This window comes from Suricata suricatta, chromosome 8 (assembly GCF_006229205.1).
Source record: "Suricata suricatta isolate VVHF042 chromosome 8, meerkat_22Aug2017_6uvM2_HiC, whole genome shotgun sequence".
Taxonomy (NCBI): Eukaryota; Metazoa; Chordata; class Mammalia; order Carnivora; family Herpestidae; genus Suricata; species Suricata suricatta.
In genome coordinates, this window is record NC_043707.1 from 68,591,472 (window position 1) to 68,652,419 (window position 60,948).

Here is a 60,948-nt window from a genome sequence, read left to right on the forward strand (position 1 = left end):
GGCTCTGAGCTGGCTGTCAGCACAGAGCCTGACACGGGGCTCGAACCCACGAACGTGAGATCTGACCTGAGCCGAAGTCGGAGGCTTAACCGACTGAGCCACCCAGGCGCCCCAAGTTTTTCACTTTTTTAATTTATTAATTTTTTTACATTTACACGCAAGTTAGTTAGCATATAGTGCAATAATGATTTCAGGAGGAGAATCCAATGAGTCATCACTTACATATAACACCCAGTGCTCATCCCAACAAGTGTCCTCCTTAATGCCCCTTGTCTAATTAGCCCATTCCGTCACCCTATGCCCCTCCAGCAACCTTCTTTTTCTTTATTTAAGAGTCTCTTATGAAATATAAAAACCATCTGATCCTGTTGATAGATGCAGAAAAAGCATTTGACAAAATACAGCACCCTTTCTTAATAAAAACCCTTGAGAAAGTCGGGATAGAAGGAACTTACTTAAACATTATAAAAGCCATTTATGAAAAGCCCACAGCTAATATCCTCAATGGGGAAAAACTGAGAGCTTTCCCCCCTGAGATCAGGAAAATGACAGGGGTCTCCACTCTCATCACTGTTGTTTAACATAGTGCTGGAAGTCCTAGCATCAGCAATCAGACAACAAAAGGAAATAAAAGGAATCCAAATTGGCAAAGAAGAAGTCAAACTTTCACTTTTCCCAGATGACATGATACTCTACATGGAAAACCCGATCGACTCCACCAGAAGCCTTCTAGAACTGATCCATGAATTCAGTAAAGTCGCAGGCTACAAAATCAATATACCTAAATTGGTTGCATTCTTATACACAAATAGTGAAGCAACAGAAAGAGAAATCAAGAAACTGATCCCATTCACAATTGCACACAAAACCATAAAATACCTAGGAATAAACCTACTCAAAGATGTAAAAGACCTCTTTGCTGAAAACTATAGAAGACTTAAGAAGGAAATTGAAGAAGACACAAAGAAATGGAAAAACATTCCATGCTCATGGATCAGAAAAATAAACATTGTGAAAATATCATTATTACCCAAAGCAATTTACACATTCAATGAAATCCCAATCAAAATTGCACCAGCATTCTTGTCAAAGTTAGAACAAACTATCTTAAAATTCGTATGGGACCACAAAAAACCCTGAATAGCCAAAGTAATATTGAAAAAGAAAACCAAAACGGGAGGCATCACAATCCCAGACTTTAGCCTCTACTACAAAGCTGTCATCATCAAGACAGTTGGTATTGGCACAAAAACATAGACCAATGGAATAGAATAGAGAACCCAGAACTGGACCCACAAGTGTATGGCTACTTAATCTCTGACAAAACAGGGAAGAGTATCCAATGGAAAAAAGCCTCCTCAACAAGTGGTGTTGGGAGAGCTGGACAGCAACATGCAGAAGAATGAAACTAGACCACTTTCTTACATCATCCACAAAAATAAACTCAAAATGGATAAAGGACCTGAATGTGAGACAGGAAACCATAAAAACCCTAGAGGAGAAAGCAGGAAACAGCCTCCTTGACCTCAATCACAGCAATTTCCTACTCGACACATACCCAAAGGCAAGGGAATCAAGAACAAAACTGAACTCTTGGGACCTCATTAAGATAAAAAGCTTCTGCACTGCAAAGGAAACAATAAAAAAAACTAATAGGCAACTGACAGAATGGGAAAAGATAGTTGCAAATGACATATCAGATAAAGGGCTAGTATCCAAAATCTACAAGGAACTCACCAAACTCCACACCTGAAAAACAAATAATCCAGTGAAGAAATTGGCAGAAGACATGAATAGACACTTATCCAAAGAGGACATCTGGATGGCCAACAGGCACATGAAACGATGTTCAGCGTCACTCGTCATCAGGGAAATACAAATCAAAATACACTGAGATACCACCTCACACTAATCACAGTGGCTAAAATGAACAAATCAAGAGACTATAGTTGCTGGCGGGGATGTGGAGAAATGGGCACCCTCCTACACTGTTGGTGGGAATGTAAACTGGTACAGCTGCTCTGGAAAACAGTGTGGAGGTTCCTCAAAAAACTATCAGTGGAACTCCCCTATGACCCAGCAATAGCACTGCTGGGGATCTACCCAAGGGATACAGAAGTGCTGATGCATAGAGCCACATGTACCCCAATGTTCATAGCGGCACTTTCAACAATAGCCAAATCATGGAAAGAGCCTAAATGTCCATCAAATGATGAATGGATCATGAAGATGTGGTTTATATATACAATGGAATACTACATGGCAATGAGAAAGAATGACATCTGGCCATTTGTAGCAAAATGGATGGACCTAGAGGGAGTCATGCTAAGTGAAATAAGTCAGGCAGAGAAGGAAAGATACCATTTGTTTTCACTCATAGGTCTAACAGGAGAAATCTAACAGGACTATGGGAAGGGGAAAGGGGGGGGAAAGAGTTGGGGAGAGGGAGTGAGGAAAATCACTAGAGACTTTTGAATGCTGAGAACAAACTGAGAGTTGAAGAGAGAGAGGGGAAAGGGAAGGAGGGTGATGGTCATGGAGAGGGGCAGTTGCAGGGAAGAGCACTGAGTGTTATATGGAAACCAACTTGGTAATAAACTATTAAAAAAAAGAGTCTCTCATGGTTTGTCCCCCTCCCTGTTTTTATATTATTTTTTGCTTCCCTTCCATTATGTTCATTCATTTTGTATCTTAAATTCCACATATGCATGAAGTCATATGGTATTTGTCTTTCTCTGACTAATTTCACCTAGCATAATACCCTCTAGTGCCACTTTCTGAAACAACGTACAGGAGAAGAATTAGGCACAAACAAGTCATCTGTAAAAGAGAAAGTGAGCAGGGGATGACAGCTTATAATAACTGTTGCCCTCGAACAATTCCGTAGACCCATATTTATTGAGAATATAATAGTCAATCAATGTCACGATTGTTTTTAGTGATCAGAGAGTGATCTCATGAGAAAAACAGAACTTGTTTACGCAGGTAGTTATGGTTGATCAGGCATAATCAATAAGTTTCATATAAACAGGTGGTCTCTGAGGAAGTAGAGAAGTCGACACAAAAGAAGTAGGCAGCATTACGCCCAGGGCCGGCCAGACGTTCCCAGCTGCATGGTTCCCGGCTCCCGTATCATAAATCAACTGCTTTCCCAGAGAGACATTTGAATGAGTATTTTCTTAAAGTTATATTAATCACTTATTAATCATTATATAGTTCTGTGTACTTTTTTTTTTTTTTTTTACCATAACTACATCTTATGGGTTACATTGTTCTGAGGGGTCGCCACACTCTAGTTTCATCCACATAGTTGCAAATGGCAAGATTTCATTCTCTTTGTTCACCAAGTAACACTCCATTGTATATACATACCACATCTTTATCCATTCATCCTTCGATGGACATTTGGGGTCTTTCCACATGTTGGCTATTGTCGATAGCGCTGCTATAAACATGGGGTGCATGTGCCCCTTTGAGACAGCACACCTGTAACCCTTGGATAAATATCTAGTAGTGCAATTGCTGGGTCACAGGGGAGTTCTATTTTTAATTTTTTTTAAGGAGCCTCCATACTGTTTTCCAGAGTTGGCTGCGCCAGTTTGCATCCCCACCAGCAGTGCATGAGGGTTCCTACTTCTGAGGATTAGGTGATTTAACACACATCTTAGAACTGCCTGACACATCATAAATATGCGTTGTGTCAATTTTTATTAATATTCAACAGCTAATTACATCTTCTCTTTTTTTGACACTTGAAATTTTTTGTTTCCCACATGGTTATGGTTCAAAGATTATTTTTTAACTTAAGTATTTTAGTATTAAGTTGAAGGAGGAGTATTTCCTTCAAATTTCTTTAAAAAAAATAGAGAAACACGAGGAAATGCCAGTTGCCAGTTTTCTTAAAAGTTGACATCTTGCAGCTTGATATATAATAATTTCTTTTTAAAAGTAAGCATGATAAGTGCTTCTTGCAGGAATAAAGTGTATATATTTTTTTACTCTTTCATTTCTATTTCCATCAACATATCACCCACAATATATAAAATAATCATTTCTTTCCCCCAATTGAAACTCATGAAATTATTTTTTTGAGAAATTCTTATGTAAAATATCCAGCATGTTGCAGAACTTCTGCAGGTGCAAGCGATTTGGTGTCTTAATTTATATTATGGAAAAAAGAGTACACTCTGAGGATTTTGAAATAGTGTTTTTATTGTTTACTGAAATCTGCATGGAGGAAGAAATAACCAGTTTCAACACATCAGTGTTACAGTTTCTCTCTGCTATATGATTTATACAGGGGCCATCCCAGCATTCCCCCAGCCGCTTCAGGAATTTGTGATCTACAAGGGGAGGGAGGGCCTTGTCCTCAGAAGAGAACGCATTTCAAAAGCTTGTTTGAAGAGTAAAAACCGACAATGTTCATGTTAAAGCAGAAATAGGTCAGCCATTCGAAGACAAGAGGAGTCAACATTTTTGTTCAGAAGAATAATAGAAATATTGGCATTAAAAATCAGGACAGAGATGCTGAAGCTTGCTCAGGAAATAAAATATTAAGATCTTTTCTGTTAGTTTTTAACGTTTAGAACACAAAACTCTGTTCATTCCAAAGGAGCCAGTTTCTTTATCAAGATTCCTTGGATTTCTTTAGCAAGTAGTTTAACTCTTCCCGTAGTTTTCTCTAGTCATCATGTTGTATTTTGTAATGAAGACAAAATGTTAAATGGTAGAAAGACAGACTGGTGGTGGCTTGCCTTGCCTTCCAGCCTCTCGCAATCAGGATTTGCTTTCTGCTTCCACTGGATGGAGGTACCCATGATAGAGTTATGTGAGGAGGAGAAGACCTCACCCAGGTGAGCCCAGGCTGCCCTGGAATTACATGGCCGAGGGGTGGGCACTGGGGACCAGACTGAGACCGAGTTTCAAGCCAAGATACTGGATCCTCCTGGTTAAGATATAGAACTCTGCATGTATGACAGTGAAAATGGCATATCCTGCATTAACATCCCATGACTTGAAGGTATGACAATTCAGGAACATGCATGAACTTGTGGTACATGGAAATGTGGCACAGAACGAGGAGATGTGTGATTTTCTAAAACTAGGAAGGCATTCATTCTCACTCAAACGGGTACATTATGCTCAGTTATCAAGTTTGAAAATCTCCAAAAATAAAAGATGGTGTCACTGGAGTCCCATTGTAGCCCTCAGGGACATAGCACTATGTTCTATCATGGCCAAGATTGATTCTCTGTTGTGGTTTGGCCTTTATATGCAACTGGAGGAAGCATGACTTTATTTCATCATGTTGATAAATTATAAAATTCTTTATAATGACTTCAATGCTATGTTTATTGGTCCTGGCTTCACCCCTTTGGGGTAGAAACTGAAAAATTCTCAAGATAGTAAAGCATGTCACGCACACAAATCACCACGGTTGCATTGCCACAGAAGGTGTAACAGATGCGTGAGGAAGATGGACCATCACTGTCCTTGGATCAACAACTGTGTGGTGACCAAAATTGCACTTTGTTCATCTTGCTTCTCCTTTTAGCATCATCAGTTGTGCTCATGCTGCCTTCATTTTTGTTATAACTATGTTTACATGGCTTTATACCTGGCTCTCCTTTGGGTGGAACATGGTAAAGACTGAGGAGGGCAACCCTCCCAGAGAGATCCTCTTCCAATTATTCCCTTTGAGTTACCAGCACTTGTAGCCATCTTGTTTGCCTTGGGATTAGCTTTAGGAACAACCATAGCTGTTGGCTTGTTGTTTTGTAACAAGATGAAAATAAGTCTCAGAAACAAAATTTCTATTCAATCATGGATGGAAGAAAAGGCAAAAGATTGAATTCAATCTTACCAACTAAATGAGGTATTTGTTTTACTTATGAAATAGGAAGTAGATGGAAGAACTTTAAACAGGCATTTACATGGCCAGAACTCCCTGAAGGAGATGGACTAGAGTGGCCAGTAAGAAAAGGCTATCACCAGCAAAGCTTAACAATAGAACAATTTAAACTAAAGCAGATAAAGGAGTCAGAAGTGTTCAGTGTAAAACAATAGAAGGTGGTACCTGCAGTCCTTTGAATAAAGGAATCAAAACCTTCATGAGCCCCTTGCACTGAAAAGCCTCAAGTAAGGCTACAGAAAGTGGAGTTTATTTTAGCCCTGGTTGCATGGAGATAAAATTCTTGAGGATTCCTTTATAGAAGGTGTTACAAGAATAAGAATCTGGTTTTCTAGAAACCGGGTGAAGAAGAGTCCATGTGATGCTGAAGCAAATCAATCCCCAAAGGGTGAGAAGAAAAATAGATAGCCATGGTTAATGTAGAATTCTTCTTTAAGTCCTCCCCATTACTTGAAATTTGTACATATTACTAAAGAATCATGCAGTGAACCTACTCTGGTCAAGGTGTTCTTTTTCTCAAAGGTGTCCTAGTGCCATGATGGAAGTATTTTATTACCATTTTGAAATGCAGAAAGCATTCTGCTTATGCCTTTTAATTCCTGGCCCTCTTTGCCACCTCTTCCTCTCCTCAGAAGGAAAAACACTTTACCCAAGTAAGTCAATACATTTTCTCTTAGGATTATTTTTACATGCCGCACACTATGGATCACACCTGCAGATATAGTGATGCTTTTATCCTGTTTCCCCCTCATTTCTTATATAATAGTCTAGATACTATAAAACTTATTATGTCAGATTCAATATAAGCTTAAATTTTACTTCTTGTCTTTTAATAGTATAGATTTTGTCAAATCACATAAAGATTAATGGATATTCTATAAAAACGAAAACAAAAAAAGTTGGATGGCAAGTTGGAATCTTCCTTTAAAACCTCTCTCAAATGTCCCCCCAATTTTCCATTTCCACTTGTGCTCCCACCCGTTAGCTCTCATCACTTTATGGCTACACAAGGGCAACTGCCTCCTTCCTAGTCTTCTCCTGACTTCGCTCAGCCAGACCACCCTCCATGCAATTGTCTAAATCAGCTTCCAAAACTACTACTCTCGGCATGTATATTATTTATGGCCCATAGTAGCTGCTCAAGAAATCACTTGCTTTATGTGATTTCCCCACTGCCCAAAGGAAAAAATTTCAACTCAAAGCCCTTATGTTTTGTAAATAATAATAAGAGACCATGATATAATAAAGAATATATTTGGTTTTTGTCACTGGTTCCTGGTACAGAGCTCTTATAAAGCCCTTAGAATTTATCTAGTGATAGAAGGGTCTTTGTTAAGCTAATGAGATGACTCATATGAGCCTCTACATAGCTTCAGAATGGGGACTGGATGGCAGAAAGGCTAGGCCTGCTACTAGAGTGTTGGATTTGGGCCCAACCTGACCTTGAGGGTGGGGAAGGTTGGGGGAACTGGGGGTTGGGAAGGGGAGAGATTGAAATCAATCTTGTCTTAATAATTAAACCCCAGTAAAAACTCTGACATCGAGGCTCATTGGAGCTCCCTAGTTGGTGAATTCCTAGAAATGCCCAGAAAGTGAACAGATTCTCACATCCCAGGGATAGGGCACAGAGGCCGAGTTCTGTTCTAGGCTCTCTTCATGTATCCTTTCAAAAGCAACTGTAGGCATAATTTTGCATTTTCTTGAGTTCTGTGAGTCATTCTTGTAAATTATCAAACCTGAGGAGTCACGGAACCCCTGGATTTGTAACCAGTTGGGCAGATGAGTGGATGGCCTGGGGACTCTCTGGGGGGCTTATGACTAGCATCTGAAGGGAGGTGGTCCTGTGGAGAGCTTGCACTTAACTTGTGAAGCCTTTGCCAAGTCTAGATAGTATCAGAACTGGGTTGGGTGGGAACAGAATAGAGATAGCATTGAGTAGCTATTACTGAAATCTATGGAAATAGAGCATGTCACCAGAGCATGATTTGGGATATCATAGCTGTACTGGAAAGATAGATTCAAAAGCCTCCCCAGGACCACAAAATGATACTACTGCTTCCTATGGTATGCCTTACACAGAACCTGTTAAGTTGGCCTCAGACTAAGGAATCATGCCTGTGAATCATTTGAAAAAAGAGAAGTCAAATATGTTGATGAGCCTATGGCAAGGCATTTGAAATGCATTATGATCTATCATCTTAATTCCATGGGGTCCTACCGTGGGTTCATGCAGAAGACAACCTAAGTGTTCTTCTCCATGTAGTCTCTCTGAGGAACATTCCATCTAAGCAAGAGAGCCAAGCCTGGCTGAGAAGCTTTAAGTAAATGGGTATGTTCTTTGTGAAGAGTTGGAATCCCCTGTACTGGCTCCATCCTTGGTAGCGCTTCTGAGAACAATCAAGTTGCTGGTGCTGGTGACGGGGTTATAGCAAGAGAGAGGTCACCGTCTACTTGTTGGTCATGAGGCTGTTTCCAATGTTGGCAGTAAAATCTAGCAACAGATGGAAAGAAAAGAGAAGCCCCAAGGTGCTGCACACTTCTTGCCTATCAGCCCCCGTATAAGTGCTTTTACTTGAGTTAGCTGATTTTGTCCTCCCCCGTGGAGGGGGTGGAGGGATTATCATTCCACTTTACCGAGACTCAAACTGGCTATGAGTTCAGTGAAATCTCACAGCTAGTAAGTTAGAGAAGAAGCGTGAGCATTCAGGGCTGTCTGAATCCAAATTTAAACTCTGCATTCCGTCACTGCTGACTAGCCAGCATGGGGCCTCACCCTGGCACACCCGAGTTACCCTCGGGGTTAGGAAAGCTGGGAAGGGTTTATCTTTTCCCTCTCAACTTAGTATAGGGCAAGCTCCTAAACCAGTTTTCCCCAGATGAGCCAGAGATTGCCAGTGGCAAGACAACATGGGACTCCTTTTGCAGCGTTTTTTCTCGGCATTGTCTCATTTAGGCAAATTGGTGCTAATTCTGGGGCAGACGGGAACAAGTAATCATCAAGGCCTCCTGGTGCAGCTGCCGAGGGCATACTTGGCTGTGTTTACAGAGTGCTCCCTACCCCCTCTTCCCCCCAATTAGCTCCATCTAGTTGCAAGTAGCAAACAGTGACTCTTCCAGCAAGAATCCTTGATGGTGCATCCTTCTGAGCACCAGAAGTCTCTCTAGAGGGCTTGACACGTGCTGCAACCGCACTGGGAGGTTGTGGCTCGGGGACTTGCATTATTAAGCATCTCTTTGTCATTAGTAGGTGCCTGATTTCTAGCACAGTTGGCTAGGCTCGGACACACAGCAGGTCTTGGAGTATGGTGCCAGACCCTGGTGGTGGACTCTCAAAGGACACTTGGACTAGACATGCTGACCTTTGCAGTCTCACTCACATACACTGGCATAGCCGGCAGCCTGTGGGCTGGGGCCTGGGCTGAAGGCAGGGTGTGGCCACTCACCAGAGTGCACCCTGAGCCGAACACACTCTCCCTCTCATCTCTGAAGGTTTCACAGCAGTTGATTTCCCATGGAAACAAGCAGAAGTCTGTTTTAATCATCTGGCATTTTTAGTTTTCTCATTTGTATGAGAACCTGGAGATACAGACATACGGTACATTCATTACCCTAGAAAGCTACAGCTGAAAGAAAAAATAGCTAAAGCCAGACGTAAAGCTGAAAAACGTCAGCAGATACCTTCGAATTACTTTCCTAAATCCCACACACTGTCAAAAATGCTGCCCAAACAGTTGTTTCTGGTTCAGCTCAGTGCTTACAGCAAGATCCACATTTGAACTTTGGTGTATGCTTCTCCCAAGGCACGGCCACCCCTCTTACCACCTGACCTCAGCAGAGAGGGTGGAGAGTGCACTGGCGGAATCCCAGGCCTGACCTTATTCTTTCTAATCCTGTGATCTTGGGGTAAATCTGAGCTTCTCTGGGCCTGACTTTCCTCATCAGAAAATGTCATTCCGTCATCTGACAAATACTTATTGAGAGTCCATTTTGTGGCAGGCCCTGTCCACAGAACTGGGAAGATAGTGACGAATAAAATAGGATCCCCACTTTTGTGGAGTTCAAAATCTTTGTGGGGCAGATAAACAAATGAGTAGAAGACCCAGTATGGTAGCTGGCAAGAGGGTTATGGAGACGAACAGAACAGGGAAGGGAGTATTTGTGGAGAGTGATTGCAGGTTGAAAAACGCTGGTCAAGGATGTCCTCCCTAGAGAGGACACAGTTGAGGAGAGGTCTGAAGGAGGTATGGAGGTGTGCTGGGTGGATGGCAAAGCATTTTGGGGCAAGGGCCTGAAGTTGGAGACAGCCTCTGTTTTTGAGAAATAGCAACAAGTCCAAAATGGCTCAAGTCTGTGTATAACTTTGGAGGCCACCAAAGAAGATTTGCCTATGGTTGCTCTCAGAGGGTTTTGAGCAGAGGAGATATGATCTAAGTTGTGTTACAGTAACTCTGGATGCTATAGGGAGAGCGCACTGAAGGAGGACAAAGTCAGGCCGCCATTGCCATAATTGAAGGGAGGCCCCATGGTGGATTGGACCAGGGCCATCGGCATTTGGTGGTGAGAAGTGCTTGAATTGCAGCCCTTTATTCTTTTGAAGGTTGGGCTGCCAAGGCTGCCAGAGTAGATGTGGGTGTGAAAGAAATAAGAGTGTGAAGGCGAGCTCCATGGTTTTTTGGCATGGTTGCCAGCAAGAATGGAGTGTTCATCTTCCAAGACTGAAGATAGTGTAAGAGGGAACAGGTGGGGAGGGATGGCACATCTGGAATTCAGTGTGGGGCATGCAGAGTTTGAGACACCAGCTGGAAGTCCAAGTAGAGACAATGAAAACATGTTACTCAGCAAACAGTGAAACTTATCAAGTGAACTTGAGTTTTAAAAGTATGATTGTATTTGTCTTCAAGGAAAGTCAGAGTAACCTCTGGTGATGCCATGGGGCGAGAAGCCAAGATGACTAAGAAGTAAGTCATTTTGGGAAGTAAAGTTTCTGTGCTTTCCCAGCCTGGACACTATTATCATTATTATCTTCTTGCAGTTAGTTATCTAATGGGATTGCAAAGTTCACAAATTTAAAGGTACAGAAAGGTCTTGTCACTGGAATATACAATTTAGAAAGCACACATCCACCCACCCATTTGGGGGAAAGTTACACGGTGCTATAGTCTGAATGTTTGTATCCTATCCACTCCCTACCCCAAACTGATAGGTTGAAATCTTAATCACCAGTGTGATGGTGTTAGGAGGTAGAAGCTTTGGAAGGGGATTCATTCATGAGGGTGGAGCCCTCTTCCATGGGATTAATGTCCTAATAAGAGATACTGAGAGCTTCCTGCTCCTTCCAACATTGTGTGGGAACACAGCAATAAGTCAGCAGTCTACAGCCCAGAAGGGGGCCTTCACTAGAACCCAATCATGCTCTTGGGTTTTCTAGTCCCCAGAAGTGTGAGAAATAAATGTTTGGTGTTTGTAAGCCACCCAGTCTATGGCATTTTGTTACAGTAGCCCAAAAAGACTAGGACATACAGGCTAGAGTTAGAAGAAGGGTATTTATGACTAGGCTATGGGGCCTATGCTCATCTCAGTTGGAAGAAACTTTCTGGCTCCCAGATGGAGAAGGCTGTGAAGCTGGAGTTAAGCGGCAGAGTGGAAATTATAATATCTAGGTTGCAAGGTGGTCCAGGGCCTGGTTCATAGTAGGACTCAATGAATTTTAGTTCACTTGTTTTTGAGGACAATAATTCTGTATTATTAATCTTTGTACTCTTCGTAGGTACACAATAAATGTACGTATTTCTAGATTTGAATGTAGTCACTTTAGATGTTAATGTATTTATGTTATGTATGTTAATAATAAAGTATTAATATTTCTAAGGTACTGGAGACTTAAGGATCAGGTCATGGCAAAGTTAAGACTTCAGTAAAGAGCAGTGCTACCAAGTAGAAATACAATGCAAGCCACATAGGTAATTTTATGTTTTCTAGTGTACATATTTTAAAAAATGAAAAGAAAGCAATAAGATTTATTTTAATGGTATTATTTCACCCAAAGTATTATCCTTTCCACATGTAACCCATATAAAAATATTGACATGGTTTATTCTGTTTTTAACTAATTCTTAGAAATCCAGTGTGCATATTATACCGACAACATCTCAATTAAAACTAGCTGCAAGTTGAAGAGATTGGTAACCAGGCATGGCTAGTGACTTTCATCCTGCACAGGGTGGTCTGGCAGCAAGCTTTATATTTGTATGGTCCTGACATTCAGCTACAGAAACCTGGTGTATTTCCAGTCAGTCGGGCTCAGGTATTACTTGTTCCTTTGTATTCATTTAGCGAGCAGTTATCTGGTCACTATTTTTATATGCATTGGAAACAGAGGCTCTCAGACTTGGTCTTTCCGCACTAACCACTAAGGAATGGAAAATTGTGTGGATTGTCTCCTCCATCACCTGTTCTTATCTCCCACAGGTAGAAACAAAACAGAAGAAAACCCCCAAAGGAAAGATCCAATAGCAAACCTTCTGCTTCTCTGGGTGATCATCTTGGTGGCTGCGCTTTAAAATGTTACCTTCCTGTGATTTTATGCCAAGAATCTTTATGATGAAAAAGCATAAAAATGGCAGTGGGAGAGGGGGGCACAAATCACTTGGAACTGGTGGTAGGGGATCTGAGAAATGGCACTCATAGGAAATAAAAGCAAAGGGAAAACCATCTTGAAGAATGTAGAGCTCTTAGTCACAGAATAACTGGGACACATTTCAGTTCATCAAAATAACTTCATGTACTTTTGCAGACTCAATCATATTTCTAACTTACAAAATTCCTCCCTGACTCCAGAATCTTAGGGGTGGCAACCAAGACTGTTCTAAGCACTTTAAAGGCACTGATGTGCTTAATCCTTCTAACAGTCCCTGTACCCCTTATAATAAACCTGTAACAGGTTTGAATCTCAGCTCTATCACTTGTTAGCAAGGAAACTTTCTGAGATTTAATTTTCTAATATGTAATGACTGGTCTCATAAGGTTTTCATGAAAATTAACCCGCAGTGTGTGAAACGTACATAGCACAGTGCTTGACACTTGGTAAGATCTCCATAAACATTGCTACCATTGTTGATGGCAAATGGTTACTTTATAAATCTTGAGGAAAGACATTGCAAATATTCTATGGCAGAGTCCACAGGGTTAGAATCTCTTCCTCTGGCTATTAAGGCTATTAATTGTGGCTTTCAGCTTTAAGAGCCACAATTTCCCTTGTTTATATATTATAAGGGTTTGGAGGGTATACTCCAAAATTGTTTGTAGGGTATGTAAATCATGAATGTATTCCAACATCACAAATATTTTTAAAAAACCTTATTTCTAAGTAATTTCTGTACTACCTCATGTGGGGTTTGAACTCACAACCCCTAGATCAACAGTTGCATGTTCCACCGACTGAGCCAGCCAGGCGCTCCCCAACATCGCTAACATTTTAAAAGTGAATAGCTAAAATATGCACATGATGCGAACTTAAAAGAAAATGCAAAAAGATATGCAGAGAAAAGACACTCAGAGGAAATAAAACCAAAGTGAAAACTGTCTTGGAAAACGTGGAGCTCTTAGTCACAGAATAAATGGGACTTTAACTTATTTCAACCATAGATAACTCAGTCCCTCGTTACTGGGATGAACCTGTCCCAGGAAGTCATGTCTGACATTGGGGAGAATTTTTAATCGTTGACAGTTGTTTTAAGGTGTCACTGTCATTAGGATCCGGCCACAGTTGAGCAATAAGGGGGCAGTCGGGAAATGAATGGTCCTCCGGCAGTTTACTCATCCGGGGCTTTATGAAGCCACCTGGAGTTTCAGGTGAATCCATCTGTGGAGTGACCGTAATCAGATGCTTGTAGAGGTTTTAGAGTGACCTTAGCAAGGTGATAAACATACAAAGAGTAATTAGCAAAAATAATATTTTGTAAACCTCATGGACATTAACCATTACTCTAAGAAATTGTTATGAATGATGTGTTATTCATTATCTAAAGTTTCAGTAATCTCCAATGTGATAGAGCAGATCTAAGGAAGTAAAACCTTACATTAATTTTGGCAAATCAGCAGGGACCGTACAGTTTCATTTTTTTAACGAGATTGATTACAAAGTACAAAAATGGAGTCATGGTTGGCAACCTTTTTTATAAGGTGTTCAGTTGAGCTACTGGAGGTAGGACCAGGGAAAGGTTGAAGTAAGTATGAGAACACCTGGTTGTAACAACCCAATAGGTAACATTTATAGGCTTGTGGGTGTAATCAGTAGTAGCATTTGGGATTAAAGAGAAATTAGTTATAGGCAAGACCCAGGGGTCTCTGACACTGCGAACAGATCAGAGTTTTTTGGTGACAAGTCTAACAGAGAGGTTTGTTTCTTCCTTTTACAGTAGACTGAGAAATGTGGATAAGAATACTGTTTCTCTAAGAGAAAGAGGAGGGGCAAAACAAACAAACAAGGTAGAAGCAACGGTGGAAAAGTGGTATACAGGCCTGGTGGGCTCAGCCTGAGAAAACTGTCTTTTGGCTTTCATCTGCTTCAATTCCTGGAATTTTTATTTTTAGGTAACCAGTTGGTGTGTAGGTCTGTTCAGGATTTGATGTTTTGTTTTGTTTTGTTTTGTTTTTAAGATGTGACATGTGAATCTAAGAGTCTATTTCTTGGAGTTTTCTGGCCCAGGATTGGTTAATTTTAGTTGATGGAGTCTTGCCAATGAGACTGAAGGGAGTCTTTTTGGAGATGTCTTTTCTAATAGATGAAATCTCCAGGTTGTAAGGTGTGATGTTTAATGTTTTCATTCCCCAAGAGCACACTGTGACAAGATTGTTCGACCATAGGGTTGTTATTTTTAATAGAAGCAATTAGGCTCTTCACCACCTTGAAGTATATTGTCTTTTGTCAACTGTGGATCAAAGAAACAGGGGCTATGAGGGGTGCATAGGTGGCTCAGTTGGTTAAGCGTCTGATCTGGGCTCAGGTCACGATCTCAGGGTTCCTGAGTTGGAGCTCCGCATCGGGTTCTGTGCTGACAGCTCAGAGCCTGGAGCCTGCTTTGGTTTGTCTTCCTCATTCTCTGCCCCTCCCCCACGCTTGCTCTGTCTCTGTCTCTTTCTCTCTTTCTCAAAATTAAATAAACATTTAACAAATTAAAAAAAAAAGAAACAGAGGCTATGAATATTGGGTGTTACAAGAACAGATTCCTATTTCCTATTGAACTTATGCAAATACATACCTGGTAATGAAAAATAAGAATATTTAACAAGGGTTTTAGAACTCTTTTTCTCTGGTAGAAAAAGATGCATGCCTTTTTTCTTTTTTTTATTATAGTTTATTGTCAAGTTGGTTTCCATATAACACCCAGTGCTCATCCCAACAAGTGCCCTCCTCCATGACCATCACCCCCTTCACCTCCCCCATCAGCCCTCAGTTTGATCTCAGTATTCAAGCGTTTCTCATGGTTTGCCTCCCTCCATCTCCCTAACTATTTTTCCCCCTCCCCTCCCTCATGGTCCTCTGTTCCAAGTTTCTCCTGTTCCACTTAAAAGTGAAAACATATGGTATCTGTCCTTCTCTGCCTGACTTATTTCACTTAGCATGACACCCTCGAGGTCCATCCACGTTGCTACAAATGGCCAGATTTCATTCATTCTCCTTGCCGTGTAGTATTCCATTGTATAAAAAGATAATGTTTTAACCTTTGTTGTAAAGATAATGTACCGAATTGTGGTAAGTTACAGATAGCTGGAAGGAGAGGGGGCAGGGGGGCCATCATTTAAACCTGGAAAACAAAACATTAAGACATCAGTTTTTTATTAGAGATTTAGGAATTTCATATACTTTCTACAACATTTATAGTATCTATTTATGCAGATATAAACAAGGCTTAGTATTACTTTTTGTTTGAGATTGTTTCCCATGTAATTGGGCATAACAAATAATCCTAATTAGTGTAATATTTTTCTTTTTATAAGGAGAGAGGACAGATCTTTAGAGGAATTCCAGACCCTTTAGAAATTGTCAGTTACTGTTAGGTCAAAAAGACTTTATTTAGAATGTGATTTGGGGAAGTTTGTCAAAAATATCAAAAAGTTTTGAACATTTGACCAAATAGGATCATAGGATTATTGTAAAGCAATCTTTAAGTATTTTTTTGACCAAATTGACAATGAAAGATTTCAAAGGCACATATAAACGGTCACCTAGTTGGAAGCAAAGCTTAGGTCTTTTAATACCAGAACACTCGGTTTACTTGAGTAATTAAAGATCTGGTGAAGACAAAACTTAGACTTTATGTTTTCTAGATAGATTATATGAAAGGCAAAGAATGGTCTTTGTTTATAACTTTTTATTAAGGGTGATTATTATTCCAATAATTTAAGAAAACATTTTCCTTTTAACAGAGACAAAAATTGCATTCTAATTATATAGCAGTGTATTTTTGATATTAACATTTTCCCTTTTAAAATTTAAATAAATCCATTCAAATCTTAGCTTGACTATATATAAAATTTCCTTGTCAATATTCCTTTCTATAAGCCTTCTACAACTTTTAAAATGTATTTAGGTTTTTGTCTTATCATTTTCCTTTTTTATTTTGAAATAATCATTTTACTTTAGGACACAGTTACTTTTTAAAAATTCTTTTTGACAATTTCAACTTTGTTAGTTTAAGTCGTTGGGTTTTTTGTTTGTTTGTTTGTTTTTAGAGACAGAGAGTGTGTATATTAGGGGGAGAAAGGGGCAGAGGGAGAAAAGAGAAAGAGAGAATCCTAATCCTAATCCGAATCTTCCATGCTGAGGTGGAGCCTGAGGCGGGGCTTGATCCCATGACCCCAAGATCATGACCTGAGTGAAATTAAGAGTTGGACTCAACTGACTCAGCCACCCAAGTGCCCCTTAAGTGGTATTTTTTAAATTTCAAAAATGTATAAAGCTTATCTAGAAAAGAAATGATATAAAAAGTTGTTACAGAATATTACTCTTAGAGGATAGTGTTTGCTTATGCATTGCATTAAAAGAATATTTAATTCCTTCTATATAGAATCATGAAAGTAAACCATACAGTTCTAGGGAAATTACAGTGTGAGAGTTATTTGTTTGCAGACTCATCCTGCCTTTGCTATGCTGGAATGGGAATGATAGAACAGGCCAGGGCAACAGGAGCCCCCATCATTGCTGACAAGGGTTGTTCTGAGTCTGGCAGGAGAAAGATTAGAAAGATAGGATCCCTAAACTGATGGCCAAGCTGTGTTTATCAGGGAAACCACCACCAGAATTCCTGGCCTTGCAAGTAGTTGTAAGAAAAGGGGGAAGTTCTTTTAAACAAAGATGGCTGCCTGGCTGAAAATCGGAAAAGACAAGGCAACAAAGTATGAACCCATCAAAGAGTGATTACAGCTTGGCCTTGAGGAGTTACCATTTTGTCTATAGGACAGAAAGAATGGTTGTTTTCATATTGGCCTTTTCAGCTGGCCACACAGACCTTCTGTTGCTCAGTTTACTGGGGTATTAAGAGCAGTGACTTTTAAACATGATGGATCATTTCACAGTAGAAAATATGGTATGTATATATTATGTCCCGGCACATAAACTTATAAAACCATGAAAGTGACTAAAGTAAGAGTTTAATAAACAGACACATATTTTCTATTTCCAGTCTACCCCATGCATGCATTTTATTTTTCATTTTATAAACTTATTTTTTCTCATAATATTTTAAAATTTAAATTAAAAATACCAAAGATAACTTATGTTTAGCATTTGATATTTATCTTATTTGGAAAGATGATTTAGAAAGTCAGTGAATATCCATTATTTAGTTTAACTTAACATAAACTTTGATCTTATTTATAATTATTTAAATTACTTGTTTTTAGTCATTATACTTGGATTAGCTATTACACAGCTAATCATTTTAAGTTATTTGTTTTTTGCTCTTGTTGATGAATTTTGCATTATAGAGATAAATGAGCTTATTTGATTAGTAAACCCAGGTTTAAAAAAGTTGTTTATCTCATTTTATTTAACACTGATAAGTCTGAAGATGAGATTAAGCCAACAAACTTGAGTTAACTTTCATTTATCAAAGATTATTTTAGATTATATGAACTTGAAAAAAATTGGGTTAGTTTTTATTGTACTTCTGAGAAATTTAAAAATACTTAATTTATAAGCACTTGACTTTTCTTAAGCCAATTAAATAGAGCTCCTTTACAAACTGATTCTGGCAATATCAACCAGAGGTAGAACAATAACACAAATCTGTAACATACACATATAAGCATACAGATGCAGAGAACTTATGCTTTTTTTTTGTTTTGTTTTGTTTTAAATTTTAGCCATGTCTCAGGTATGAAACTCAAAAGAATAGTTGGATCCAAATTATGGTTTTAGCAGATGGATAAAAAAAAGTTAGGGTTATTGGCTTAGATGGCCAAAGTCTTTTACCAGACTTTTATATTGTTTGAATGTTATGAGGTTCCTTTTAGAACTGTTTTTGAAGCCATTTTGTCTGTTAGAAGATTCTGCACATCAATTAAGGAGCACATTCTATTGTCTCCCAGAAGTTTGGATTCCTCTCTTCGAAGGGTCCCTTTAAGCCAAATCTATCTAAGTTAAAGGTTCCCTAGCTTTCACTTACAAGCATGTAAATACGTTGGCAGAAATCAGAAAAACCAGTTCAGAAGCTTGAATGACCAAATTGTTATTATTGTTATTTTTTTTTTTTAGAAAACTTTAGAGGGTCTTCAAGGATATCAGGCCATTCTTTAGTGATGGCTCACAATTTCACTTTAGCCCAAGGGTGATAAGAAACAGAGGGAGTTCCTAAGCCCCTTCATTAGCTTTTATCTCAAAGTCTGCTTGAATGACTGAGGATTCAGGAAGGGGTCAGGGTTGTTGTTAGAGATGAGAAGTTGAGCTAGATGGGGGTATGTAGGTGGCGGGTGGGGGAAGGAAGGTAGAGGAGAAGCAGTCGTGACTGTGGTTGGTTCCGGAGCTCCAGAGAGCTGTTCTAGTCTGGGTAGCCTCTGAGAAAGGTCAGAGTTGTCTTTAGAGAGCCAGGATTCGTTTCTCGTAAAGGAAGGGAGTTTTGAATCATTTGATTACTTGGAAGCCTCCAAAAACCAACTGAAATATGCTTCTCATTTATTTTGCTTGCTTTTATATCCCCTTTCCAGTTGTGCAAATAAATTAATTTTAGAACTTCAAAGCATCCCCAAAGTGACCATTATCATTTTATTTTAAGTTTATGCATTTATTTTGAGAGACAGCACGAGCAGGGGAGGGGAAGAAAGAGAGTGAGAAAGAGAATCTGAAGAAGGCTCTGTGTTATCAGAACAGAGCCCAAGGGGGGAAAAAAACAAAGAACAGAGCCCAAGGAGCCTCTCACTTGGGAACCCAGCTGTGAGATCCTGGCCTGAGATCATGTCCAGAGTAGGCCACTTAACCGACTGAGCCACCCAGGGGCCCCTGACCTTTAGTAATGTTAAATGTGGAGTACTAACCAGATAACTCCGGATAGGGGAGCATTAATACCTTATGGAAGCCTTACCAAACAGAATCCCCACAGGAAAGTGTTAATCCCCTGTGCTAGAGTCAGACAGGGCTATTAGACTCCCCTCTGAGAAACTCTACATAATAGAATGGGTCAGAGAAGTTTTAGTACTCTTACAAGCCAGTACTAAAAACACACCCAAAGAAAGGCTAGAGCCTCAACCAAGGAGCGGGGTTCAGAGCCAGGGGGACTTAATATATGCACTCGGGCTGTGCGGAGACAGCAGAGCACAGAAGGTTCAAGTGGGTACCTTCCTGGTCCACCAGCAGCACAGGAGTTGAGGCGCTGTTACTTCAGATCCCACTTCTTCAGACACCAGAAATGCCAACTGAGAAAAGAGGCTGAGCTACAATAAAACCAAAAGCGTTTATTTGGGGTTCAGAATTACAATTCAGAGGAACACAGATTTGCATAGCAACCCAAATAGTGCCTCCCTAGTCCCCCTAGACAAAAAGGAAAGCCTGCATAGGTTGTTTACAAAAACTTTTGATTGACAAAGTAAAAAAAAAGATTTCTTTGATTGGTGTTGGTGGCAGAAAACCAATCTTGGCTGAATGCACCTGATCAGCAAGGCTGTCACCAAGCAAAGTCTCTTACAGTAGGAAGTTTCACGTATTTAGGCTAAGTCTTTGGAATATTTGCAGTTTGGCCCCATTCAAAAGTTCATGATTTTACCAGGTGAGAACATGCATATGACCGATCTCCTTAATGACCTGGTTCGATTTAAAATCCCCTTGACATAACAGATCCCATTTCATTTCATCTTTCACATGATTCACGTGATCTTCTATGAATATCCAGTTACACACACACATATGCACACATACGCTTTCAAATACTCAATTAGTACATATATTCAATAGGAGTATATTGTTTTAATTGAGTTACTCCAAAGTCATAGCATTTATAGGGACTTGGGGCAGGAGTTTTAGTTCAGAAATTAGAAGTCTTCCCCTGGGGCACTCTCTTGCAGGGTCACCATAGCAATTGACACTATTAGCAAATGCCTTACCAAAGGTCCCAGAGATGTTAATAATCTGGTGTAAGGAGTGAGAAGTGGGTGAGAAGAGAGTTTGGGGAAAGGAAGGGGAAACTGATGAGTACCTATCTGGTGTCAGATAGGACTTTCAGAAATTTAAAGGTACTGTCTTATTTGATTTTCCCAAACACCTGGGGAGATGATTATTATTCTCTCTTATTTTGCAGATGAGAAGACCGAGATGTAGAAAGGTTAAGTGATTTGCCCAAAGTAAAACAGCTAGAACATTTTGGAGGTGTGATTCAAATTTATGTCTGGCTGACTTCAAAGTCCCAAGCCCAATGCCTTCCACCCTACCCGAAGGACAAAGGGGAGCAGGTACTCAGGAGGGTGGAGAGTGGCAGAACTGCCAGTTGTTTTAAATATTCTAGAAAGGGGTGGGAAGTGAATCTGAAAACAAACAAACAAACAAAATCTAACAATTACAACATTGAAACCACACCCAATAGCAGAAACCACAGACAACAACCTTCTCTGACTCGGCCCCTCTTCAGGTGGGTGGACCCTTTACCAGGCCACAGTTTAGATGTTCACCGGTGTCAGTTCTAAGACAAATACACAGAAGATGGTGACGTTTTGTTGGGAAGGTAGACATTCCACTTTTATGTGTGCTGCCTTAGTCTTTCCCCAGGATCCTAACTTTGGTGTTTAAGTGGAAATCAGTTGTAATCACTTGAGCACGTAACTAAGATGTTTGTAAGTCAAAATTCCTGAGAAAACAAAACAAAACAAAACGAAACAAAACAAAACTAGATATGTTCTTCAGTTCTGGTAGTGTTACTGTTACAGTTGGTTTGGGCTCTCTTAACAGAATACCATAGACTGAGTGGCTTAAACAATACACATTTCTCACAGTTCCAGAGGCTGGTGGTCCAAGGTCAAGGTGTCCCCAGTTTGGTTCTTGGTGCGGGCTCTCTTCCTGGCTTATAGACAGCAGCCTTCCTGCCATCATAAGACAGAGAGAGAGCACACTCTGGAGTCTTCCTCTTCTTCTTTTTCAAGTTTTTATTTAAGTCATCTCTACACCCAACATGGGGCTCGAGTTCACAACCCCGACATCAAGAGTCACACCCTCCTCCAACTGAGCCAGCCAGGCACCCCTCTTCCTCTTCCTCTAAGGACACTGATCCCATTATGAGGGCTCCACCCTCATGACCTCACCTAATGACCTTGCAAGTCCCAACCTCCTAATATCATCACATTGGAGGTCTGGGTTTCCACATTTGCTTTTGGGGGAGACACAACCATTCAGTCCATAATACCAACAATAACTAATAAGTCCATACACACAGAGTTCAGCAGTTGGCCAAGTAAATGCAAATAAATCACCTCATTTGTGCCTCATGATTGTTACAGGTGAGTTAGCTATTTTCTCTGTTTTACAGATGAGGAAGCCAAGTTGAGAAGGATTCAGTGATTTCCCCAAGGTCACACACCTTGTAAGTGGCTGTAGCAGAATGCAAATTCAGGTCTTCTCATTTCCAAGCCCTTGTTCTCTCAGCTGCAGCAGGGAACCAGGCTGTTCTGTCCCTGGTGTGAACAGCGGCAACAAAGCAGAAACAAGAACTGCTGTTTATTTAGTGCCAGTCTCTGAAAACATTATCTCCTAGGGTAGCTATTGTTACTCTATTTTACATTCCTGAAAAAACTTACAATTATCAGGTTTAAGCCACTTTTCCAGATCACACAGGTACTATACGGCAGAACAAGCATTTGAACCAGGTCTGGCTGAACGTAGAGATTATGTTCGTAAACCTCTGCTGTTTGAAACGCTCTTTGGAAAATGGTATGCAAGATGAAAATCTGTCAGACATACTTATTATTGAGATTTTAGGAGAAATGAATCTCTTGCCCTTTTAAAAGCATTAGCGTCATACAATGTATTCTATTGAAAGCCCTATTTTCTAGGCACTGCAGATGGAGGACAGATGTTTCTTTATGCACTGAAAGGTCCACTCTATGTAGCTGACCGTAATGAGATTGTATCTTGTTCTGGATGTTTCCGAATAATGGTGTTGGACAGATTATTCCAAATGAAAGCCAAATCAAAGAAGTTACTGCATAGATTTGATGAAAACAACAGGATGTTATTCAGTGGTTTGGGTGGGAACTTTTCATGTCAGAGTTCATTCTGAACACACAGACATTTTCGGATGTGTTCCACCCTCAAATTCAGCCTGAAGCCCAAGAACTACATGTATGTCTGGTTGAGATTGATGTGGTGGTGGTGGGGGGTGGTGTCACGGGTTTGGGGACTTGATTTCAACATGATACAGAATTATAGGTAGAAAGAAGTCCCTAAGGCCATGGAGGGGGAGTGGAAACTTGGACTTACGTATGATTATTAAGATAAAGATAGTCAGTCTCTGTGAGTTACGTTGATGCTTGAGTATATTTTAAATACTTATTTGGGAAGAAAAATTAGACCCCTAAGATAATATTTCACAGGCTCTGTTGTGTTTTGGGATCATGACTGCAATCCCTAAAAAGGTTTTAAGGGCCAATACCCAGTGCGCTTATGTTTGGGCCAAGCTGATTTCTAAGTTAGGAAGTTCATTGGTATTCTATGGAGAATTGGTATTCTGGCACCATACACTTGCCATGAGGCATTCCAGCTGACCCACTGGCCCCAAGACACAGTCTGCCAATGCCTGGCTTTCTGCCTTTTACTCATTCTGCACCTGCACCATGTTGGGCACTCTACTGGTCAAAAGGGCATACAAAAATGAACAAGATGTAGTTTTTGTCATCAGTTTAATGAGGAGGAAATCTATAAATAAACTTCAGTACATAGTTATTAAGCACCTACCTCCAACTTTGGAGAAGGAAGGTGGTCAGAGAAGGTGTTGGAGACAAAATGATATTTCATCTTAGTCTTGAAGAGTGCATAGAGGTTTGACCAATACACAGATGGAGGGTAGGTAGAGATGATAGATAATAGCCCATATTTCTATGGAAGGAAGGAACTTCTGATTGAAAGAACAGCATGGACAAAGACATGGAAGTGTAGCAAGGCCTGGCAAAGAGGCCTGCCCTGCAGTTCCATATGGTGGGCTTGCAGGAATGCATGTGGGAAGTCCAGCACTGCCCAGAGGGTTTGGATTCTGGCCAAAAGAAAACCACTGGGGCCAGGTCACATCGCTGCTTTGCCAAAAGGGCAAGAACATTAACATTTGTGCTGAGTCACATGTAAACGACAGTGTTTGCTGAAGTCTCATTCTCACTGAACTGAGGCTGGGGACATCACTCATGCCACATGAGAGTGAAAAGTCAACATGGTTACACTTATGCCGCTGACATCACTCTGGCCATGTGGCTTTGGATTTCATTTCTTCGAGATTCTTCTATCCAGTTACAAGAGACAAGACCTTCTCCTTTAAATCACGCTGCCTGGCTGTGGGAGGGCAGGTCAGGATGTGACTATAGTACATGGTCCTAAAGTAGACTCTTACTGCCCTGTTCTTGGCAGCGCCCTGAATGGTGTTAGATAAATCTGGTTCCCAATGGGAACCCTGTATGCCATCCTTTGCACTGTGTTTGGCTACCTGATTGCCTCCAGGGAGATGTAGGTGCTGCCCAAGGGCCTGGTCTGGTTTTTTTGGCCATCTCTTGGCTATCCCTCCTCTTCATATTAGGCCAGAAAAAAGAGGGAGGAAATAAAGGCCCCCAGTTCTCCTGGTGGGAAAGATTCTCCTTTTTCTGGTCTGGCATACTTTTCTCATTTGGAAGAGAACATCCCCTTCACATGGCAGCCAGTTGGATGGTAAGATGCTTATGGAAAATCTCAAAGCCGGGAATTGAGACTCTGGGTAGATATGGATGTTATCCACACCAGTGTTACAGTCTAGTCAATAACACAGACAGTAAACAAGTGGTAGTTACCAAAGTGATGGATGCCTCAAAGTAGAGTTCTAGTTGCCATGAGAACAACAGGGGAACCTGAACATGGATGTGGTCAGGGAGGCGCAATGCTGAGAAAGTGACCATTTACCCCAAGAACTGGATGAACAGGAGTTAACTAGGCCAAGGGAGAAAGGAAGAACCTTCTAGGCAAAGAGAAATATATGTGCACAACTGAAGTGGGAAAGGGAAATTTTTAAAAGATTTTCTATCGTATCTGGATGAAAAGTCATGAGAGCTAACAAGTAGTGAGCACCCACTAGGGTCAGACAAGATGCTAAGCATTTTATACAACCTCATGGAATCCTCCTAAAACCACATTTCCACCTGGGTGGGGCCTGTTCGTCTTGTCCCCATTATCCCACTGTATCCTCAGTGCCTAAGGCAGCAGCTGGTTAGAAGCAAACACTTAATATCTGTAGAATAGAGTTTAAATTTTAAAGAAGAGGAAACAGGCTCAGAGAGCTAAGGCTACTCAAGTGTTACTGGTAGAGATGGGACTCCTACCCAGGGTAGAGCTGAGTGCCTTCCCAGCGGTCGGCCCATAGTCTGGCTCTGCATAGGATAATGATCTTGCTTTCTCTTCTTCTAGACACAAGAGAGCCCAAGTCAAGGGCTGGAACAGTCCTGAGCTGAGCACCGGGACCAAGAGGAGGGACACAGCACCCAGCTCCAGGACAGCCCACTGCGTGCCAGGTGAGCCTGATGGGCACACAGTCTGCCATGGGAGCCGTACCCAGTTGGATCTGTACCCTAAGTGCAGGGAGAAGCTGCGATGTCTCAGTCTGCCTAAGACTGGAGGTGTGTCTCTCCAAATGGAGGTCTGTTTGCTGCTCGCACAATTAGACCCAGAGCCCCAAGGAACAGAAACCTGAGAACTGAAAACTTAAAGGCATCCCCGAGCCCCTAGTCAAACTCTGGGCTCAATGTCAGTGGTGATGGATTAGCCTCAGATTTCAAGCTCTGGTATTAAAACCCAAGAGGGTCAAGAACCTCATGGGTCACCTTTTTACCTGTGCAACCTCAGGACATTTCTCATTACTGGGATCTGTAACCTGAGCGTGATGAGGGCCCTCCTGGGAATGTCTCATCTGCCCTGGCCTAGATAGCTCCTCCTCACTGTACACTCAGCTCTCCTGACACAGAGGCACGGCAGAGCGGCCCTTGACAAGAATACCATGCTCCTTCACTTGCTATTATGCTTTAGGTTCTTTGGTGAATAAAAGTCAGAAAAATGAGTCATTTCAAAAGCTCAAAAATAAATGTATGATGTGCTTAAACTCTTAAGAAAATTGCTTAACATTAGCCCACTCAACTGAGCATCTTATGCCAATGAGAAGATTAAAATTGCAGGCCCCCTAGGGAATACCTAAGTTTACCCTCTTATTAGGCTCAGTTAGGCCAGGCCCCTCCGAGCATGCTGACATATGTAGATCATGCTGGAAATGACCTCACAAGGGTAGATGCTGAATTCCAGGAGTCACAAGGACCCCAGACCCTCTCTTCCCAAGAGCCGGCCTCCTGCGTCCTGAGCATCACCAAATTCCCCGAGTCATGAGTCACGACTCAGCCTGAGAGCATGCTAATTTCCTGCAGGCCTTCTAGTCACTGGCTTAGCCAGGCCCTTCACTGCTTATCCAAGGCAGCACTCAAGCCACCTGGCTCCTTTCCAGCCTTGCAAGTCAAAAAAAAAAATACTCAGTAGGCACTCTTTTCTAAGCTGGAGGAATTAGACTCACCACCGGAAGAAAAATGGAAGAGGGCCACTTTCTTTCATCTTCTAGAAGAATAGGAAAACAACTAATTCAATTGCACAAAGTTCCTTGGTAAGTCATCTTCCCTTCCTCAGCAGAGCTCAGGGCTGAGTGGGGCACTGGCAACATCAAAGTAGTCCCACTGTGTGTATGGAGACAGCTGATCCGACTCATGGTGGGCCGGACATGCCACTCGCCTTAAAAGGCAGGCGTTTTGAAGAAGCAAATGCCAAGCGAGGGCAAATGCCAAGGATTTCAGTGCTTCAAGGAGTGGGTTCTTTGCTTGGGTTAAGGCTTTTTCCATGCTTAGCAGTGCATTCAGCCAAAAGGCAAAGGCAGGGAGGGACACTCCATCAGCTTGGGGTGAGGAACACAGCTTTTTGTCTGGAGCATGGCACGAATTCAATAAGGACAGCAGAACCCGCTCCTCCAAATATCTAAATCAGCAGAACAAATTTAGAACGAATTTAGCCCAAACTGTGATTGGTTGTCGTTTTGCAAGTCTAAAATGCCTGCCAGCATTTCCCTATAATACATTAGGACTCTCAGGGAGTTAAACTGCAACTCTGTAGTAAAACCCAAACTGACTGCGAGCCTCATCTGTACCTCGAAATGAAAACCAAAATGTTAACTTTTTTTTTTTTTTAAACAAGATGAAGGTCTTTATCCAACATCTCCCACAGGATTCAAAATTCAGAATGGTGCTCCATTCTTCTGAGGAGAGCAAATGTGCTCATAGTTTAGGTTAGGACATCGAAATAACCCCACAACGTTTAAAAATACATTAGCCCTTTGGATGAAGTTTTGTATTTATACTAAAGGGTGTTTAAAACTGTGTTTGTGCATATGCATGCATCTGTGTGCGTATCATCCTTTCCCTGGAATATTCAGAGTCTGCACACCATAAAGGAGGAAAGCCGTATGAGATGCCGAACTCCTCAGCCGTACTCGCAACCCCATCACTTATTTGCCATAGGACCTTGACAGTGAGCACGATACAGAGTGGAGATTTAGTGCCACCGAATCCCCAGTTCAAAACCTGGCTCTGCCACAAACTGTACAACCTCATATATAACATAGTAAGTCATTAAACTTGCCTGGACCGATTTCTTTTTCTATAAATGGAGATAATGCCTGCCTTAATATGTTTTAAGCATGAATGTTTACAAAGGCTATGGCAGACTCTCAATAACGGTAACTATTGAGGTTCTCTCTTTCAGAGCCTGGTTTTCTTATAAGTGAAATGGGAACAGGAACCTAAGTGCTTTGCGTCCAGTAATGCACTGTGCACAGGAGTGCACAGGAGGGGTTGTTCTCGAGATGTAAGGGGCAGCTAAAATGAATGCAGCTCGCTAGGGAATGAACAGGACTGGGGTTAGTGGGGAGGCCCGGGTGCTAATCTTGGCTCTTCCACTCTTCGGTTAAATATGGCTTAGCTGTGCTTCTGACAGCCAGCCCGGGAAAGTGCAATCAGGACTCACCAGGGGGACAGGCAAATAGGTGCCAGCTCCCTCTGACAGTGGGTCTGTGATCCTGAATAAGGCAGTTGGTCTTTCCACTACAGAAAAGTCTACGTTGTTTCTTCCAATTGGAAAGTTCTAATTCTAGGATTGCACTCGGAAATGAGGGAGCAAATAAATGAAGGACAGGAACGGACTCATTTGCTCAGGAGAGGACAAACTAGGACAGATATGGAGCAGGAGGAGGGACTGGGCTTAAAGCAATGGGAAGAGACCAGTGAGTTCTGAAAACCAGGGTGCTGTGAGTCTTCAAACTCCAAGGTGGGGGAGAGAGGAGAAGAGCTCAGTTAAGTGTTCTTTACCTCCACCTCCATAGAAAAAGGCTTTGCAAACCTGTGGGTTGAATACAATTCCTCCTTGGAACAGCCATGAGACCTTGGCAAATGTTCTACTCTTCAAGTGTGTGTTCTCACCTGTAACATAGGAATAGCACACCAAAAGGTCGTTGGCTGGATTGAGCTGGCGCACACAACAAGCTGTTATATTCCGTTATGCTACTCCCCCTTCAGTGATGGACACCAAGCTGAAGGAGCACGGACCAAATGATTAGATTTTGATCTTTTCTCAATGTGAAATCATTAATGAGGTTCCTGAAAAATCATTTGGCCCACATATCACAAGCCTGGTAAATTTTCCTCAAGCCTCTTAAGGCAGGCTGAATCAATTCTCCTTCCCTTGGCTGTTTCTTCAGCCTTTCCCTTTTCACAGAGCAATTGCCAGAGACTGGCTCTATTATGACAAGGGGGACAGACCTGTTCTCTTCCCTCCATAATGATGTAAGTAGTTTCCCTGGGAAGCACTATGGAGATACTAAGACAAGGCTGGGAATCCAAATCCAGTTCTGGCAAAGACTAGAAGGCAACTCCCCTCACAAACGTTCATGATTTTACTAACAGGGGACAAAGTCCCTAATTTTACCAAATGCATATTAAATAAATATTCAAAGCATGCTTTTAAAAGGAGTGTCAAATTCTTACCTGCCCAGGGCACCCACATGTCTGGTCCTGGTGCCGGGTTCTCCATGAGGCTTTCTGAGTTCATCTCATTTGAGATGGAGTCACTGAGATTCAGTGGGGGCCATGGAATTCTCCAGATCTTACCTTGGGGGCTGCATTTGATCAAGGCAAGGCAAGGAGAAATGGAATAACAGGGGAGGAAGTAGAAGCTGGTCAACTTCTATTTGAAGTTATTTGATTTACTCTCATCTCAGCGGCAGAGGGAGGCAGAGAGTAAAAAATGGTGTGGGTCAAGTCATACACGAACAAACAATAGGAATGTGTAAAAAGGCATACAATATTTAAGGTATTTATTATGAGAAATAATTTGAAAAGCTTCTGAGCAGCATACAGGCAGCTTCCTAGAATCACTGATATGTAGGAGGGAAGACTAAGAATTCCGGTCTAGAGGATGATGAGACCACACAGGATGAAGAGAGATTTGTTATTTAAAAACGACTATGCATTTTTTTTAAAAATAACTTTTTTTCCCTGATCCTTCTTTGGCTTACAGGTCCGTTTTCTTCTGTGAATATCGGGCTTGAGTTCAAAGTGTGATGCTGTGGCTTTGGATAAACTGCTTTTCTGCAGACCTCCGAGGAGAGGGCCAGAGGCTGCAGCAGGAGCCGCACTGCGGACAGTCAGGAGAAGGGGAGCGAGCCCACAGAGGCAGAGGCTCCTCCCTGCCATCAGGCCCTCACTGCGTTCAGGAAAAGCCACGCTGTGGTGTGGAAGGGAATGCCGGAGAGTGTGAAGCCACACTCTGCATGTACAGGGGGCCTGGTCAGCGCCCAGCAGGCTGGCAGCACAGGACCCCAGCGTCCAGAGGCTCCTAGGGGTCCTGGATGCCTAACACCGGCTTCCGCTCCTCCTTGCATCTCCCATTCCTCAAGCGCTTCCAGGTGGGTGAACACCTCCCTTGAAGTACTTCATTTCCAGGGGGAAATGTGGCCATCTGGTTTCAGCAGAGTCATTCTCCTTCATAAGCTGGTTCAGTGTATATTGAGCTCTGTCCTCCAGCAAAAGACTTTTATCAGCTTTCTAATGTGTTCCTAAAAGTGGGGAGAGAGGGGGCAGGTAGGAGCTTGAGAGAAAGAGAGTCTTCTATCCAAAAGGCCAAAACATTATGCTCTTATTCTACCCAAGAATTCCATTTTTTCCCTTTTACGAAACCTCAAAATTTCATCTTGCAGTTCTCTACTTTTTATTTATCCGGTGCACTATTCAGCGTTAGCGCTAAACTAACAGTACATGGAGAAATGGAAGCCGAGAGGGGGGCCTGGATTGCTCCACAGGCATGGGTCCCTGAGGAGGCGTGTCACTGGAAAGATGGACCTGTTTAGGACGGTGACAGATCTCACCCCACCCACACCCTGCCCCAGTGTCTTATATTCTAGGATCAATCCAGCTCTATTCAGGGCTTATTATTTTGTGAGCGTTGCAGTGTATTTTGAAAACTCCTACTCTTGTTAGATTCATCCGTAAATCTAAAATCCATCCTCTGATGAACAATGTAACAGCACAGCGGTACAAGAATAAATCAGACAGTCAACTTCTTCCACCATGTAATCTGTTTTTATTCGCCATTTGTTATAAAAACGGAATCTTTATTTTACACAAATGCAGATTTACATGGTAAACCTGAGGGCCCAAAACATTCAACTCACAAAAAAGATCTTCTACTTTCTAATAATTCATTACCAGAAGCAAAACCCGAGCACGTATATGTTTCACAAAATATGTGACAAAGAGAAAATAACAAACATTAGCTTTTGCCGTGAAGCTAACCAGGGCAAACGTCTCTACTCGAGATTGGCCCATTATTTCACTCAGAGTGAAGCATTTTGAGAGCCTTAAAAATATTTTAAACATAAATATTTAAGTTTATACACAACATACATATGCACAAATGTATCCATTCTAATTCTATGCCCCATTGTATTTTTTTTAAATTGCACCATCTCTGTTAGAGATAATATATAACATGCAGGAGGCATTCATAATTGTTTTTCTCAGCAGTGGGGTATGATGCAAGTCAAATGCAAAACTTAAATATGAATGAAGTTCAACTGGAAGCCATCTCAACTCAGTACGTTAGCTCATATATTCTGCATTAATTCTTTAGTGTTGATGAAATTGTTCATATAAAAAAAAAGTTGAAGACAACGTAGTCCATTACCAAAGGTACTGAGCAGATAGTTCCCAAAGGATGTAGACGAGATGAATCCGGAACAGGAAGAAGCCAATTAAATGGGACCGCAGGTTTCTACTGCTTTCACATTCGACTGAACGTAAGAAACAATTATATCTAGGGCATTTTCCAACAGTCATTAGTGTATATCATTTCATGTATATAATGTCTTCATAATTCAAATGAGGATACAGAATAGCTCCTCCCCCTCCCATTGGCCTTCCTCTTGTTTCCAGAAAGAAAGAAACACAGATTTTGATGCAATGTACAGTTCCAGGAAACCAAGTGGACTTACGTTTACATTCTCATGCTTTGGGTACGGAGGAGAGGTCATTGATTGGATCAGCTCTAAACACTGCAGGGACAGGTAACGTGGGGCTTCTCAATTAGGCATTGTTATAGGGTCTGGTTCCCCCCCAGATACATACCTACTCAAGAATGACCACACGTCCTCTAGCACAAATATATTCTGTTATATACAAGTGCTGACCAAATGTGAGTGAGTGACCAAAGGGGAGTGAGTGGAGAAGGAAAGCAGTTAGGACGATGCAAAGAGAACATGTAAAGGTGGAAGGAGCGTTTTATTGGAAACACAAGGAAATAAAGCTATAAATCCACAGGAAAACTGATTATTTTAATGGTTTCTGAACCCACTGTTCTGCAGTATTTTAATTAAACATACAAAATTTCCATCATGAAACACAGGAAGAACAGAGACAAATATCGTCACTCTCAAACAATAAACTTCCTCAGGTAACTCACTGCAGCTTACCACAGCCCGGTGCTAACTGGACCACACAAACTGGAGCTATGCCACTGTGCTGAGAGCCTACGGATCTCTACTTACCCTGTTTAACACAAACACTTGTTAAGGGACAGTGAAATACGGTGACACCCAGGGAGAAAAATGAAGGCTGAGGATGAAGAATGAAAACACAGTATCTATACACACATGTATCCGAATGTAGGTTAGGGAAGGAACTGTATACCTTAGCATGAGTGCTCAAAACTGCCTACCGTGTGTGTGTGTCTCTGTGTGCACAAGCTTAGCTGTGTGTGTCTGTGTGTGTCTGCAAATCAAAGGAACCTATGCCATTATTAGGATAAGCCTTGGACTTTGTTCTGAGTAACATCCACATTGATTTCCTGGAAAATGTGCTGTGCATTTTTGAAGTCAAATGCCAACTAAAGTCTCATAATGGAGCAAACTGTATTTTCCTCACTAAAAATCCCCTGAAATGAACTTGAACACTTGCAAAATGAAGATCTGCTCCAACAAGGCAGTAAAGGTGACATCAAACACCACATCCTCATATGTCACACGGTGGCCTCACAGTTCATTGCATCAGTGCTGGGTTCTTTCCAAAGCTGCCTCAACACTGGTGTGTAAGATTAAACAGCAATCTGAAAACTATGGCATCAAACACCAAAGTCTGTGCCAATAACAATACCCCAGCATTTGGAAAGCAGCTTACAATTCTCATGATTGACCCTGGTAGTAATGTGCTTCCAGAAACTGAGAAGAGTGATGAGGAAGATTTAGTCAATGACTTTTGCAGGAGAAGTATAGTTTATGAGAATGATAGCCAATCTGACATTTGTTTGGAAAACTCTTCTTTATGGAGGGGGATGGGATTTTTCAGACACCATGGCTAATTATACGGCCAAAAACAGTTAGATACCTCTCCATGTATCATATATGCAGCCCAAACTCAAAATAAATCCTATCCAACTTTGGAATCCGTACATGTGACCATTTTAGTGTGAAACATTGAAATGGCCATTAACTTACATTTAAAAAAATGAAAATAACAAAAACCCAAGATATAGTCAGAATCTGTTTTTGAAAGTCGTAGATGAAAGTTTTGTCAGTTATGCCTGGGTCCCTGAGAACTTGAGTGTTCTGACTAAAGGCAAGTTTTGGTAGGAATTAACATTTTTACACTGTTCTGTCTCATTCAGAATAAAAATAATCTTTTAGGCAGCTTTTGGTGTTAACAGTTTTATGTAATATTATTCAAATTACATTTGATGCAAACAATTCCTTTTTCTGAGCTGCAGTTCAGGGGTGTGTGGCAGGTGAGGGGGCTACACATTTTGCTATAATTTCAAGACTCATTTTCATCTTCCTGGAACAGGCAAGGCAGGACACAACATACCACACATCACAGTTCCATGTTTATAGTGCTCTTTATCCATAGTGTTTTCCAGTTTTGTCTGGGCTCAGTTAATAGGTTACTTCATCGTCAACTTCCCAAATAAGACAGGCATCATCATGCCTAGACCCGCTGGAGCAAAACACAGTAAAAAATGTACATTTCCCAAAAATGAGTCCCTTGGTTTTACTCATTTTACAATATGCATGATGATAAAAGGCTAAACACAGAGCTCTTTATAGAAAAGAGCAAAATGTATTCCAGGAAAATTGGACAAAGGCATGAGATGAATTTCAGTTAAATGGATCTACTTCTTTGTGAGCTTTGAGAATTCTTCTTAAATACTGAATAGAGGCCAAGTGTTTTACATTATAATCATATCTCGAGATCATGCAGCTGGAGAAGAAAAGTATTCTGCGTCAAGTCTTAATTTCTCCAAGTGTTTTGAAGTCAGTTTTAAGGATTCAAATCTGTACCTCTCCCCTCCATCACAGTTTTTGAAGTAAGTAAGAATTGTGCCCGTACCATAGCACACCAACCAGGGAAGAGAGAGGTAGATGATGTGGCCATCCTCTTACAAGGAAACCCCCCAAATATTTTAGGGCACAAAACACAAGGCTTTTGTTATCCAAAAGTAATGAGTTGCAGAGGACAAAACCATTCTGGAGCAGAATGCACACAACAGGAGACTCGTGAGTAGCCCAAGCCAAGCATGTTAATAGTAAATTCTTAACGAAATGTGTGTGTTCTCTGTACCTTACGAAAATTATTCTCACAGATTTTGAATCCAAGATTATGCAACAGAAAATATTTATATGCTTTACATTTAATATAAAAAATTATTAGCAAATAAAAAAGGCTTTGATGATACACAAGAGGACCTTTTAGAGAATACACAAATTTTCTGGAGGCCCTGAGGATGACACGCACTAAGCACCCTGTCCTTTTCTTTGGAAGGGCCAAAGGCAAGCACTTTCTCAGGGTTCATCATGTTTTTCTTTAGGGTTCACTGTTGTTAAGAGAAAACAAGATGAAGACTCAAGCAAGCTGGGACAGGAAGTAAAAGTCAAGCCAAGATGGAATTCTGCCAAGCGCACCGTACACTCTGCCTAAAAATATTGAAGAATAAATCAAAGACTGTGTTGAGTATACGTCAAAGACATTTATATTGATGAATTTATGGTCCAGGTGATAAATACCAAAACAGGAAGTCAGTTAAAACAAGTGTGCAAACAAGTAAGTTATGGGGACTGGGGAAGGGAGATGAAAGAGTATCTAAGCTTCAAATTAAAAACTTCAAGGTAGAGATTCAATAATTTCATGTCCCCCATGCCACATTCCACGTGTACGTCTCACATCTTACTAAGTTAAAAGTCAATTATTCACAAAACTTTTAGTTCAGTGTTAACGCTTTTTACCTGTTTCATATAGGGCTAGACACTGAATTGCTTTAAAGACATTTGGTTATAGTTAGTGATAATTATTACCCATTTTTCATCTTTATAACTTAGGAAATTTTAGCTCTGTTTGAAAGCCCTGGGGCAAACATTTAAAAATCATTTCCCCTTTCGGTCAACATTTATCTAAGCATGTCTGCAAGCGTTCTGTTACAGGGAGAGGAAGAGTGTTGAGCAAATTCTCCTCGACAATCAGACAGCTCCGTTTTAGGGACTGGCACCCTTCTAGTTCAGGAGGGAGTGTTTCCAGGTAATTACCAATGAGCTCCAGATGAGTAAGGTTCGACAGCTCGCCCACGTGAGGGGACAAACTCATCAGGCTATTTTTCCCCAAAAGTAAACACTGCAGCTTTTTGCACTGAAACAGCCCATCTGGTAGCATCTCAATCTGGAAAGGGAAAAAAAGAAGCCAATAAAACTGGTTTTCCATGGCTTATGATAATACATTTACTTATTTATACCCCTACATTTTCCCAAAAACACTTCCAGACATTTACAGGAATACACAGAACAATCATGATACATTCGAAGTAGATAAAAGAACATCCTGACATGAAGTCAGCACTGAGACCACCATGAACTTCCAAACCCTTGGTGCACATATGGGTGGGCAAAAGATTTGATTCTAACAAGCGGTCTCAAATAAAACCCAATTAGTCACGTACTCACTGTCCCTAAGGAAAATAAAGCAACAACATTTCAGGAAAATCATAATTATTCTTGAGGCTGAGTTACTGTGTAATGTAATGAGCAACATCCTCAAAAACATCACAAATACAGACACAAGGCTATTTCTCAGGGTTTTAGACTATAGACTGAAAACTTTATTCTGTTAAAAGAAAAACGTCAACAGAAGGAAGAGACAAGATATGATCATGTATCATTTCATGCACATTTCCTTCCCCTCTCTACACACACTCCTGAATATTTACCCTTCTTCCTGCCCTCTGGCAGTTTCAATTAAATCATGCAACACATAGAAATAATTTAAAATATGGTAAACAGCCTGAAATTAGGTCAACTCCTGCAGCAGCTCAAAGGAGCTGCTCTCCCTTCTGGTGGATAGGTTGCATGTGAATTTCTAAGGGAGCCCCGGTGTGTACATGAAAGATACTGGTATCGGAAAGGACACCCAGAGAAGAGCTGAGAGCAAACATTCTCAACTGTTGGCTGGCCACCGAGAGCGAGTCTGCAGCTGGCAGCGCGGGACAGCACACACCCCAACCTACAACACTCCACGTATTTATGTACCTGTGGATGGGGCATCTTTGCAACTGTGAAATAATGCAGGCTCCTTGGTTCAGGAAGTGGCTTGGTTAGACACAGGGATGAAACGGGCACTCGGGAGCTCAGCCTGTTCCTGTGATGGGCTAACCTAGCCCCCCTGAGCCAGCCTTCTGCTGGAATCTCCAGGGCCATCCAGAACTATCTTCTCAAAAGGATGAAGACTCGCTACACAAACTAAAAAATGGTCAAACTGCATTCCAAACTGTTCATAATATTGGAAATTCCCCTCTCTTCCATTACCCACACAGACACTCAGTACTGGATATTCTAGAAAATAAATCGAATGATCACCATTGCTAAGAATGGCATTTAATATAACTCATCATTGTACGTCAGAATACGAGGTACAGGCAAAGGAAGATATCTGCCCTTCTGTTTCATTCCCTTCTCAAGAATGTGGATGCAAACCCTCATACATGTAGATTTAAATATAGAGATGTAGCAGAGAGATAAGTGACAGGGGAAATGTGGCCAGTTTTTAAAGCAACCTCTCGTGGTCAAATGCCTGCAGCTCAGCAGGAGGGTCAGTGATGGACAAGTGGAGGAAACAATCCATCCTCTGCAATGTGCTCAGAGTTGAGAGTGTCCATTGGTGTCTAAACAACGACTTAGACAAATCAGCTGAAGAGAGGGTAGGCTTGGCTCATGTGTAGTCAGTAAATGCATGCAGAGATCTTTCTCCTTTTGTGCCAGGCTCCCAGTTAGGCGTTGGGGATAAAGTGCTGAGAAGACAGATGGGTCTTTAAGGACCTTGGTCTAATGCAGGATTTCTCCACTTTGGCACTGTTGACAATTTGAGTGGGATAATTCCTTTAGTGGGTATGCCTTGTGTATTATACACTGTGTAACAGCATCCCTGGCCTCTGCTTACTAGATGCCAGGGCTATGCCCCTCCTCGGCCATGATAATCAAAAATGTCTCCAGACAAATGTCTCTTGTGGGGCAAAAGTGCCCCCATTTGAGAAGCACTCAACTACTGGGTAGGAAATACTAGACAATTTCGTGAATAAGTAGACTGTAGTGCGTGCTGGGAAGGAGGGCCCTGCTCAGGGCTGCATCAGGGACTCCTGCATCCTCCTTCTTCAGTCAGCCTCCAGACCCCCGAAAGTACCTTGCTTTGTTGGATTCCTTCCCACTGGGTAAATACCTTGAAACTGTTGCCATCACTCTCCTGCCTGGCTATCAGCACTACCATGTTCTCACCAGTCTTCTTTCAAATCTCTGAATTTGTGGGGCACTTGGGTGGCTCAGTTGGTTAAGCATCAGACCCATGATAGTGGCTCAGGTCATGATCTTGTCAGCATGATCTCACAGTTGTGAGATCAAGCCTTGTGTCGGGCTCTGTGCTGAGCATGGAGCCTGCTTGGGATTCGCTCTCTGTCCCTCCTCCGCTCACCCTCTCTCTCTCAAAGAAATAAATATTGTCATTTTAGTGACTTCTCAGCCCTCTATGATATAAGGGGGGTTTCACAATGTGATGGGAGTGAGCCACCAGGCGGGGCCCTCACCAGAGGCCCCTCAGCTGTGCTGCTGTCATGGAAGTGAGTCAGGAGCTGTGGTGAGCGGTGCTGTTCCTAAGCGCCAGTGTCCACCACAGGGACTTCCTCTCACAGTCAGCGCCCAGCTGAGCCACAAGACCCTCAGTCACCTACCTGACTTCAATGATGTTAAAGGGGGCTGGGGAGCTATGTTAGAGACTCAAGACTTTCCTTCAATTCAGCAATTTTATCCTGAAAAATCTACTTACACCTTTAAAAAGTTTGCCCTGAAACTTACAAAAACATCAAAAACATTTTTTCTGGGCCAATTCATTTTATAAAAAATTTTCAATCACCTTAATTTATACTGAATTCATGTAATATGCCCTTTCTCAGACAATATAACAAGTCAAAAAGGAAAAAAAATCACCCTAATGGACTACTGATTTCTTTTAAAAAATCAAAAGGGATATTTGCAAGGTATCAGGGAGATGATAAATTTCATAAACAGAATGTTTTTATAGAATTAACTATTATACATATAATAAGCTATAAAATTAACTGAAAAAAAGAGAGAAATGAATGGCTACATCCTAGAATGCTCCAGAAACAAAGTATCTTCAACAAAATGTAGTAGAGCCCCCAGAATATCCAAGGAAGGACAGCCCTCTTCTTGCATCTATTGTGGACATGGGCAATTAGTACTTCCCTGTTTTAGAGTTGAGACCTTATTTCAGAATTCGGCTCAATGTCAGATTTCCTTTTTTTTCCCCCTGGCCATTGACACATCATCTCAGAACATGCTAACCAAATCCATAAAATCTAATCCTCTCAGTTAACAAAAATGAAATATTTCCATTTCTAAGGAGTGATGTTAAAAACAAGCACTACCACATAAATGATCTTCTGAGGGAATTTCTACTGCCAGCCAGAAGTCTTTAAATTAATAAAAGAAATGCATTAAATGCACAAATGTAGAAGTTGGAAGACTTAGGTGTAACTGGAGTGGTTTTCCAGATTTGAGCAAAACTACGAAGTCCTCCTTTTCTGTGCCTCTCCATCACATTCAATACTATCGTAAAGCAATCCCAGTAGGCAGTGGGTTAGAGAGAGACACTGCCTCCTTTTCGCCCACTTCCGGCGCCCGCACAGCACTGCTTCCTGCCTAACAGCATTTGGCTGGATGTGTCTGTGATGCGGTAGAGAGGGCGCCGGAGCGGAGTCCCAACACCTGGGTTCCACGCCAGGTCCATCACTAGGAAGCTTCAAGACTTGAGGCAAATCACTCTGAGCATCAGGTTCAGTTTCAGTAAAATGAGGGTGATAACTAGAGCAGAGGTTGGAGAAGTTACTCTCTACATGAGCAGGATAGTAAATATTTCAAGCTTTGTGGGTTAAAAGGCAAAACTGAAAATTGGTAGATACTTGTACAATGAGAAAGAAAAATTTTCATATATTTTTCAATGATGAAATTCAAAATATAATAACAATGGAGTATAATATTTTTGTAGGATAGGCCCTTAAATGAGAAAAATGGAATTTATTCATGGACACTGAGATTTGAATTTCATGTAATTTTCATGTGAAACAAAATATTATTTAAATAAAATTCCCCCAACCATTGAAAACTTTTAAAAATGAATTCTTAGCTCAGGGCTATATAAAAATTTAAAAAGTAGCATTCCTGGGTGTCACAGTTGGTTAAGCATCTGACTCTTTTTTTTGTGTGTGTGTTTATTTATTTTTGAAGGAGAGACAGAATGTGAATGGAGGAGGAGCAGAGAGGAAGGGAGACACAGAGTCCAAAACGGGCTCCAGGCTCTAAGCTGACAGCACAGAGCCCAATCCTGGGCTCAGACCCACAAACCCTGAGATCAGGACCTGAGCCAAAATCAGACACTTAACTGACTGAGCCACTCAGAAACCCTTTGACTCCTGATCTCGGCTCAGGTCATAATCTCACACTTCATGATTTTGAGCTTTGTGTCAGGCTCTGTGCTGATAGTGTGGAGCCTGCTCAGGATTCTGTCTCTCCTTCTCTCTGCCCTTCCCCTGCTTGTGCTTTCTTTTTCTCCCTCAAAATAAATAAATAAACTAAAAAAAAATTAAAAAGCATTCTTAGCTCAAGCTGTGGGTGGGTTTTGGTCCCAGGCTGCAATTTGCCGACTCGATGGCCCATGGTGTTCGTCTAAGATATAAATCTTCATTTGTGTTCAATTTCTATTCCTACTTCTAAATCATAACTGATTAAGCCTTTTCATGAGATTTTATTTCTTGATTATACTCTCCCAACCCTTCTAAATGCTTCAATTAGAGTCTCCTCTGAAGGAACCAGTTTAAATCTGACCCAGCTACTGTCCAATGAACTCAAACTTGAACTTGACTGGCAGACTGAAAGGCATTCTCCATTCTGACTCACCTTCTAAATGCTCTCATCTCTTATTACATTTAGGCATGCCTGTTGCAATCCTCTGCAAATGACTTCTGTTCTTTTACATTTTCCCAATCCCCCATGTTCTCAGGAACACTCCTCTTAAGAGTTACTATAAAAAAGAACACCTTGGGGTGTCTGGCTGACTCAGTAGAGCATGCACTCTTGATCTCGGAGTTGAAGTTTGAGCCCTACACTGGGTATAGAGATTACTTAAAAATAAAATCTTGGGCTGTCTGGGTGGCTCAGATGGTTAAGCATCTGACTCCTGATTTCGGCTCAGGTCATGATCTCATGGTTCATAGTTCAAGCCCCACGTTAGGCTATACCCTGGCAGGGTGGGCTACTTCAGATTCTCTCCCTCCCTCTCTTTCTCTGTCTCTCCCCTGCTTGTGCTCCCTTCTGTCTCTCAAAATAAATAAATAAAATGTTTTAGAAAAGAACGTCTTGCTCAAATATGTTTGGTGAATGTTGCATATCATATGTCCCTCTTAGAGAAGCACAATGCATATTCAAATACTAAAGGCTCTGAGAAATTCTGCACCAAAAAAATATGACAAAAAGAAATAGTGTTCTGTGTGGTAACACTGATTACTATCTTGTGGAAGAAACTCTGGAGTGCTCTCCCTGGGAAAGTCTGTCATTTGGGGGATGGCTAGTATATTCAATGTCTGGAGAATTCCCTACCTTATCTTTGGGAAGCAGAGTCTGCTTCCCACTGGGAGGACTAACAACACCAGATTCTAGTTTTACCAGCTCCCTTACAGTTTGAGGGTGGGATGGGCATTCATAAGCTCTGCCAATCAAGTGCACAGACTTGGACTTTATGTTGGGGCTACTGTCACAAAGCAGCAGAAACCATGAAGAACCTCTTTTGTGGGAGGGCAAGGGCTCCATTAGTAGCAACATCTAATTTTCAGGGGGCAGCACTGTGCTCAGTGCTGGTATGGTCAGCAGCAGAATATCCTCACCATTTTACTTTTGTGCTATAATTCTGGTCTTTTGGCTATCTGACTAAATCTATGATTGACTGTTTTCCAAGCTCAATTCTGCAGCCTTTTCAGTGACAATATGACATTTTCAATAAATGTCTTGTCTACTTAACCACAGAGAGTATTTGTTGCTTCTATCCATGAACCTGGTATACTGACCAACTTTTTAAAAGAATATTTTAAAACCTCTTCCTTCAAGAATCTTCACCAACTTCTATTCTGAATGGACAGATCAACTCACATTTCTGAAAATATGCATACCTAAAAATTTATGCATCTAATTTGATGTTTCACCTTCTAATTTTAATAAATATTTTGGTCTACCCCATAGAATCTTAAGAATTTCAAAGTTAGAAGGAAACTTGAAACCAAAGCATGAATCCCTGATTCCCTTTAAGAATATTCCTACCATGTAGTTGACAACTCATATCTGGACAGTTTTATTAATAAGAAAATCAGGGTGCCTGGGCTGCTCAGTTGGTTAAGCATCTGACTCTTGGTTTCAGGTCAGGTCATGACCTCATAGTTCATTAGATTGAGCCCCGTATTGGGCTCTGCACTGACAGTACAGAGCCTGCTTAGGATTCCCTCTCTCTCTCTTTTTCTCTCTGTCTCTCTCTCTCTCAAAATAAATAAACTTAAAGAAAAGAAAAATCATTTCCCCCTTTTCAAAGGTTCACTTTTTGGACAACTTTTTGGGAAATATGAGAAATCTTCCCCCGCTTGTCCTTGCTCAAACACTCATGGTTATTTACAAGAAGAGTTCTTTTCTATTTAAGTGTTCCAAATATTTTAAAGACCAATATCATGGGCTATTATTTTCCCTTCCCTCCCCAATACTTCCCATTATTAGGCTGTTCCATCAGAGAACTTTTCATCTCTCTGGCTGCTGTCTTCTGAGTGAGTTCCACTTTCTCCATAGCCTGATTAGATAAATCTTTTCACAGTTCTGAGGAGAGTGTTCCTCACCCATTCAAAGGTGTCATTGTTGTGACTCTGGGATGCTTAGCAACTGCTGGTTATTAGGCTTCTTAAAAAAATTTTTTTAATGTTTATATTTGAGAGAGAGAGCGAGAGAGAGGGAGGGAGGGAGGGAAGGAGGAAAGGAGAGTCAGAGAGAGAGGGAGACAGAAACTTAAGCAGGCTCCAGGCTCTGAGTTCTCAGCACAGAGCCTGACATGGAGTTTGAACTCATGGACTGCAAAACCATAACCTGAGCTAAAGTTGGATGCTTAACCCAGGTGCCCCTCCTTATCAAATTTCTGAGACAACTCAGCCTGAGATATCATTCTACTTTGGTCATAAACTGCCTTCACCATAGAACTTCACATGTGCGCCAAGTATCCTCCCTTACTCAAGATAAAATGTGTCTAATACTCACACCTAGTTTCTCTTTCATACAGTCAACAAGTCAATAAACTTGGTGTCAAAAGTACCAATGGTCTTAAGGTTTTACTACATAAAACTAGGAAAAAACACCAACCTGCTTATACATTTAAGTAATTCATGACTAGCTGACAATTTAATCAGCCTCAACTTTCAAAAATTCATGTGGTGATATAACCATACAACAACTTAGTGGAGCCAATGCCTTTTAAAATAATTATTTATACCTTTTAATTATTGATTTAACAACAGAAAAGTATAACCAAAATATTAATATTAATGTACATAATTAACACTAATGATAAATCTCTAGAGCTGCAGTTTTCAAAGTATGGTCACCACACCAGCAGCATCAGCTTCATCTGGGGTTTTGTAGAACTACAAACTCTCGGATCTCACATCAGACCTGCTGAATCAGAAACTCTGGGAGGGGTTTTAACAAGCTCTTCAGTAATTCTGATGAACATTGCTAATCTAGATCAACCCTAAAGGAGTTTTATAGCCTCCTAATCCTTTAAGGATTTCTCAGGAGTCCCTGGAGTGGCTCAGTTGATAGAGTGTCTGACTCTTGGTTTCGGCTCTGGTCATGATCTCGCGGTTTGTGAGTTCAAGCCAGCTTGGAATCCTCTCTTTCTCCCTCTCTCTCTGTCTCTCCCCTTCTAATCTCTCTCTCAAAATAAATAAACTTTTTAAAAAAAGACACTAATAAAAAAAGACCTGAAGATTTCTCATTTATCTTAGAATGAGCTCTAGCCTTTTACATATATCAGCAAGTTTTAAAGTTCTAAAAATCGGCATGAGTTTTGCTCTCATTCCTCAACTTTCTGGTGTTTTTCCAACCATCCACGGTTTTTGAAAATAATGTCTGGTGATTAATATGTTTATTAGCCAAGACCATGCTCATAGCTATATTTAGCATGAAATATGAATTACAAAAAGTCTAAGGGATGGTACATTTTTTGGGTGGGTCAGAAGAAAATGGTTTCCATTTTCTATGACTGGAAGACCACTTTCATCTTTTGGCAGACCCGATTTCTGAAAGATTTTTTTTTCTTCTTTGCATGTGGGCATTACCATCACTCTCTTGCCCTTCTGGCTAGCATGATTTTTTTTTTCTTTTTCCTCCTCCTGCACATTTTAACCTAGGAAACTAGTCATTTATTTTGTTTTTTCTTGTTTCAGTGAAGTCGAATTTTCCTTAACTTGGCTTTACTGTTGCAAATTATGGTTCATTTTTAAAGTATGGACGCTGGAAAAAGCTTCCGAGAAGCCCTAGCGTTGCATTATAGAACCAGGCCTTTCATTTTGAATTGTCTTTCTAGACATGCATGTAGATTTCCAGTTTTTCTTACTGCATCACAAAAAAGATTTATGAATAATTCATGATCCCAGTATTTTTAACAAAAAGTTCTTCTCCTCTGACAGATTTGGAAAGCTAAAAACTTTCATGAAGCTTCCTAAATACTTAAGATCTTTCCAAAACGAAAAGCAAGGTCTGTTACAATTAGTTTAAAATACTTCAGCTGTGATGTTTATGTGAAAAATGGGGACAGAGAATAAAGAGAACATTCGTTGAGCATTACTATGTGCCAGGAACTGTGCCTCGTGCTTAAATAGATTATAAATATAAATATATATTTTCTTCCATAAAATCTCCATGACAACTTGTCAGATTAAAAACTCATGTTCAGTGTTTTGGTAATTTGGTCACGTATCTGATAAGCAGTAGTGAGGCCAGAGGAGGCTTAGTATGACTGTTAAGTCCATTTTCTTTACCCATATTACACACTACAACAACAGATGCTCAAAACACCAGCTAAATGAAGGCAAGAACAGATTTACTTACATTGTTGTTGGTCACGGCAAAGTACTGCAGATTACTCAGATACTGGATTTCTTCTGGAATGAAGGTCAGGTGGTTATAGCTTAGATCCAAATAATGTAGTTTGGTGCATAGGAAAAGCTGTAGGGGCAGATTCTCAATATTATTATGGTTCAAAGAGAGCTGCTCTAGATTAGATAGTGCCCCGATCTGGGCAGGAATATAAGCAATGTTATTGTGCCACAACTTTAAGCAGGAAAGGTTCTGAAGATGCTGAAAGCTAATAATCTCTTCCACAGTTTTAAGGTTATTTTCTTTTAGGTCTAACTCATGCAAATTGTTTAGGCTGAAAATGGAGTGTGGGATGCGTTCCAGGTCACAGCTGATCAGCTCCAGGCTTTTCAGATTGACCATCTTTTTCAAGTTGTTCAACACAACCAGCTTGCTTCCCTCGTTATCGAGGGATAACTTCTGCAGAGAAGGCAGGAGGTCTGTGATGACTTGAGGGATCCGGGAGAGGCTGCTCTTCAAGTAGAGGGTCCTCAGGTTTTTTAAGTCCTGAAAGCCCTCCAGTTGCATGGTACTCAACTGCTCAGGGAGAACGCAGCCCGACAGATAAAGTTCCTTGAGATTCTTCAAGTGAAATACCCAGCGTGGGATTTTCCCCATTTCAGTAAATTTCAGGCGGAGGATTTTTAAATTCTCCTCCAGAAAGCCCAGTGCTGGATGGTCTACCACCAGGGATGAATGGTACACATGAAGCTCCTTGAGGTTAATCAGCTGTGAGACTGTGGAGGGCAGCTTGACCTCCGGGATAAGCTCCAGGCTGAGCACTTCAATTTCCGTCAGCTCAAAGACGTTGTCTGGAAGACCATTTAGCATAAAAAGGTGCAGTTCTACCTTGTCCTGGGCATTTTTCACAAGCTTACTTTTCAGTTTCTCAACTGTCCATTCGTTATTGAGGTTGATCTGTTTCAGTTTGTTCTCACTGACCTCTGACAGGAATATGGAGAAGCGTTTGGAATAAAGAGGATCATACTGATCGGCCAGATGGAGGATGAAGGCGAAGTCGTTCTTGACGTCCGGAATATCGCTGTAGTTGCTTTTCTCTCGCAGCGCCTCAAAGGAGTATTGCTTCAGAGAACTCCTCAGCATCCACCATAAGCTGTAGGAGGAGGTGAGACCATAAAGTATAACCAAAATGACATAAAAAGAAGCAAGGACCTTAAATATTTCTGCCAAGGAGTAGACGCACTGGTAGCGCTTGTATCCTGTAAAAGCCTGCACATCAATGGAACAGTCGATTTCCAGAGTGATGTGGGTCAGGAAATACGGAACGTAAGTTATGATGAAGACAAACAAAATGACTTTCACTATGATCTGCTTCAGATACACTCTATAAATGATGTCCTTCTGCTCCACGTGCATGCGGAACCTTTTCACTTTTTCAAAAATGGCTTTGGCCTGTTCGCCCTCCTTCTTGTCCAGGACGCTGGAAGTTGGGCTTTCTATGCCAGCCGACTCCAAGCCAGGCTGTGGGTAGGGCAATGACTGCTTGTTGGAATCAACGTCGGCTGAACACCCTGAGGACGAGAGCAGAACCTTGGACTTGGAGAGTGTCAGGGGCCTCACTGACTGCTCGGCCACCGTTTCAGACAGGGCACGTGTGGTCCACGGGGAGTCGAAGCACTTGTGAAGGATGGCCACAAAGTGCTCGAGCCGGGAACTGGTACTCGGGTAGTGAAGCCAAAAGTTGCTGCAGGCTGCAAAGATGAGTGTGTGCAAGAGCACCAGGTACGGGAAAAACTTGGCGAACCAGTGGAGCTGTTTCTCGTAACAGACAGCGTCGATGTAGGAGTACTGCTGTCGGTGGAGGTCATTCTGGATTCTGAGGGGGAGCGGGAATTGTGTCCCAGGATCAGAGGACGTGTTTGCGCTGGCTTTCAGGAGGTCCCAAGGCACGGCACAGTGATTGTCAAATTCCACCTTACACGGAAGACAGCACAGAACCCTGCTCTGTGTAAGCTGGAGAGCTCCGGCCAGCACGGCCACCAGCAGCATGATCAGGGTAATGTAATACCAGAAGACGTCCCACCATGGTTTTAGGATGTGATAAGATGACTGGGCGTCTGCTAAACATTTCAGCTCTGTTAGCGTAATCATGACTTTCCCTTGCAGGAGTACAGAAACTGGGAGAGGAAAATAAAAGAAAAACCACTGAAGCGAGGATCCAAAATAAGCATTTCACTCTAATGCTTGTAGGTACCCAAGTAGGATTTAGCTCAGGGACAAAACCTGGGAGGAAGGGCTGATCAAAGGATATAAAAGTCTTCTGGTTTCATCTGAAACCATCCTAACTGTGTACCGTAAAGTCCTTCAGATGAGACACCGTTTGGTGATAGCCAGACTGGATCTAAAAAGGCATTTGGGGCAGACTGTGAAGCAACTATCTAGTTTCCTCCTGGATCTTGACTCCATGCCAAGCTATTAAAAACAGAAGCCATATTTCATACCTTCCCAATGGTCTGAGTAAGCTCTTTTCCACACTCTACCCCATGCCTGGAGCATCAGTTACAGCTTAAGAGTTGTGTTTCAAGCACTGTGGGGACCGTCTTTCGAGCAAGCACTGCTTTACATAATCATCCCTTAGGATTAAAGGGATCTACCAGCTCGACGTTCAACACAAACGGGAAGTTAATGCATTATCTCCTTTCTCCCCAAGCTCTTGCTTTGTAACTTAAGTTCATGTCCAAGTTAAGAGTATTTACAAGCTAATCAGGCAAGAGCAGTGGCTTAAAAAGGGATAGGGAAGAAAAACTCAGAACACGCTACTATGGGGGACTCTCACTCGTGGCTAATGTTTCGATGGCAAAGTACTAGGATAAATGATTAAGAGTATACTCTATTACTAAGTTATTTGTGCCTCAGAAAAACAAGAGGTAGACTTTCCATTTTCATATTATAAAGTATTCAGGCAGTGCTCCTTACAGAGATGATGTATGTAATGTTCAACCTAATATAAATCAATTGTTTAAAAAATTGCTAATTAGTAGAATCCAGACCACCTACAAAGTGGCACAGAGTAAGATAAATACAAGGAAACAGTTGGGTCTAATAACATATCTGGTAAGAAAAAAGAAGAAATAAATCACAGCAGCACGGTCTTTTAATGGAGAAAGAGAATGAAGCAAATCATCTCTAAGGACACTGCCAGCTCAAAGTTTATGGCTGTATTTGTCCTCTTATAGGTCCTGAGAGTTCAATTCATTTAAGACATGCAACTGAAATTGCAAAAGAATGTAAATGGAAACAGCCCCAACCATGATAAGGATATTCAGACAGTGAATGTTCATTCAACAAAGAACACCAGTCAACACGGACCAAAATAATGTACTTTAAATATTTACACTTACTGGATGAAAAAAATGAATCCAATAAGTTGACTGTGCTTCAATCAGGAGGCCGACACCTTTTGAAATTTCTTAGACACACCATCTCTGTGGTTGTCTTCATTCTATGAGAAAGCACAGGTATCTTATAATAGCTGCAGTATTTCAAGCAAAATTGGAAATACTGTCTTCAGAGGTCCCTCCATTATAAGACACGATATGGCAAATAGATTTTCATAGATCAGTTTACTTTTCACATTTTGGCAAAGGTACATATACAGGACCCCACCCATATGTGAGATCATACTTAGCTCCTGAACTCCGTTAGATTACAGAGAAGTTTCCACAGAAACTCAGATGTTAATGTATTTTAAAATGCCATATTTACAACACTTAGATGAACACTTAGCTTTTCCAAGCAGCCTACATATGTTAATTTCTCTCATTCAGTCCTCATACACAGTTGGTCTTATTTGCATTTATCAGATGGCCTGTCAAACCATGTAGTTTCTGCATCCTAATTTAAAACCACATGTCTCTCCAAATAAGACTCAGTGCTCTTCAAATTTAGCCTACTGATTTCATTAGAAATAGTCACAAGTTAATAACTTTTGAAGACACAGCTCAGAAATATGGCTGAAATTCTCTGAAGGTATGATATAAAATGTAGCTAGCCTTTATATTAGCTTTTGTTAACATTATAAGTTAATAAAAGTCACTCTTAGCATCTACTTCAAATAATCACTTGCAATAATTTAAATTACATATATATCAATCAGTTTAAAATATGAGGATATTCTAAAATATACAAAAAATTTAATTTGGTGTGAAAATTACATTTTCTTGTGCCTATGAAACCTCTGAAACGTTGCTGGGAATGTTTATATATTTACCCTGAAGATACAATCCTTTTTGGGTTTATTAAGTACTTGAAGCCCAGCTCAGAGTACTAACGCCAAATTGTATTTAAGGTATTTTTAGTAATACTCTTGTGATCTTGTCATTTTCAAAGATCAAAAAGTTGGGCATGTCTGAAATTTATTTTGGATTTACCAATCCATGTGCAAAGCCTACTTTACAACTGCTATCCGGTATCAAATTATTTTGCAGGCCAGAAAGCAGAGTTAGTTTGTACAATAATCTAGCTGTGACTAATTCATAATTCAATATGACCACTGGAGTATGAGTTTCTCATTCACAATTCATTTTAAAAAGGTTTACAACATATGTTAGACACCTGCATTTATGAGCAGCAAGCATGAGAAAGATATCTGAGGTGTGAGCATTTTATATATTCTTCCATTGCATTGGGTCTATAATGTATCCAGAAAGAATATATTACATAATTCCAGAATGCTTCTCAGCCATCCTGATACTTACTATACAATACAGTTTCCTTTAAATACTGCAACCACATTTTCTACTTTAAACACAGCATTTCTATGAAAGAGGGTCACAGACTCCAACTATAGTAATACTTTAAAATACATATGTTAAAATAATCAAGATGAGAAATTACTATAACTAATCCATTAGAGAACCACAACTAACTACAGGTTTACTATATGTAAACTAACTAAAAACTTTTTGTAAAGAACTTTTCCTCTTTGCCTTTTTAAGAACTACAGATTTTCCCTCTAATCACCTAATTCAGATTTCCAGTGAGGGGTTCCTTGTCAGTAAGAGAGCAAATAAAAATATATTTTTAAAAATCTGATATCTGTTTTTCTACTTCCAAAGCACTTTCATTTATATTAGTTTGTTTCATATAATAAAACATTATTCTTCTTCTTCACATTTTAAAATATGGAAATAAAACAGGCCCAGAGGAGTTATCCTGTCCAAAGTGACAAAACTGGCAAGAAATAGTTCCAGTTAGAACCTAGGTTCTCAGACGCAAATCTCAAGCCTTGTCCACATTGGACACAAGACCACATTGTCTTAATTATGTCATTCAGTTCTCTCAAAGCCTAAAGAAAAAGCTATATATTTATCTCTTTCCCCCAATTTCAATGGACTCTATATCCAGTCCTCCTAAAATACATATGTTGAAATCCTAACCCCCAAAGTGATAGTATTAGGAGGTGAAGACTTAGGTCATGAGGTCCCTCATGAATGTGATTAGTGACTTTACAAACCAGAGGGCTCTCTTGCCCCTTCCACCATCTGAAGACACAGCAAGAAGGTGGCACCTACAAACTAGCAACCAAGCTCTCACAGAATGTGCTAGTGCCTAGGGGCGCTTGGGTGGCTCAGTTGGGTAAATGGCCAATTTCAGCTCAGGTCATGATCTCACAGTCTGTGGGTTCGAGCCCCACATCAGGCTCTGTGCTGACAGCTCAGAGCCTGGCGCTGCTTTGGATTCTGTGGCATGGGCTCTGTCTCTCTCTCTCTCAAAAATAAGCATTAAAAAAATAAAAAATAAAATAAAAATAAAAGAATCTGCCAGTGCCTTGATCTTAAACTCTCCTGCCTCCAGGAACTGAGAAAAAAATGTGTCTGTTGTTTAGGTCTCCCAGTCTGTGCTATTAGATATAGTGTCTGGAACATCAACTTACCCCAACATTTGCATTGTAACTAGGTTCTATTTTAATATTTTGAAAAACAAAAGATGCAAATATACAGTTTCCTTCAATATCCCCTATAACATACCATGTAATCTGCTTTCTCAGCTAAACTTTTTCTACCAAACATTTAGCACTGAACTAAGACTTAATATACAAATAACATTCAGATCTAACAATGTGTGATTCCTATATATTAAATTGATGGTAACTTTCTCTAATTGAAGCGTTTAACTCGAGAGCTAGAGCATAGCTATCCTTTGTTGTTTCAAATTTAATACTGTTTGTGTGTCTAGGAAATGTTTTCCAGACCATATTTTTGCAAACAATGGGGATTCAATCTAAATCAGATCTCTATTTCTAATATACAAATGCACTAAATCAGTTCAAAGAAACAATGTTAAGAGTAAAGGATTGTGTGGTCCTAATCCTATTCCTTTAGCTTTTAAACCTCATTAAGAAATCATAAAAGCTTTTCAAAGCACATGAATTCATTTGACAATCTCGCCCCAAAGCCTCTAGGATTGAAACAAAAACACTCAAGTTAGGCGTCTTTACTTCCCACTAGTCCTTATTTTACTTTGAAAGCTTTTCCAAAATAACCAGTGAAAAAATAAACAAATGATGATCAGATGGTATTTAGAGTCATTCTATGCAGAGAACTGGACACTACTTCAAAGATCTTGGTCTCTGACCCCAGGCAGGATATAACCAAACAATTCAAGATGGGGTTTCTCTCTGCTCTCACTGCAAATTGATTTAGAAATGGCCTTATAGCCCTTCTAAATGTTTAGTACTACTTCTCATTATGTTTCTTGGGTCTAACGTATATCCAACTGAAGTTTAAATTCACCTCTTGGAGCTCTCTCTCTGGGAAATAATGCATCAGTATCCTTGATTAATTTACTCCGTTTCTTCAGACTAAATAACCCCTTGAACCGTTCTTCAGAGATCTGATGATTGTTTAGCATTTCTCAAGTACTTAAATAATCACTAGCAAGACACATCATATGCCAGTTTACACCCCTTAACAGTTGCATCACATCTTTTCGGTGGAGTAATTTTTAAATAAGAAACACCCTTCCCAAATTTAGTTGTAGTTTTGAGACTTCCTAGAAGGAATTAGGATTTACATAGTAAAGTGTGTCTGCAACATTAATGTTCATAAAAATCACTGGAGAGCATATGAGATCACAAAGTGGTAGGTTCCGTCCTCAGAGTTTCAGATTCATTCATCTGAAGTAGTCCTCAAGAATGTTTCTTTCTAACAAATTTCTAGTTAATGTTGTGCTGCTGGTAGAGTGACCATTTTTTGAGAATCTTTGACAGTGGTTTTCAGTTTGGGCTTCCCATTAGAACAATCTGGAGCACTTTAAAAAACCTCAAATCCAAGGGCACCTGGGTGGTTCTGTTGGCTGAGTATCCAACTATTGATTTCAGCTCAGGTTGTGATCCTAGGGATCGAGCCCTGTGTGGGGGTCCATGCTGAGTGTGGAGCCTGCTTGAGGTCCTCTCTGTCTCTCTCCCTCTGCCCCTCTCCCTGATTTGCATGTACTCTCTCTCTAAAACAAACAAACAAACAAACAAACAAACAAATGCCAAAACTCAAATACAAGCCCTACTCCTATAATTGGTCAAGCAATTCAACTGGTCTAGCTGAGACCAGTATTTTTTGTGTGTGTGTTCTCCAAATCTCCCCAGGAAGAGAAAGCAGTAGACCAGGGAGTCACTGAGCTATAGAGATTTGCAGGGTGGATTCGAGGAGGAATCAGAGACAACAGGACCCAGCCGAAAGGTATTTCAATCGTGTGGGCTGGAGGCAATGAGCGAAAATTTTGCAATACACTGGAAAAGAAAGCAATAAATGGACTAGTCGCTGCAAATGAAAATTCAGCATCATTTAGCAATATCAAACAGAGGTTCCATGGAGAAGCAGGAGTTAAATGGATTCACATTTTGAGTCTTTGGTATTATAGTGCCTTCCACTGTTTCTAGCATGTGGTGTACAACAAGTATTTGAACAATAAATAATTGAGCATATCAGAGGCAGACAAAAAATATATTCAGATGTTAGGCAGGCTACCTCTAAGGTAACTGGGCATTTCCTGGAAAAGGCTAGAACGCAGCCACATGCAGACAGGGGGATTTTGGCTAACTATTCTGCATATTCTCAGGCTTAACAGCTTAAAAAAACAATAGCGTTTTATTTCTCATGATTCTGTGGGTGGTTCTTTCACTTCATGGTACTGGCTGGCACAAAAGAGGCTGGAAGCTCCAGAATGTCCTTGTTCATCAGGCAGGAGGCTGGAGCTGCCTGCTGGCTGGTCCTTCCTGTGAGACCTCTCAGGGCTGTTCAGGGTCCTCACACAGCATGGCGGCTGGGTTCTGAGATGGTGCATTCCAAGCATGTAGGTGAAAAATTGCAGTTCTTTTATGGCCTAGCTCTGAAGTTATAATATCACGTCCACCCCGTTCTATCAGCCAAAGGGGCAATACAGCCAGCCCAGATTCCAGGGAATGGGAAACATCACTTCTCAATGGGAGGAGCAGTGAGGGATGGGTGGCCCTGCTTAACCTACCCTGGTCTCTCTGCCCACCAACGATTTGTAGCCCTCCTACATGCAAAGCACACTCTCCCTCTTCCAAGCCCCTAAACATTTCATCCAACTATGGCATCGAGTTCAGGCTTGATGTCCAGGGTCTTGTCATCTACATTAAGTCGAGGAGGCTATGGGACAACATTCTTAAGGCCCTTAGAAGCCCTGTTATCTAGTCGGGAAGTTCCAGGAAGCACAGCCTTACATCTTTTTGAAGTCATAACATAGAGTCTTACAGCTATGGCTTTCATTTGTACCTTGAGATTAAGTTTTACTGGCAGTATTGCTCTGGATCTAATCTTTCCACCCTAGGCCATTTCTTACTTTGAGCACCTTTTTGCTGAGTAGAGAAGCAGGGAATGAGAAACAATTTTATTTGCAACACTAGAAAGTTCTGGATTGGAAACACGTCCTCTAAAGTCTACTGAAAATCTGAACAGTTTCTTCTCGAATTCATCTCTCTCTTGAAATACTTTGGTCATGAGTGGTTAAAAAAGTCATTTGACACTTCCAACATTCTGCTGGATGATCGCCTAAGATATACAAGTGCATTAGGTTCATTTTCCATCTTCCGTGTTATTGGAGAGATCAGTCTTGTCAATTTTCCTGTCAGTATGAAACAAGGCTACTGTTTTATGTTCTCTAATAGCAATCCCCTCATTGCCCTACCAGCCACCATTAATAGCTGGCTTTACTTCCCTTCCAACCTTCACTGTCACCTGGTCCCAAAGCCAATACCAGTTGTTTTGTTACAGCAGCACCTCACCTCTGGGTACAAACTTTTATTTTGGTTCTTTATTGCTATGCAAAAAAAAAAAAAAAACCCCAAACTTAGTGGCTAACACAACCATTTCTCATTTCCCATGTTTCTGTGGGATGATGAGGCAGTTCTGTTTCACATGGTGTTGACTGGAATGTTGGGACGGCTGGAAGGTCTAAGATGCCTCAGTCCCAGGACTGTCATTTGGGCTGTCTGCTGCTCTCCAGCTCAGCGTGGGCTAATGACCAGGGGCCTGGCACTCCTCCCTATGGCTGTTCAGGCTTCCCCATGGCAAGGCAACTAAGTTCTAAAGAACTCTGCATGAACACAAATAGCAGACACTCCACATTTCCTAAATTCCAGCCTTAGAAATAACTCCACACCATGTATGCCATGTTTGAGTGCTTTCAAAAGATAACAGGGCCAGCCCAGATTCTTAAAGGGTAGGTAACAGACTCCAATCGGAGTATTTAAAGATGTCTTTAATTCACCATAGGACTCAAGTATATTTTAGTAGACATGCCATAGAAATGAATTGATGAGAGAAAGAACTGAGTGAGTGAAGAATCTCTTTCCTAGAAAATAGATCACATCAGGAAGAACTCTTAGGCCAAGAAGAACAAAGGGGGAGAGGGAAGCAGGGTCAGTGAGATAAAGGAAGAGCACGGTGTTTCTGGAGCACAGAAATTCAAGGAAGAGTCTGACGTTATGGTCGATAACACAGAGAAACCAAAGGAAAAAAAGTGCTGTGTAACCAGCACTCTGCAGCTTCTTACCGACAGCTGTATGGCAATGGGTCTCTGAAACGATCATAAACAATATTCTAAATATTTGGAAAATTAATCATCTGAAGTCCCAGAGGACACTTACTGAATATGACGATTAACACCATGGTAATAACTCTAGAACTCCGTATTAAATCTGAGTTGTTCTGAACTTAAAAAACAAAACAAAATACTGCTTTATTTTTCCTTGTTTCTGACAGTTACAGAAAACACATGACTTATTTAATGTAAACGGGGACTGCCTTTTTAGGAAAAGACATCTCAATTCTTCAATGAGTTTAGTAAGCTACCAAACTCTCTAGAATACATTTAAAATGAAAGAAGTCAATAAACTATTAAAAAAATAAATAAAAATAAATAAAATGAAAGAAGTTGCAGTCACATTATAATATTAACACTAGCACATGAGATACCCGTGGCTACATAGTTCTTAGAATATGTAAACAGAAGGCAACCTCAAACTTTTCTCCATCATCTTCATTGTTTATAAGAATGTTTTCTTGACTTCCATTCCTACCACCCACATTAAACAAGCAATCAAGTGGATTTGGCTCTTGTGAATCTATCATGCTCTCTTTTCTAACGTCTGGTTGAGCAGAGATCACCATTCCAATTGCTTCTTCTAATTCTTCCATAGGTGACCTACCTGTCACAAGAGCAGAATCACATGGGCTATTTAATCCAGGAAGAAACCATGGAGATCAGAGTCCAACTCTTTACAAGTAAGAAAACTAGAGTTTAGAGGTGCTTAAGTTGCTTCTGTTGGGCATGGAGTTATGGCCAAATTTCCTAATTTCAAAAGAGCTAGGATGTTGAGAGCATTGATTCTGGCCACCTGTCCTAATTAATAATAGGCCTTCCTAATGAAATAAACAGGGTTTCATAATGTGAATTTGCCAATGTAGTTCAGAATATTTGTTTTATATATATATATATATATATATACACACACACATATATATATATTTTTTTTTAAGCTATAAATCAAAAAGATATTTTTTTTAGCTTTGGGACAAACTGGTATGCTCTAGAAATACTAAAAATATGTTTAAGTCACAGGTCTTAACCCTTTTTTATGTGCACTCAATTATGGAGGCTAGCACTATAAAAGCATACCAAGAAAATATGAGGCCTTGTTTCTGCTTTCATGGGATTGACAATCCTATTGTGGAGAGAAGACATGGATAGTTGAAAGTTAGCACCACCATGTCATGCTGTCACCAGTATCAAATGGGTGAGATGATGGCTAAACCAAAGAGTACTACACTTGACTCTATATAAATAAAATACCCAAAGAGAATGGCTGGAACATTCCAACAGCAGCATTTCTCAAAGAGAGGTCCAGATGTCAGTCTGTAGAATGCCTATTATGTGCCCAGGGAAGTTCTGAGTGGTCAGGAAACACAGATGTGCAAGATAGAAAGATCCCTGCTCTCAGAGACCTTACTGAGGAAGAAGGGAAGAGAGGTAATCAAATATACAAACATGATAAACTCAGAACTGTCATGAAGAATATAGAACTCCTTTACTTTTTAAAGTGTGTTTTAAATGTTTATTTACTTTTGAGAGAGACAGAGACAGAGGATCTGAAGTGGGCTCTGGCAGTGAACCTGAGCTCAATGCAGCGCTCAAACTCATGAACTGTGAGATCATGACCTGGGCTGAAGTTGGATGCTCAACCAACTGAGCCACCCAGGCACCTCTAGAACTCCTTTAGATTGTGCAGTCAGGGGAGGCCTCTTTAGACCTGAATGGAGCAAGCCATGCAATGATATTGGGGAAGATCAGTCCAAGGTGAAGGAGAAAGAAGCTTATGAATGGGTGCAGATCAGAAAGGAGGCCACTGGAATATTAGGAACCTGGGGAAAGCAGAAGAGTGAGAGGGCCCACAGCCAACACAGAGTTTGGATAATAAACAGCCCAGGAGTGATGGAAAAGCCACTGCAGAGCCTTAAGTAGAGAAGTAGCTGATCTCATATAAGCTTTTAAAAATTCACAGTCAACTCAGTGGATCAGCAGGACTATGTGGATATCCTGAAAAAGTCAAAGGATCTATGCCTTCATCTATAAAAAGAAGGTGTTCACAATACATTAGAGGACAGACGTACTGTCCTTACTTCTTAACCTAGATTATATATGTTCAGAGCTGGGCGACACACTTTTCAAGGTAACTGTCATATTCACAATACTAGAGAGTCATGTTACTTAGTACGGTGTACAAATTCATTGATCATTATGTCAAAGTCAAAAGTTCTGCCACAGAGCTAATTTAAGATTAATTTGCCACAATTATAAAAGATAAATGATGTTTCTAGGAAGCAACGGAGTATAGGGCTTTTTTATTTTTGACTTAATGTAATTTAGAAAAGCATGGCCATCATCTACTTATGGAAACATGGCAAATTGATTCTATCCATAAAAAACACTAACTTAAACAAAAAACAGAAAAATATAGACATGGAGTTATGGAGTCCAAGTCTGTCATAGATATAAAATTCCTCAGATCTTTAAGGTTCAAAAAAATGACAACTATCAAAAATAGACCCACATATATTTTGCAACATACAAGATGAACAAAGGACAGGAAGATGACATTGTACCAAAATATACACAGATTTAATTTTCTGTTTATTAACTGGCTTAAAAACATCAAAAGGATTTTACTCAAAATGTCTGTAGGAATAATCTCTTTTTACATACTAAGTATTCAGTATTTGCCCCAAGCTACAGTGTAAGAGTGATTGTCTTTACCATGTGCTCCCATTTCAGAATGTTCGTCTTACCCTATGAATGCTGGCCAACTGGAAACTCTGCAATTAGTTTCTACTTGAAAAATTCCTAAAGAGAAATCATAAACACATTGTTACATTTTATCATCATAGGACTGCTAGACAAGTTATCCACTCATGCAGCTCTAAGATCTCCCACATCTATAATAACTTAATGAAACATACAAAATGTAACTAAAAAAAAAGTGAGTGTTGTTAGAGAGATCACCTTCTGACCTTTTGTAAAAGTCATTAATTAATAGCCAGGGAGAGACATAGATCACTATCATAAGTTACACATTTAATATCATCACCGCAGCAATTTACAAGGCATAAAATATGAACATTATATATTTTTAATTTTTTCAAATGTTTTTTATTTATTTTTGAGAGACAGAGACAGTGCGACCAGGGGAGGGTCAGAGAGAGAGGAAGATACAGAATCCGAAACAGGCTCCAGGCTCTGAGCTGTCAGCACAGAGCCTGACGCGGGGCTCAAACCCACAAACCGTGAGATCATGACCTGAGCCAAAGTCGGACGCTCAACCGACTGAGCCACCCAGGTGCCCTGAACATTATATTTTTAATTGAGAATGAGGTAAGCATTACATCTCAGGTACCAATCATTTTATAAATAATAGAAAAACCCATTGAAAATATCTGTGTTCTTTGGGGCGCCTGGGTGGCTCAGTCGGTTGGGTGTCCGACTTTGGCTCAGGTCATGATCTCACAGGTTGTGGGTTCAAGCCCCACGTTGGGCTCTGTGCTGATAGCTAGTCCAGAGCCAGGAGCCTGTCTTCAGATCCTGTGTCTCCCTCTCTCTCTGTCTGGCCCTTGCGCAGGCTGTCTTTCTGTCTCTCAAAAGTAAATAAAAACATAAAAGAAAATCTGTGTTTCTTATAGAAAAAAGAAGAAAGATGGCGGGGGGGGGAGAGTCAATATTTGGGATAGTTTCTCTTTCTAGTGTTTGTTGCTGCTGTTTTTGTTTTTTGTTGTTGTTTGCTGGCCTGCTACTTTTATACAACTATGCCATTGTAAAATTCAATAGCACAAGATTTCTACCTTCTATTATTTATCATAGGTTTTCTCAATGTTCTTACAGTTTTTCTAAACAGCATTTTATTTTATGTTTTTATATTTTTAAAAATTTTTAATTTTTCTTTTTTTTACTTATTTATGAGAGAGAGAGAGAGAGAGAGTAAAGGCGCGAGAGCGCGTGAGCAGGGGAGGGTCAGAGAGAGAAGGAGTCACAGGATCTGAAGACAGGTTCCAGGCTCTGAGCGAGCTGTCAGCACAGAGCCCAACGTGGGGCTTGAACCCATGAACCATGAGATAGATCATGACCTGAGCTGAAGTCAGACGCTTAACTGACTGAGCCACCTAGGCGCCACTAAACAGCATTTTATTTTTAAGTAATCTCTATACTGATTGACCAGCCAGGCATCCCCCTAAACATCATTTTTGTTTTTATAATAAAATTTATTTATAAATTTTAAAGTTTATTTATTTTGAGACAGAAAGTGTGAGTGAAGGGGGGCAGAAAGAGAGAGACAGAACGAAGCTCTGCAGGGCCTGAACCCATGAACTGTGAGATCATTCACGTCCTGAGCTAAAGTCAGACACCCAACCAACTGAGCCATCCAGGTGCCTCCTATTTATTTTGAGAGACAAAACTGTGCATTCAGGGGAGAGCTGAGAGAGAGAGAGAGGGAATCTCAAGCAGGCTCTGTGCTGACAAAGGAGACTCAATCTTAATCTCACAAACCTTGGGATCATGACCTGAGCCAAAATCGAGAGTCAGACACTTAACTGACTGAGTCACCCAAGCAGCCCAACATCATTTTTGGTGGAGGCATAAACATGTATATGTCATAGTTAAAAAAATTATTTCCATTGGGAGGAGCCAAGATGGCAGAGAGGAAGGAAGCTCTATAAACTTCGTCCGCCCCATCTATTGAACCGAGAAGGACATTGCTTTCATCTGCAAGAGCAGAAGGAGAAAATATAGACTCCAGAAAGAAGACAACCTCAAGGATACCTGAGTGAGTGAGTGCGAACTGGGGAGATTGGAAAACGGACCAGCCCGAGATGGGCAGGGGAGGTGGGAGCCCCAGCCCAATGCGGAGCAAGCACAAGGAGCCCCTGAGAGACAAAGGGAAGAACAGAGAGACTGAACACGCTCATAGTACTGTCTCTGGGGAAGAGGTAAAGAACACTTAACCACGCTTGGAGAGAGAAGATCACTCCGAAGATAACGGCTGGGTAGCCCAAATCCTAAACCCAGGTGGTGCAAGGGAAAGAAAAGCTTCCAGCCCTGCGCCATCTTGGCGGGGAGTCAGCGGCAGCGGCAGTGGAGGCGGTGGTGTCAGGGGTGCTCACCTCAACCTGTTTTGGGAGTGGGAGCACGCACCTCATTTCCACGGTGCATCTCGCCAACATTGACCGCGTGAATCCTGAATCCCGGGTGCCAACAGGGAGAAAATAGCCCCCACCTCTGTGCAATCCTGGCAGGGAGTTTGCGGCGGTGGAGACCTGGGCGCATGCCCAGGCTGCAGGAGTTCCCAGCTCATTTCCAGCAGCTCCTGGCGCCTCCGGCAATAGCTGCGCACTCATTCCTCCCCCAATGCAAACGTGATCCCAGCTGGGGGTTAGGTCTGTGACAGTGCACACGCACTTCACCTCCTGCTGCGCATCTCGCCTCAGGCAGGGGCAGCCAAAATCCCTGCCTGAGCCAAGACAACCTGATTCCTCCCCCACAGAAGCCAGCCACCAAAGCAAATACATCTCATCTGTGGTAGCAAAAAAGTGCATGGACTGGAACTTTGGACCGAGGAGGGCCAGGAAAACACAACTCCACTCAACCATGGCACAAGGAGATCGGACTCATTAGAGTGGCCTACAGTGCATAGTTCAGCGGAGCTTGGCGTGCCGCCTATCTAATCTCTGCAGACACCAAGGCAGAGCCTCTGAGAACAGCCTCCGAGACCTACCACACCAAACCACGCCTATTCACGAGGGGGAGCTGCTGGGTTTTGTTTTTATAATTTTTTTTCTTTTTCTTTTTTTCTTAATTTTTTTTCTTTTCTTCTTTTTCTGTACGTATTTTTTATTACTATTACTTTTTTTACTTAATTTTTAAAAATTTTTACTCCTTATTTTCCTTTCTCCTTTCTCCCCCCCCCCTTTTTTTTTTTTTTACCTTCTTTCAATCCAGATATATTCTCCTATATCTCATCCCTACCTCTCCCCTCAACTGGTCATACACTTTTAGACTGTCTACTGTCCTTTGTTGTCTCTGACCCCCTTTATTTTTTTTCTTCTTTTCTTCTTCTCTTCTTTTAGTCTTTTTCCTCTCCATTTTCTTTCTTTTCTTTCCCCCTTTTAATGTGTTTGTTTGTTTGATTTGTCTGTGCGTTTCTGTGTTACTGTTCCCTCTGTGTTTGTCTGTCTGTTTTCCTTCTTAGGGCTACACCAAGAAACAAGCCAAAGTGTGCATGACAGTGAGTTCCAAATATTGCTGAGTAGGGAAATAAAATATCCAAAAGCACAACAAGAGAAACTGAGAGACACCATTAAAAGAATATTTCCAGCCTCCTAGACCTCAATCACAGCAATTTCTTCCACGACACATCCCCAGAGACAAGGGAATCAAGAACAAAAACAAACTACTGAGACCTCATCAAGATAAAAAGCTTCTGCACTGCAAAGGAAACAATCAAAAAAACTAATAGGCAACCAAAAGAATGGGAAAGGATAGTGGCAAATGACATATCAGATAAAGGGCTAGTATCCAAAATATACAAGGAGCTCACTAAACTACATACACAAAAAATGAATGATCCAGTGAAGAAATGGGCAGAAGACATGAACACACACTTCTCCAAAGAGGACATCCAGATGGCCAACAGGCACATGAAACGATGCTCAGTGTCACTTATCATCAGGGAAATGCAAATCAAAACCACACTGAGATACCACCTCACACTGGTCAGAGTCACTAAAATGAACAAATCAAAAGACTATAGATGCTGGTGAGGGTGTGGAGAGACGGGCACCCTCCTACACTGTTGGTGGGAATGTAAACTGGTGCAGCTGCTCTGGAAAACAGTGTGGAGACTCCTCAAAATACTATCCATAGAACTCCCCTATGACCCAGCAATAGCACTGCTAGGGATTTACCCAA

At 41.0% G+C, this 60,948-nt stretch overlaps 1 protein-coding gene and 1 pseudogene across 3 annotated transcripts; one reads left to right on the top strand and one right to left on the bottom strand.

Annotated features, from left to right (window-relative positions):
• The first annotated feature begins 4,815 nt into the window (after positions 1-4,815).
• On the top strand, positions 4,816-6,350 carry LOC115297643 (annotated as a pseudogene).
• A 22,664-nt stretch (positions 6,351-29,014) lies between these two features.
• LRRC8B (leucine rich repeat containing 8 VRAC subunit B) lies at positions 29,015-56,898 on the bottom strand. 3 transcript variants are annotated; one of them, XM_029947077.1, is made up of 5 exons: positions 56,781-56,898; positions 47,316-47,416; positions 43,927-46,091; positions 34,765-34,894; positions 29,015-29,754 (listed from the first exon to the last, which is right to left on the bottom strand). In XM_029947077.1, the coding sequence occupies exons 3-5, from the start codon at positions 46,063-46,065 to the stop codon at positions 29,744-29,746; spliced, it is 2,280 nt and encodes a 759-aa protein (XP_029802937.1). In that variant the 5' UTR covers positions 46,066-46,091; positions 47,316-47,416; positions 56,781-56,898; the 3' UTR covers positions 29,015-29,743. The 3 variants fall into 3 exon arrangements, with proteins under 3 accessions (XP_029802937.1, XP_029802936.1, XP_029802934.1); XM_029947076.1 differs by lacking the exon at positions 29,015-29,754 and adding an exon at positions 30,256-34,158; XM_029947074.1 differs by lacking the exon at positions 29,015-29,754 and having other exon boundaries at positions 30,256-34,894; positions 56,781-56,891.
• Between the last annotated feature and the right edge of the window lie 4,050 nt (positions 56,899-60,948).

Excerpts from the sequence above, each read along its gene's own strand:
- LRRC8B (XM_029947074.1), bottom strand. The coding sequence starts at position 46,065 with ATGATTACGCTAACAGAGCTGAAATGTTTAGCAGACGCCCAGTCATCT. Across the intron at positions 34,895-43,926 it reads TTGCCGTGACCAACAACAAT|ATTGAGATGCTACCAGATGG; the intron begins GTAAGTAAATCT and ends TTCCCTTTCCAG.